Consider the following 72,089-nt stretch of genomic DNA (forward strand, 5'->3'; position numbering starts at 1 on the left):
AGGAGCCTCCACACTACCAGCAGGAGCCACCACTCTACCAGCAGGATCCACCACACTACCAGCAGGAGCCACCACTCTACCAGCAGGAGCCACCACACTACCAGCAGGAGCCCCCACACTACCAGCAGGAGCCACCACACTACCAGCAGGAGCCACCACACTACCAGCAGGAGCCACCACACTACCAGCAGGAGCCACCACTCTACCAGCAGGAGCCACCACACTACCAGCAGGAGCCTCCACACTACCAGCAGGAGCCACACTACCAGCAGGAGCCACCACACTACCAGCAGGAGCCTCCACACTACCAGCAGGAGCCACCACACTACCAGCAGGAGCCTCCACACTACCAGCAGGAGCCTCCACACTACCAGCAGGAGCCACCACACTACCAGCAGGAGCCACCACACTACCAGCAGGAGCCGCCACACTACCAGCAGGAGCCCCCACACTACCAGCAGGAGCCACCACACTACCAGCAGGAGCCTCCACACTACCAGCAGGAGCCACCACACTACCAGCAGGAGCCACCGCACTACCAGCAGGAGCCACCACACTACCAGCAGGAGCCACACTACCAGCAGGAGCCGCCACACTACCAGCAGGAGCCACACTACCAGCAGGAGCCGCCACACTACCAGCAGGAGCCACCACACTACCAGCAGGAGCCACACTACCAGCAGGAGCCGCCACACTACCAGCAGGAGCCACCACACTACCAGCAGGAGCCGCCACACTACCAGCAGGAGCCCCCACACTACCAGCAGGAGCCACCACACTACCAGCAGGAGCCACCACACTACCAGCAGGAGCCACACTACCAGCAGGAGCCACCACACTACCAGCAAGAGTCACCACACTACCAGCAGGAGCCACCACACTACCAGCAGGAGCCTCCACACTACCAGCAGGAGCCACCACACTACCAGCAGGAGCCACCACACTACCAGCAGGAGCCTCCACACTACCAGCAGGAGCCACCACACTACCAGCAGGAGCCTCCACACTACCAGCAGGAGCCACCACACTACCAGCAGGAGCCACACTACCAGCAGGAGCCACACTACCAGCAGGAGCCACCACACTACCAGCAGGAGCCACCACACTACCAGCAGGAGCCACCACACTACCAGCAGGTGCCTCCACACTACCAGCAGGAGCCACCACACTACCAGCAGGATGCACCACATTACCAGCAGGAGCCACCACACTACCAGCAGGAGCCACCACACTACCAGCAGGAGCCACCACACTACCCGCAGGAGCCTCCCCACTACCAGCAGGAGCCACCACACTACCAGCAGGAACCACCACACTACCAGCAGGAGCCTCCACACTACCAGCAGGAGCCACACTACCAGCAGGAGCTACCACACTACCAGCAGGAGCCACCACACTACCAGCAGGAGCCACCACACTACGAGCAGGAGCCACACTACCAGCAGGAGCCACACTACCAGCAGGAGCCACACTGCCAGCAGGAGCCACACTACCAGCAGGAGCCACCACACTACCAGCAGGAGCCACCACACTACCAGCAGGAGCCACCACACTACCAGCAGGAGCCTCCACACTACCAGCAGGAGCCACCACACTACCAGCAGGAGCCACCACACTACCAGCAGGAGCCACCACACTACCAGCAGGAGCCTCCCCACTACCAGCAGGAGCCACCACACTACCAGCAGGAGCCACCACACTACCAGCAGGAGCCTCCACACTACCAGCAGGAGCCACCACACTACCAGCAGGAGCCTCCACACTACCAGCAGGAGCCACACTACCAGCAGGAGCTACCACACTACCAGCAGGAGCCACCACACTACCAGCAGGAGCCACCACACTACGAGCAGGAGCCACACTACCAGCAGGAGCCACACTACCAGCAGGAGCCACACTGCCAGCAGGAGCCACACTACCAGCAGGAGCCACCACACTACCAGCAGGAGCCACCACACTACCAGCAGGAGCCACCACACTACCAGCAGGAGCCTCCACACTACCAGCAGGAGCCACCACACTACCAGCAGGAGCCACCACACTACCAGCAGGAGCCACCACACTACCAGCAGGAGCCTCCACACTACCAGCAGGAGCCTCCACACTACCAGCAGGAGCCACCACACTACCAGCAGGAGCCACCACACTGCCAGCAGGAGCCTCCACACTACCAGCAGGAGCCACCACACTACCAGCAGGAGCCTCCACACTACCAGCAGGAGCCTCCACACTACCAGCAGGAGCCACACTACCAGCAGGAGCCTCCACACTACCAGCAGGAGCCACACTACCAGCAGGAGCCTCCACACTACCAGCAGGAGCCACACTACCAGCAGGAGCCTCCACACTACCAGCAGGAGCCACCACACTACCAGCAGGAGCCACACTACCAGCAGGAGCCACACTACCAGCAGGAGCCACACTACCAGCAGGAGCCTCCACACTACCAGCAGGAACCACCACACTACCAGCAGGAGCCTCCACACTACCAGCAGGAGCCACCACACTACCAGCAGGAGCCACCACACTACCAGCAGGAGCCTCCACACTACCAGCAGGAGCCACACTACCAGCAGGAGCCACACTACCAGCAGGAGCCTCCACACTACCAGCTGGAGCCACCACACTACCAGCAGGAGCCTCCACACTACCAGCAGGAGCCACCACTCTACCAGCAGGAGCCACCACACTACCAGCAGGAGCCACCACTCTACCAGCAGGAGCCACCACACTACCAGCAGGAGCCCCCACACTACCAGCAGGAGCCACCACACTACCAGCAGGAGCCACCACACTACCAGCAGGAGCCACCACACTACCAGCAGGAGCCACCACTCTACCAGCAGGAGCCACCACACTACCAGCAGGAGCCTCCACACTACCAGCAGGAGCCACACTACCAGCAGGAGCCACCACACTACCAGCAGGAGCCTCCACACTACCAGCAGGAGCCACCACACTACCAGCAGGAGCCTCCACACTACCAGCAGGAGCCTCCACACTACCAGCAGGAGCCACCACACTACCAGCAGGAGCCACCACACTACCAGCAGGAGCCGCCACACTACCAGCAGGAGCCCCCACACTACCAGCAGGAGCCACCACACTACCAGCAGGAGCCTCCACACTACCAGCAGGAGCCACCACACTACCAGCAGGAGCCACCACACTACCAGCAGGAGCCACCACACTACCAGCAGGAGCCACACTACCAGCAGGAGCCGCCACACTACCAGCAGGAGCCACCACACTACCAGCAGGAGCCACACTACCAGCAGGAGCCGCCACACTACCAGCAGGAGCCACCACACTACCAGCAGGAGCCGCCACACTACCAGCAGGAGCCCCCACACTACCAGCAGGAGCCACCACACAACCAGCAGGAGCCACCACACTACCAGCAGGAGCCACACTACCAGCAGGAGCCACCACACTACCAGCAGGAGTCACCACACTACCAGCAGGAGCCACCACACTACCAGCAGGAGCCTCCACACTACCAGCAGGAGCCACCACACTACCAGCAGGAGCCACCACACTACCAGCAGGAGCCTCCACACTACCAGCAGGAGCCACCACACTACCAGCAGGAGCCACACTACCAGCAGGAGCCACACTACCAGCAGGAGCCACCACACTACCAGCAGGAGCCACCACACTACCAGCAGGAGCCACCACACTACCAGCAGGAGCCTCCACACTACCAGCAGGAGCCACCACACTACCAGCAGGAGCCACCACACTACCAGCAGGAGCCACCACACTACCAGCAGGAGCCACCACACTACCAGCAGGAGCCACCACACTACCAGCAGGAGCCTCCACACTACCAGCAGGAGCCACCACACTACCATGCAGGAACCACCACTCTACCAGCAGGAGCCACCACACTACCAGCAGGAGCCACCACACTACCAGCAGGAGCCTCCACACTACCAGCAGGAGCCACACTTCCAGCAGGAGCTACCACACTACCAGCAGGAGCCACCACACTACCAGCAGGAGCCACCACACTACCAGCAGGAGCCACACTACCAGCAGGAGCCACACTACCAGCAGGAGCCACCACACTACCAGCAGGAGCCACACTGCCAGCAGGAGCCACACTACCAGCAGGAGCCACCACACTACCAGCAGGAGCCACCACACTACCAGCAGGAGCCACCACACTACCAGCAGGAGCCTCCACACTACCAGCAGGAGCCACCACACTACCAGCAGGAGCCTCCACACTACCAGCAGGAGCCACCACACTACCAGCAGGAGCCTCCACACTACCAGCAGGAGCCACCACACTGCCAGCAGGAGCCACCACACTGCCAGCAGGAGCCACCACACTACCAGCAGGAGCCACCACACTACCAGCAGGAGCCACCACACTACCAGCAGGAGCCACCACACTACCAGCAGGAGCCACCACACTACCAGCAGGAGCCGCCGACATCAACCCTCATGTTCGTCTTCAGCATGAAAATAGCGCCGCCATTCGCTGTAATGACCGAACCACCTGACTAAATTACCATAAACGCCCACGAGGCCTCAACCACCACCTTCCCGCCACTCTTGTAAACGCAAGAATTTACAGAAACAAAATGTTGGTCTTAAGCCGAACACAAAATATTAGCAGGTGTGTGGTTGCCAACCCTCCAGTGAGCACTCTAGAACAAGGAAGAGGAAACAGTGAAACAAAATAAAGTGGATTAAGAAGGAAGGAAGACCAGATAAGACTAGGAAGGACGGAGGAGGAGGAAAGGACACTAAACACTTGAAGAACTCAGGGACACAGTGAGGATGATAAGTCACAGTAACGAGGTTGATGATATGATGACCGAACAGCTCACCAGGAGATGAGGAGACGACCTTGTTTCTGTCCGTCCTGGACCATTATGAGGTCGTGTGTGTGAGGGAGAGAGTCTTGTGTGTGAGGGAGAGTCTTGTGTGTGAGGGAGAGAGTCTTGTGTGTGAGGGAGAGTCTTGTGTGTGAGGGGGAGAGTCTTGTGTGTGAGGGAGAGTCGTGTGTGTGAGGGAGAGAGTCTTGTGTGTGAGGGAGAGTCTTGTGTGTGAGGGAGAGAGTCTTGTGTGTGAGGGAGAGTCATGTGTGTGAGGGAGAGTCTTGTGTGTGAGGGAGAGTATTGTGTGTGAGGGAGAGTCTTGTGTGTGAGGGAGAGAGTCTTGTGTGTGAGGGAGAGTCATGTGTGTGAGGGAGAGTCTTGTGTGTGAGGGAGAGTCTTGTGTGTGAGGGAGAGTCTTGTGTGTGAGGGAGAGAGTCTTGTGTGTGAGGGAGAGTCTTGTGTGTGCGGGAGAGTCTTGTGTGTGAGGGAGAGAGTCTTGTGTGTGAGGGAGAGTCATGTGTGTGAGGGAGAGTCTTGTGTGTGAGGGAGAGTCTTGTGTGTGAGGGAGAGTCTTGTGTGTGAGGGAGAGAGTCTTGTGTGTGAGGGAGAGTCTTGTGTGTGAGGGAGAGTCTTGTGTGTGAGGGAGTCATGTGTGTGAGGGAGAGTCTTGTGTGTGAGGGAGAGAGTCTTGTGTGTGAGGGAGAGTCTTGTGTGTGAGGGAGAGAGTCTTGTGTGTGAGGGAGAGTCATGTGTGTGAGGGAGTCTTGTGTGTGAGGGAGAGTCTTGCGTGTGAGGGAGAGTCTTGTGTGTGAGGGAGAGAGTCTTGTGTGTGAGGGAGAGTCATGTGCGTGAGGGAGAGTCTTGTGTGTGAGGGAGAGTCTTGTGTGTGAGGGAGAGTCTTGTGTGTGAGGGAGAGAGTCTTGTGTGTGAGGGAGAGTCTTGTGTGGGAGGGAGAGAGTCTTGTGTGTGAGGGAGAGTCTTGTGTGTGAGGGAGAGTCTTGTGTGTGAGGGAGAGTCATGTGTGTGAGGGAGAGTCTTGTGTGTGAGGTAGAGAGTCTTGTGTGTGAGGGAGTCTTGTGTGTGAGGGAGAGTCTTGTGTGTGAGGGAGAGTCTTGTGTGTGAGGGAGAGAGTCTTGTGTGTGAGGGAGAGTCGTGTGTGTGAGGGAGAGAGTCTTGTGTGTGAGGGAGAGAGTCTTGTGTGTGAGGGAGAGTCGTGTGTGTGGAGGAGAGAGTCTTGTGTGTGAGGGAGAGTCTTGTGTGTGAGGGAGAGTCTTGTGTGTGAGGGAGAGAGTCTTGTGTGTGAGGGAGAGTCTTGTGTGTGAGGGAGAGAGTCTTGTGTGTGAGGGAGAGTCTTGTGTGTGAGGGAGAGTCTTGTGTGTGAGGGAGAGTCATGTGTGTGAGGGAGAGTCTTGTGTGTGAGGTAGAGAGTCTTGTGTGTGAGGGAGTCTTGTGTGTGAGGGAGAGTCTTGTGTGTGAGGGAGAGTCTTGTGTGTGAGGGAGAGAGTCTTGTGTGTGAGGGAGAGTCGTGTGTGTGAGGGAGAGAGTCTTGTGTGTAAGGGAGAGAGTCTTGTGTGTGAGGGAGAGTCGTGTGTGTGAGGGAGAGAGTCTTGTGTGTGAGGGAGAGTCTTGTGTGTGAGGGAGAGTCTTGTGTGTGAGGAAGAGAGTCTTGTGTGTGAGGGAGAGAGTCTTGTGTGTGAGGGAGAGTCTTGTGTGTGAGGGAGAGTCATGTGTGTGAGGGAGAGTCTTGTGTGTGAGGAAGAGTCTTGTGTGTGAGGGAGAGTCTTGTGTGTGAGGGAGAGAGTCTTGTGTGTGAGGGAGAGTCATGTGTGTGAGGGAGAGTCTTGTGTGTGAGGGAGAGTCTTGTGTGTGAGGGAGAGTCTTGTGTGTGAGGGAGAGAGTCTTGTGTGTGAGGGAGAGTCTTGTGTGTGAGGGAGAGAGTCTTGTGTGTGAGGGAGAGTCTTGTGTGTGAGGGAGAGTCTTGTGTGTGAGGGAGAGAGTCTTGTGTGTGAGGAAGAGTCGTGTGTGTGAGGGGGAGAGTCTTGTGTGTGAGGGAGAGTCTTGTGTGTGAGGGAGAGTCTTGTGTGTGAGAGAGAGTCTTGTGTGTGAGGGAGAGTCTTGTGTGTGAGGGAGAGAGTCTTGTGTGTGAGGGAGAGTCTTGTGTGTGAGGGAGAGAGTCTTGTGTGTGAGGGAGAGTCTTGTGTGTGAGGGAGAGTCTTGTGTGTGAGGGAGAGAGTCTTGTGTGTGAGGGAGAGTCGTGTGTGTGAGGGAGAGAGTCTTGTGTGTGAGGGAGAGTCATGTGTGTGAGGGAGAGAGTCATGTGTGTGAGGGAGAGAGTCTTGTATGTGAGGGAGAGTCTTGTGTGTGAGAGAGAGAGTCTTGTGTGTGAGGGAGAGAGTCTTGTGTGTGAGGGAGAGTCTTGTGTGTGAGGTAGAGTCTTGTGTGTGAGGAAGAGAGTCTTGTGTGTGAGGGAGAGTCTTGTGTGTGAGGGAGAGTCTTGTGTGTGAGGGAGAGAGTCATGTGTGTGAGGGAGAGAGTCATGTGTGTGAGGGAGAGTCTTGTGTGTGAGGGAGAGAGTCTTGTGTGTGAGGGGAGAGTCATGTGTGTGAGGGAGAGTCATGTGTGTGAGGGAGAGTCTTATGTGTGAGGAAGAGAGTCTTGTGTGTGAGGAAAAGAGTCATGTGTGTGAGGGAGAGTCTTGTGTGTGAGGGAGAGAGTCTTGTGTGTGAGGGAGAGAGTCATGTGTGTGAGGGAGAGAGTCATGTGTGTGAGGGGGAGAGTCTTGTGTGTGAGGGAGAGTCGTGTGTGTGAGGGAGAGAGTCTTGTGTGTGAGGGAGAGTCTTGTGTGTGAGGGAGAGTCTTGTGTGTGAGGGAGAGTCGTGTGTGTGAGGGAGAGAGTCTTGTGTGTGAGGGAGAGTCATGTGTGTGAGGGAGAGTCTTGTGTGTGCGGGAGAGTCTTGTGTGTGAGGGAGAGAGTCTTGTGTGTGAGGGAGAGTCATGAGTGTGAGGGAGAGTCTTGTGTGTGAGGGAGAGTCTTGTGTGTGAGGGAGAGTCTTGTGTGTGAGGGAGAGAGTCTTGTGTGTGAGGGAGAGTCTTGTATGTGAGGGAGAGTCTTGTGTGTGAGGGAGAGTCATGTGTGTGAGGGAGAGTCTTGTGTGTGAGGGAGAGAGTCTTGTGTGTGAGGGAGAGTCTTGTGTGTGAGACAGAGAGTCTTGTGTGTGAGGGAGAGTCATGTGTGTGAGGGAGAGTCTTGTGTGTGAGGGAGAGTCTTGTGTGTGAGGGAGAGTCTTGTGTGTGAGGGAGAGAGTCTTGTGTGTGAGGGAGAGTCATGTGTGTGAGGGAGAGTCTTGTGTGTGAGGGAGAGTCTTGGGTGTGAGGGAGAGTCTTGTGTGTGAGGGAGAGAGTCTTGTGTGTGAGGGAGAGAGTCTTGTGTGTGAGGGAGAGTCTTGTGTGTGAGGGAGAGAGTCTTGTGTGTGAGGGAGAGTCTTGTGTGTGAGGGAGAGTCGTGTGTGTGAGGGAGAGTCATGTGTGTGAGGGAGAGTCTTGTGTGTGAGGGAGAGAGTCTTGTGTGTGAGGGAGAGTCGTGTGTGTGAGGGGGATAGTCTTGTGTGTGAGGGAGAGTCGTTTGTGTGAGGGAGAGAGTCTTGTGTGTGAGGGAGAGTCTTGTGTGTGAGGGAAAGTCTTGTGTGTGAGGGAGAGTCTTGTGTGTGAGGAAGAGAGTCTTGTGTGTGAGGGAGAGTCGTGTGTGTGAGGGAGAGAGTCTTGTGTGTGAGGGAGAGTCATGTGTGTGAGGGAGAGTCTTGTGTGTGCGGGAGAGTCTTGTGTGTGAGGGAGAGAGTCTTGTGTGTGAGGGAGAGTCATGAGTGTGAGGGAGAGTCTTGTGTGTGAGGGAGAGTCTTGTGTGTGAGGGAGAGTCATGTGTGTGAGGGAGAGTCTTGTGTGTGCGGGAGAGTCTTGTGTGTGAGGGAGAGAGTCTTGTGTGTGAGGGAGAGTCATGAGTGTGAGGGAGAGTCTTGTGTGTGAGGGAGAGTCTTGTGTGTGAGGGAGAGTCTTGTGTGTGAGGGAGAGAGTCTTGTGTGTGAGGGAGAGTCTTGTATGTGAGGGAGAGTCTTGTGTGTGAGGGAGAGTCATGTGTGTGAGGGAGAGTCTTGTGTGTGAGGGAGAGAGTCTTGTGTGTGAGGGAGAGTCTTGTGTGTGAGACAGAGAGTCTTGTGTGTGAGGGAGAGTCATGTGTGTGAGGGAGAGTCTTGTGTGTGAGGGAGAGTCTTGTGTGTGAGGGAGAGTCTTGTGTGTGAGGGAGAGAGTCTTGTGTGTGAGGGAGAGTCATGTGTGTGAGGGAGAGTCTTGTGTGTGAGGGAGAGTCTTGGGTGTGAGGGAGAGTCTTGTGTGTGAGGGAGAGAGTCTTGTGTGTGAGGGAGAGAGTCTTGTGTGTGAGGGAGAGTCTTGTGTGTGAGGGAGAGAGTCTTGTGTGTGAGGGAGAGTCTTGTGTGTGAGGGAGAGTCGTGTGTGTGAGGGAGAGTCATGTGTGTGAGGGAGAGTCTTGTGTGTGAGGGAGAGAGTCTTGTGTGTGAGGGAGAGTCGTGTGTGTGAGGGGGATAGTCTTGTGTGTGAGGGAGAGTCGTTTGTGTGAGGGAGAGAGTCTTGTGTGTGAGGGAGAGTCTTGTGTGTGAGGGAAAGTCTTGTGTGTGAGGGAGAGTCTTGTGTGTGAGGAAGAGAGTCTTGTGTGTGAGGGAGAGTCTTGTGTGTGAGGGAGAGAGTCTTGTGTGTGAGGGAGAGTCGTGTGTGTGAGGGAGAGAGTCTTGTGTGTGAGGGAGACAGTCTTGTGTGTGAGGGAGAGTCGTGTGTGTGAGGGAGAGAGTCTTGTGTGTGAGGGAGAGTCTTGTGTGTGAGGGAGAGTCTTGTGTGTGAGGAAGAGAGTCTTGTGTGTGAGGGAGAGAGTCTTGTGTGTGAGGGAGAGTCTTGTGTGTGAGGGAGTGTCATGTGTGTGAGGGAGAGTCTTGTGTGTGAGGGAGAGTCTTGTGTGTGAGGGAGAGTCTTGTGTGTGAGGGAGAGAGTCTTGTGTGTGAGGGAGAGTCATGTGTGTGAGGGAGAGTCTTGTGTGTGAGGGAGAGTCTTGTGTGTGAGGGAGAGTCTTGTGTGTGAGGGAGAGAGTCTTGTGTGTGAGGGAGAGTCTTGTGTGTGAGGGAGAGAGTCTTGTGTGTGAGGGAGAGTCTTGTGTGTGAGGGAGAGTCTTGTGTGTGAGGGAGAGAGTCTTGTGTGTGAGGAAGAGTCGTGTGTGTGAGGGGGAGAGTCTTGTGTGTGAGGGAGAGTCTTGTGTGTGAGGGAGAGTCTTGTGAGTGAGGGAGAGTCTTGTGTGTGAGGGAGAGTCTTGTGTGTGAGGGAGAGAGTCTTGTGTGTGAGGGAGAGTCTTGTGTGTGAGGGAGAGAGTCTTGTGTGTGAGGGAGAGTCTTGTGTGTGAGGGAGAGAGTCTTGTGTGTGAGGGAGAGTCTTGTGTGTGAGGGAGAGAGTCTTGTGTGTGAGGGAGAGTCTTGTGTGTGAGGGAGAGTCTTGTGTGTGAGGAAGAGAGTCTTGTGTGTGAGGGAGAGTCTTGTGTGTGAGGGAGAGAGTCATGTGTGTGAGGGAGAGAGTCATGTGTGTGAGGGAGAGTCTTGTGTGTGAGGGAGAGAGTCTTGTGTGTGAGGGGAGAGTCATGTGTGTGAGGGAGAGTCATGTGTGTGAGGGAGAGTCTTGTGTGTGAGGAAGAGAGTCTTGTGTGTGAGGAAGAGAGTCATGTGTGTGAGGGAGAGTCTTGTGTGTGAGGGAGAGAGTCTTGTGTGTGAGGGAGAGTCATGTGTGTGAGGGAGAGAGTCATGTGTGTGAGGGAGAGAGTCATGTGTGTGAGGAAGAGAGTCATGTGTGTGAGGGAGAGAGCCTTGTGTGTGAGGGAGAGTCTTGTGTGTGAGCGAGAGTCATGTGTGTGAGGGAGAGAGTCATGTGTGTGAGGGAGAGTCTTGTGTGAGAGGGAGAGAGTCTCCCTCGCTATTGCTGCCTCGCTATTGGTCCATACGAGGCAGCTGCTATTGGTCCATACGAGGCAGCTGCTATTGGTCCATACGAGGCAGCTGCTATTGGTCCATACGAGGCAGCTGCTATTGGTCCATACGAGGTAGCTCCTATTGGTCCATGTGAGGCAGCTGCTATTGGTCCATACAAGGCAGCTCCTATTGGTCCATACGAGGCAGCTCCTATTGGTCCACACGAGGCAGCACCTATTGGTCCATATGAGGCAGCTGCTATTGGTCCATACAAGGCAGCTCCTATTGGTCCATACGAGGCAGCACCTATTGGTCCATACGAGGCAGTTCCTATTGGTCCATACGAGGCAGCACCTATTGGTCCATACGAGGCAGCTCCTATTGGTCCATACGAGGTAGTTCCTATTGGTCCATACGAGGCAGCTGCTATTGGTCCATACTGGGCAGCTCCTATTGGTCCATACGAGGCAGCTCGTATTGGTCCATACGAGGCAGCTCCCTTTGCTCCATACGAGGCAGCTCCTATTGGTCCATACGAGGCAGCTGCTATTGGTCCATACGAGGCAGCTCCTATTGGTCCATACGAGGCAGCTCCTATTGGTCCATACGAGGCAGCACCTATTGGTCCATACGAGGCAGCTTCTATTGGTCCATACGAGGCAGCTCCTATTGGTCAATACGAGGCAGCTCCTATTGGTCCATACGAGGCAGCTCCTATTGGTCCATACGAGGCAGCTCCTATTTATATCCACCCAAACTCATTCATATATATATATATATATGTGTGTGTGTGTGTGTGTGTGTGTGTGTGTGTGTGTGTGTGTGTGTGTGTGTGTGTGTGTGTGTGTGTGTGTGTGTGTGTGTGAGCGTGTGTGAGCGTGTGTGTGTGTGTGTGTGTGTGTGTGTGTGTGTGTGTGTGTGTGTGTGTGTGTGTGTGTGTGTGTGTGTGTGTGTGTGTGTGTGAGCGTGTGTGTGTGTGTGTGTAACCTACGCTTAAGACAATCCGACAGTCCCACGTCTATTATAATACCCAGTAAGTCGTTCCATATATCACCACCCCCTGCTTTCACACCAGTATTTTCCCAGGTCTCGCCAAAATCGAAAATTTATCCAATATCCATTGTCACGTGTTTTGTGTTAATACATTTAAAATCTTACTTATATCCACTCTATAATTTCATGTTGTGAAGAGCATACCCTGGGGTAGTACTTGTTGTATTGTTTCTGTGATGCTGTCACTGTGTCTTGGGGAAGGGAAGGAAATTTTCAGTGAAAAGCACCAAGCCATTACGACTATATAGCACTGGGATGGGACGGGGGGAAAGGAATGGTGCCCAACTACTCAGACGGTCGGGGATTGAGCGCCGACCTGCATGAATCCATGACTTACCCAAAGTCCTCATCAATCTTACCCAGCCATCAGGCCAAGATCTTGATCAAATTCCACCTTATGCATATTTATATGTCACTATTTGACTTATAACACACGCAACTGATTGGATGAATCTTTCGTTCTATTTAATAACAGTCAGACTTTACTAATGTGTAAGTCAATATAATTATTTATTTTCTGCTTACACATGGAAATAATATATATTAGGCAAGGCCTAACTTGGCTTGAATTAATTTAAAATTGAAGAGCCGGTGGCTGAGTGGACAGAACACTGGGCGCGTGATCCTGTGATCCCAGGCGCCGGCGAGGAACAATGCACAGAGTTTCTTTCACTCTGATGTCCGTTACCTAGCAGTAAATAGGTACCTGGGAGTTAGTCAGCTGTCACGGGCTGCTTCCTGAGGGGTGGAGGCCTGGTCGAGGACCGGACCGCGGGGACACTAAAGCCCCGAAATCATCTCAAGATAACCTCAAGAATGTGCCTAATTTGGCGCATCATTGTTTGTTTTAGTCACTTTGCGTCTTGAGTCATTAAACACTACACAACTCGTGTATTATATAAACCTCAGCCCGTCCTCCAAACAAAGACCCAAAAGTCCATTCCACCCACTCGCCAAGCCCCCCCTCCAGCTGTTTATGAATGAAAAACGGTTTACACACAACCCGTCCTCGACTCAAGTCCATTCCATCCAGCGGTCAACCCCACAGACGCATTCATAAATGTTAACATGCTGTTCATTCAAAACGGGAATTTTCTCAAGTATAAATTAATATTATAATATATTAACAAATTGTATATAAATAGGCCTAGGTTAGGTTAGGTGTTCAGGTTCTGTTGGCGATTATTTGTATTTGTAGTACGTGGGTGAAGCATTTACAGCGTTGTGATTCGAACAAAATTCGTCAGTGAAGCACTTGTTCCGGAAGTGTTCGAACGAAATCAGTTGTGAGTCGTGTGTAAACCGCTTTTCATTCATAAACAGGGGGTTTGGCGGGTGCATGGAATCACTTTTGGATCTTTGTTTGTAGGATGGGCTGTTACACACGACTTACAACTGATGACGTTCGAACACTTCCGGAACAAGTGCTTTACTGACGACTTGTGTTCGAACCACAACGCTGTAAATGCTTCACCCACGTACTTCAAATACAAATAATCGCCAACAGAATCTAAACACCTAACCTAACCTAGGCCTATATATGCACAATATGCTAATATATTATAATATTAATTTATATTTGAGAAAATTCCTGTTTTGAATGAAGATCATGTCACAATTTATGACTGCGTCTGTGGGGTCGACCGCTGGATGGAATGGACTTGAGTCGAGGACGGGTTGATAAACACAGAGTCAAATAGACAGTTACGGGTACAATAAAGGGATAAAGATCATTATGATGATAAAGATCATTATGATGATAAAGATCATTATGATGATAAAGATCATTATGATGATAAAGATCATTATGATGATAAAGATCATTTACAATGACACATCACCATACATGGCAACAATGTCTCGTTGTCAAGCTCCCGCGCTGCGTTACCAAGTGAACGATAATATCAGCAAGTATCGCTCACCGGACTGGTCTGTCAGTCAGATATATTCACTCACAGTCATGTTACCAGTCAGCTCCAGCAGTCACTCACACTACTCAAGATAGAACAAACCACAAACTATCTCTCACTCATACTTACAAAAGTGTCATAAGTAATTAACTGGCACCTCGCTACTTTAATAAGTATCCGCACTAAATAAAGTGAATGAGACGAAGATTATTGACAAGTGTGACACGCTGTTGACCAGGAATTATGCCAACACGTGATCCATTAATTAACATGTATGAGAATAGTTCTCAAATACATTTTGTTATAATAATTAAAAACCGAACATAAAACATTAAAAACCATACGATTAATCATTTGAATATATAACAACTTGAAGAGGAAAAGATAAATAAACGGGGAAAATAATTAATTAAACTATACTTGTCAACCCCTCTGGGTGGTGGGTTCTCCCCCCCCCCACCCACCCCACAACACCCTCCGTCACGCCGTGAGGTCAGTCAGTGCCCGCTGACACTCGCAAGGGTGTACACCGTCACTCCTCTACTCCCAAATGTTACGTTATCACTGTGATAACCGTAACCAACTATGTACAGAACTCATGGTTCAAGTTCAAGTATGTTTATTGAGACAAGAAAGAAATACATCTCAAAGGGATAGAGTAGCTTAGGATTCGTCAAGTGAATACTTAGACCTGTATATCTTTCCTCCATGAGGTAACTCTTCCCCTCCTACGAAACCCGTCCATCTTTCCTAAGGACAATTCGGGTTTCTTTACATATATTAAAGAGAGTATGATGACCTCTGAAGCATCACGAGATATTATTATCTTTATAACGATAATATTCTTGAATTGTGTAGTTTCGAAGCTCTTCAACAGCTTAATACATATATACTAAGCCGCCAGGGTAAAGGAAAAGATGTACAGGTTTCGTAAGTGGACACGTACATTAAACAAGGCCTATTCTAGTACTAGTATTATCAATGATGTCCGCTTGAGACACTTGTGTCCTACCACACTGTGTGTGCATGTATCCGGTACACACCACGAAGCACTGTCTTCTAACTAACCTTACTAACTAAATTACTAACTAACTGAGCCACTAATAACCTAACTACTAACCAAATCTAACTAATAAATACTGACCTAATTACAAGCCTAATCGAACTACTAATCCTAACTACAAACTAGCATAACCTAACTACTAAGGTAACTACTAATTACCAAAAATACTAACCTATATTATTAATTAACCAAACAAATAATCTAATTTAATTACAAATAACGTAACCTATCTACTACTGAACCTAACTTAACTAATAACTAACCGAACTATTAGCTAATCTAACTACTAACGAGCCATAGTGTTAGCTAATCAAATTAATTATCGAACTGAACTAACTAATCTAACCAAGCACTGAACTCACTAATCTAACCAGGAACTGAACTACTAAGTAATCTAACTAGAAACCGTAGTTAGTAATCTAACTAACTGCAATTACATTTTTCCTCCCCATTTCCTTTCAAATTGTTCTCTACCTGCCGATTTTTTTCCCATTCTTGAATGTTCTTTCTGATGTGTTCCTCTGTTATGACGTTGGGTGAGTGGGTGGGGGGCACTGCCCCCTATATCTATGGTGAGTGACGTTGTTGTGGTTTTAGATTGAACTACTCGGAAGGAAATGTCCATGTAGCACGGGCTATGGTGAGCCCGGAAGGACTTGGTCCAGCAAGGGGGGGGAGGACGCTTTTAGTGTCAAACTTTACCCTCGTTGCTGAGCCGGATCTCGACGGACTGGAGGTTGTGACGGACTGAGGAAGGTGAGGACGGCGGCGCGTGTATCCGTTGGTGTCCCGCTGAGCGTCTTGTGTTCTCGGGCGTCGAGTCCTCTGGTAGTGAGGCTCGTCCACACAGTACTCGTCTCAGGGCTGGGCTCGTCCCCACAGTACTCGTCTCAGGGCTGGGCTCGTCCACACAGTACTCGTCTCAGGGCTGGGCTCGTCCACACAGTACTCGTCTCAAGGCTGGGCTCGTCCACACAGTATTCGTCTCAGGGCTGGGCTCGTCCACACAGTATTCGTCTCAGGGCTGGGCTCGTCCACACAGTACTCGTCTCAGGGCCGGGCTCGTCCACACAGTACTCGTCTCAGGGCTGGGCTCGTCCACACAGTATTCGTCTCAGGGCCGGCCTCGTCCACACAGTATTCGTCTTAGGGCTGGGCTCGTCCACACAGTACTGGTCTCAGGGCTGGCCTCGTCCCCTCAGTATTCGTCTCAGGGCTGGGTTCGTCCACACAGTACTCGTCTCAGGGCTGGCCTCGTCCACACAGTATTCGTCTCAGGGCCGGCCTCGTCCACACAATACTCGTCTCAGGGTCGGCCTCGTCCACACAGTACTCGTCTCAGGGCTGGGCTCGTCCACACAGTATTCATCTCAGGGTCGGCCTCGTCCACACAGTATTCGTCACTCAGGGCTGGGCTCGTCCACACAGTACTCGTCTCAGGGCTGGGCTCGTCCACACAGTGCTCGTCTCAGGGCTGGGCTCGTCCACAAAGTACTGGTCTCTGTGGAACTATTTAGTCACAGTTTTTCATCAAATCCTGGTTCATGCTCGGGGCGCCCTGAGCCAACTAATTTATGGCGTGGAGACCGTCCAGAACAAGGTGGACACAAGGCTCTTCCTTTTTCCAGATAAGAGGTTCTTGATGTATACAGATTTTGTTTTCCAGATAAGAGCTTCTTAATGTATACAGATTTTGTTTTCCTGATTCGAGGTTTTGTTCAGGATACGAGGTTATATTTTGGGCGCCTTAGGGAGACATAATCACTATCATCTGTTCTCTTTGTATATAAGTTATATATATTTTTACCCATCGCTTAGAGTTTTTACTCCTTTAATATAATTCAGGAGCTCAGTATGGGCCTGAACTTTATAAGCCTGGTTTTAATTTGTTATTCTTACCGTTAGGTAAGATATATCCGTAATTATACTAGTTACAACCCCGCTCCTGTGCTGGGTATGTCCACTACGGGCTCACCATAGCCCGTGCTACTTGCCCCGCTCCTGTGCCAGGTAAGTCCACTACGGGCTCACCATAGCCCGTGCTACTTGCCCCGCTCCTGTGCCAGGTAAGTCCACTACGGGCTCACCATAGCCCGTGCTACTTGCCCCGCTCCTGTGCCAGGTAAGTCCACTACGGGCTCACCATAGCCCGTGCTACTTGCCCCGCTCCTGTGCCAGGTAAGTCCACTACGGGCTCACCATAGCCCGTGCTACTTGCCCCGCTCCTGTGCCAGGTAAGTCCACTACGGGCTCACCATAGTCCGTGCTACTTGCCCCGCTCCTGTGCCAGGTAAGTCCACTACGGGCTCACCATAGTCCGTGCTACTTGCCCCGCTCCTGTGCCAGGTAAGTCCACTACGGGCTCACCATAGCCCGTGCTACTTGCCCCGCTCCTGTGCCAGGTAAGTCCACTGCGGGCTCACCATAGCCCGTGCTACTTGCCCCACTCCTGTGCCAGGTAAGTCCACTACGGGCTCACCATAGCCCGTGCTACTTGCCCCGCTCCTGTGCCGGGTAAGTCCACTACGGGCTCACCATAGCCCGGGCTACTTGCCCCGCTCCTGTGCCAGGTAAGTCCACTACGGGCTCACCATAGCCCGTGCTACTTGCCCCGCTCCTGTGCCAGGTAAGTCCACTACGGGCTCACCATAGCCCGTGCTACTTGCCCCGCTCCTGTGCCAGGTAAGTCCACTACGGGCTCACCATAGCCCGTGCTACTCGGAACAATTATTTCTGAGTAGCTGAATCTAAAACAACAACTTAATGATATCCTTAACATATTCTTAACTCACCAGTTAATATTTTCAAAGTCTATATGTAAGCTTGTTCATGTTTATGTTCATTTTGGTCTTGGAGAGTTGCGAAAGACAGGGGCCTTAAGAAGACTTTGATAAAGCCGCCTTCAAACGCCATAGCAACTTCTAATTCATTTGACGTTTTGGAGGACGAGTGCTGTGGTGAGACTGCGGATCGCGCAAAAGGGAAAGCAACGAAGAGAAAGGAAGAGCAGGCCCCTCAGAAAGTAAAGGTACCTAAGCAAACATTAGTTGTGGGAGATTCCCAGATAAGGTATTTGGATAGAGCGTTTTGTGCTAGAGATAGGGGGAACAGGTTAAGGGTTTGCTATCCCGGAGCTGGCATTGGTGATATTATAAAAAACATGAATGATATTATGGCTGGTAATGGGAACAATCCCATTATTTGCATTAGCGTGGGAGGAAATGATGTTGGTCGAGTTAGGAGTGAGGAACTGATTCAGAGGTATAAAACAGCCATAGAATTAGTTAGGAGCAAGGGAGGAATCCCGATCATATGTGGCATTCTTCCAAGAAAGGGAGTGGGAAATGAATGGATATCGAGGGCACTTGGTGTCAATTGCCGGCTGGAAAGATATTGCAAATCAAATGCAATATCTTTCATAGACAACTGGGAACACTTCTATGGAAGAAATGAAATGTATGCTCGTGATGGGGTGCATCTATCGAGAGCTGGGGTTGTTGCTGTTGCGAACTGTTGGTTCAGTAACAGGGTTGTTGATTTGTGGAACCAATTGCCGCGTAACATTGTGGAGGTGGGGTCCCTCGATTGTTTCAAGCACGGGTTGGACAAGTATATGAGTGGGATTGGGTGGTTATAGAATAGGAGCTGCCTCGTATGGGCCAATAGGCCTTCTGCAGTTACCTTTGTTCTTATGTTCTTATGTTCTTATGAACTCGTTGGAAGAAGTGGTTAGAGGTGTTTGTTTGGGTTTAAACTGTTAGTAGATAGAGGTATGGGAATTGATTTGGAGGAAGGAGGTAATAAAAGTATGTGTTTGTGGGAGAAAGGAATTGGCAAAACGATCAGGGAAAGAGAAGGTCCGCAAAATAACAATTCACTTAGGGTATATTACACTAACAGTAGAAGTCTAAGAAATAAAATTAACGAATTAAATGCTCTTGTCTGCACAGAAAAAATAGATATTATTGCACTTACCGAAACGTGGATGAATGTAGAAAATAGAGAACTATTAGCTGAATATCAAATATACGGATTTAAACTATTTCACACAGATAGATATATTAGACGAGGAGGTGGAGTAGCCATATATGTTAGGGACAATTTGAAATGTAGTCTCAAAGAGGGAATCAAAACAGAGCCACACACAGAAACTATTTGGATAGAATTAAACGAAAAAGCTAATAATATTATAATAGGAGTAATATATAGGCCACCAAATTTAGACAGAATGGAAGCAAAGCATCTATGGGATGAAATATCTAGAGCATCTAGATCTAACAGTATTTATGTCATGGGTGACTTTAATTTTAGCGGAATAAACTGGTTGAACAAAACAGGGAATAGTGAAGCAGAAGATTTTCTAGAATTAATTGACGATTGCTTTCTTACGCAACACATTAAGGAACCAACACGGGAAAATAATATTTTAGATTTAGTGTTAACTAACAGGGAAACGCAAATTAATGACATCGAAATAGGGAGTGAGCTAGGGAGCAGTGATCACAAAGAAATCAGATTTAGCATAGAATGGAATAGACCAGTAGGAGAAAATTCTGTTAAAGTGCCAGATTTTCGAAAAGCTGATTTTAATAGCCTAAGAAATTTTTTGGGTCAAATTGATTGGAAAGTCTTGGGTATGGGGTGTGGGCCGGTCTTGGAGCGAGACATGAACCCAGCGATAGGTGACTTAAATGGGGATTTCGATGTGGATTCAATATATAACTTATTTAAGAATATTCTAAACAAAGCACAGGAACGTAGTTTACCATACAAATTGAATAGATCGAATACTAATGACCCAAAGTGGATAACAAAGAATTTGAAGAACCTTATAGGTAAAAAGAGAGCTTGGTACAAAAGGATTAAAAATGGGGAGGTCACTTTAGAACAGGAATTCGTACAACTGGTTAGAAATGTTAAAAAAGAGATAAGGAAAGCAAAAAGAAACTATGAAGTTCGCATAGCAGGGCAAGCAAAGACAAATCCTAAAGGGTTTTTTCAGTTATATCGTACTAAGACTAGGGAAAGGATAGGTCCATTAAAAACTGATACAGGTCAAATAACAGATAGTGATGAAGAGATGAGTAGTATTTTTAATAAATATTTTGTATCTGTATTTACTAAAGAGGAACTTAACAATATGCCTTCAGCTGAACAAGTCTATGTGGGTGGGGACGAGGACAGGTTGACGAGTTTAGCAGTTACCAGGGAGGATGTTCTTAAACAAATAGTAAAACTCAAACCAAACAAATCCCCAGGGCCGGATGAAGTGTTTGCTAGGGTGCTTAAAGAATGCAAAGAGGAGCTTTGTGACCCACTGTCAACCATATTTAATAAATCAATAGAGTCAGGCAGAGTGCCAGAGTTTTGGAAAGTTGCTAATGTGATACCAGTTTTTAAGAAAGGAGATAGATCACTTGCGTCTAACTATCGACCAATTAGCCTAACGTCTATTGTGGGAAAGTTACTCGAATCTATAATAGCAAATAAAATTCGTCTTCATCTTGAAAAACATAAATTAATAATTGAGTCTCAACATGGTTTTATAAATGGCCGTTCATGTTTAACAAATTTGTTATCTTTTTATTCTAGCATTGTTGAGGCAGTTGATAGTGGTAAGGATTGCGATGTTGTATACCTTGACTTTAGCAAAGCTTTTGATACAGTGCCACATGAAAGACTGATTAAAAAGATAGAGTCTCATGGTATTGGGGGTGCTATATTAAGCTGGATTAGGGCATGGCTATACCAAAGGAAACAGAGAGTTAGTATAAATGGAATCAAGTCAGAGTGGGAAAATGTTGTAAGTGGAGTGCCTCAAGGCTCTGTCCTGGGACCTCTGTTGTTTATAATATATATAAATGATTTAGATTCAGGTTTGAGTAGCAACATTTGCAAATTTGCCGATGATACGAAAATCGGTAGGGAAATTAATTCGGAGGAGGACTCACTATCACTTCAAGTTGATCTAGATAGGGTTTTGAAATGGTCAAAGGATTGGCAGATGCAGTTTAATGCTGATAAATGTAAAGTTCTGAGGTTAGGTAATGATGATAGAGTTACAAGATACGAGCTAGATGGTGTTGTGATTGCGAAGTCGGATTGCGAAAGGGATCTGGGAGTTATGATTAGGAAGAATTTAAAACAAAAGGATCAATGCATAAATGTTCGTAATAAGGCAAATCGGACACTTGGATTTATTAATCGCAGCGTTAGTAACAAGACACCTGGTGTGGTTCTCAAGCTATATCTTGCTCTAGTTAGGCCCCATTTAGATTATGCAGTTCAGTTTTGGTCGCCATATTATAGAATGGATATAAATTCACTTGAACGTGTCCAGCGTAGGATGACTAAGTTAATTCCCCAAATTAGAAATCTTTCATATGAAGAAAGATTAACAAAGCTTAAGTTGCATTCACTGGAAAGGCGAAGAGTTAGGGGCGACATGATAGAGGTTTACAAGTGGGTGAATGGACATAACAAGGGGGATATTAATAGGGTATTAAAAGTATCAACACAGGACAGAACACGAAACAATGGGTATAAATTGGATAAGTTTAGATTTAGGAAAGACTTGGGTAAATACTGGTTCAGTAACAGGGTTGTTGATTTGTGGAACCAATTGCCGCGTAACATTGTGGAGGTGGGGTCCCTCGATTGTTTCAAGCACGGGTTGGACAAGTATATGAGTGGGATTGGGTGGTTATAGAATAGGAGCTGCCTCGTATGGGCCAATAGGCCTTCTGCAGTTACCTTTGTTCTTATGTTCTTATGTTCTTATTTTTAATTCAGCTTATTTCAGGTAATCGCTATCGACCTGAACTGTGTTATCCAGCTCCTAATTTATGTAATTCGTTCATTAAGGTCGACATTTTCATTGGTTAAAATGTAGGTACCATAGGAGAGAACTGGATAAGCACCTCCAAAGGATACCTGATCAACCAGGCTGTGACTCATACGTCAGGCTGCGAGTAGCCGCGTCTAACAGCCTGGTTGATCAGTCCAGCAACCAGGAGGCCTGGTCGACGACCGGGCCGCGGGGACGCTGAGTCCCGGAAGCACCTCAAGGTAGCCTCAAGGTAGGTATTGCGGTATATCTGTCGATATACAGACGAGGAGTCACAATAACGTGGCTGAAATATGTTGACCAAACCCCACACATGAAAGTGAAGGGACGACGATGTTTCGGTCCGTCCTGGACCATTCTCAAGTCGATTGTGAGAACGGTCCAGGACGGACTGAAACGTCGTCGTCCCTTCACTTTCTAGTGTGTGGTCTGGTCAACAATGTATCAGTCTTTAAGGAAGCGCGGAGTTTGTGAGTGTATAAACTATTCTTTATCCATTGTGAAATGAGTTTAATTATATCACAAGGAAGCCGGTCGGCCGAGCGGACAGCACGCTGGACTTGTGATCCTGTGGTCCTGGGTTCGATCCCAGGCGCCGGCGAGAAGCAATGGGCAGAGTTTCTTTCACCCTATGCCCCTGTTACCTAGCAGTAAAATAGGTACCTGGGTGTTAGTCAGCTGTCACGGGCTGCTTCCTGGGGGTGGAGGCCTGGTCGAGGACCGGGCCGCGGGGACGCTAAAAAAAAACCCGAAATCATCTCAAGATCTCAAGATATTTGTAACTCGGATTACTTTGGATAGTCCCTGAGGAACTTTAATGTGAATTAGTCTCGTGAGATTAGATTATCTAGAGGAGACAGCTCCCATGAATAAGTTTAGTCTTAATTTTCTTACGAATAATTATATCCAGTATATATATATTTTTATATTTATATAATGCTTATTTTGGTTTTATCAATAAAACTATTTAATTTCACGTACCAAAAAATATTTACTCTTTATTGATTTTAAAGTCATCTCAACATCATTTGCAAAATGTCCAACTAATATTACATTTATTTTGACATTAATGAACATTTTTAATACACTAAGAACTCTTCAGAAATCATCGTTTTTCTTTCATTTTATTATCCAGAAATAAAATCTCTGAAAATATTGAAATGTGCTCCAGCCCTCACTCCTAGTAGCGTCACTTACACCTACAACATGGAGTGTTAGTGTGACCAGATCGTTATGCTCATGATGCAGCTCTCTGGTCATGAAAATATCCGCCAAAATATGAACAATGAGTGACTAGGTACTACATAATAATATGTAAAATGAGTGACTGAGTACCACACAATTATATGTAAAATGAGTGACTGAGCACCACACAATAATATGTAAAATGAGTGACTGAGTACCTCACAATAATATGTAAAATGAGTGACTGAGTACCACACAATAATATGTAAAATGAGTGACTGAGTACCACACAATAATATGTAAAATTAGTGACTGAGTACCACACAATTATATGTAAAATGAGTGACTGAGTACCACACAATAATATGTAAAACGAGTGACTGAGTACCACACAATTATATGTAAAATGAGTGACTAGGTACTAAATAATAATATGTAAAACGAGTGACTGAGTACCACACAATAATATGTAAAACGAGTGACTGAGTACCACACAATAATATGTAAAATGAGTGACTGAGTACCACACAATAATATGTAAAACGAGTGACTGAGTACCACACAATAATATGTAAAACGAGTGACTGAGTACCACACAATTATATGTAAAATTAGTGACTATGGTAACACAAAATTAAACAAACCTGATACAAATTAATGACAGTTTTGGGACTCAAATTCCACTACTTGTCATTATCTCTAAATTTATATGAAAATTAAATTCTCTGGTCATCAAAGTTCTTAAACAAGACATTTGCAATAAATAGGAATATTGTGTTTACTCAATGTCAATCCAAAATCTAGGCAAGCCTAGTCACTTCAAAATGTAATATATAGATTTAACAGTAATGGAAAGAATCCTGATGCTAGTGAATGATTTGAGAAGAGATAGTTATATCTTGGTATATGAGATATGTTCCATTCGTACATAGTCTAGAGTGTCGTACAAGCTTGGTACAAACGCCATGGACAGTCACTCTCACACACACACATCCTGTCTCTAATGAGTCAATGACGTGACAGAAAATTTACTCTTTCATATCACTGAAGATGATACAAAACTGACGAGAAAAATCAGGACGGGATAGATTGTGATGCACTCTAAATATATATGGACGCACTCCAAACGGCCTGAAAAAATGGCTGTTAGAATTTAACCCAACCAAGTGCAAAGATATGAGGATTGGAACAGGAGTGGCAAGACCAGTGCAGCAGTATAGGATAAAGAGTAGAACGAGTGTGGTGCAAGAGACAGCGTGGGAACGAGTGTGGAGAGAGACAATCGACTAGAGAATGGTCCAGGACGGACCGAAACGTCGTCGTCCCTTCAATTTCTAGTGTGTGGTCTGGTCAACACGAGTGTGGTAATGTTGGTGGCCGAGAGGACGACGTCAACGGAGCCGCCCCCCTCTCGAGAGGGTCTGAGTCCCCCTTTCAGATTTGCCCAGCTGTCAGAGTTGTTACGGGCGAGCAAGACTCGGAGAAACTGCTGTAGCTCCATGAAAATAAAAATATATATTAAAAAAAAGGGGAAAGCGCCAAGTCATTACTACTATATAGCACTGGGAAGGGGTCAGAATAAGGATTTGGGATGGGACGGGGGAAAGGAATGTTGCCCCAACCACTTCGACGGTCGGGGATTGAACGCCGACCTGCATGAAGCGAGACCGTCGCTCTACCGTCCAGCCCAAGTGGTTGGGCTGTAGCTGCATGAAGTGACGTCTGGTGGTAAGGACCGAGTCTTCCTTCACTGTTCCGTGGGGACAAGACCGGATCGCGAGCAGCGGTTCCACCCGTGGTTCGACTGAAGGGTTCCGAGGGCGATGAGCGCCACCCAGGTGTGTGGGAGCGGGTTTTGGGTGGTCAGTGTGTCATAGGGGATGACACATGGGGATGCCGGTCGGCCGAGCGGACAGCACGCTGGACTTGTGATCCTGTGGTCCCGGGTTCGATTCCGGGCGCCGGCGAGAAACAATGGGCAGAGTCTCTATTTCACCCTATGCCCCTGTTACCTAGCAGTAAAATAGGTACCTGGGTGTTAGTCAGTTGTCACGGGCTGCTTCCTGGGGGTGGAGGCCTGGTCGAGGACCGGGCCGCGGGGACACTAAAGCCCCGAAATCATCTCAAGATAACCTCAAGATAGGCCTCGTAACACCAGACTCCCGTCGACATGTTCCAGACACCCGTGAAAGACAACTGTCTCATCTGGCCATGACAATGAACGCAGGTGTGTGTGTGTGTGTTTGTCAGTGTTCTAACGCACATGTTGTTGGAGAAGAGTTGTTAGGTTAAATGTGTGTTAGGAGCGAGACCAAGTGCAACACGCTGTTGCTGGCACACTTGGACTGTCGTATTGTAGTTGTAAGTACATCAAGCAGCAACACACGCGCTTTCACCACTGTCTTGATTGCAATAAGAAACTCTCACAAGCATCGATTAAGTTAAAGGAAGGTATTGGGAAGAGAGAGAGAGAGAGATGGTGTGCTCTGGGCCAGTAAGAGGCAACTTGATGAACATGAAGCTAAGATTAAGAGGCAACTTGATGAACATGAAGCTAAGATTAAGAGGCAACTTGATGAACATGAAGCTAAGATTAAGAGGCAACTTGATGAACATGAAGCTAAGATTAAGAGGCAACTTGATGAACATGAAGCTAAGATTAAGAGGCAACTTGATGAACATGAAGCTAAGATTAAGAGGCAACTTGATGAACATGAAGCTAAGATTAAGAGGCAACTTGATGAACATGAAGCTAAGATTAAGAGGCAACTTGATGAACATGAAGCTAAGATTAAGAGGCAACTTGATGAACATGAAGCTAAGATTAAGAGGCAACTTGATGAACATGAAGCTAAGATTAAGAGGCAACTTGATGAACATGAAGCTAAGATTAAGAGGCAACTTGATGAACATGAAGCTAAGATTAAGAGGCAACTTGATGAACATGAAGCTAAGATTAAGAGGCAACTTGATGAACATGAAGCTAAGATTAAGAGGCAACTTGATGAACATGAAGCTAAGATTAAGAGGCAACTTGATGAACATGAAGCTAAGATTAAGAGGCAACTTGATGAACATGAAGCTAAGATTAAGAGGCAACTTGATGAACATGAAGCTAAGATTAAGAGGCAACTTGATGAACATGAAGCTAAGATTAAGAGGCAACTTGATGAACATGAAGCTAAGATTAAGAGGCAACTTGATGAACATGAAGCTAAGATTAACACAAAGTACTGCCACATTGTTCAATAAGTTCCACTGTTATTACACTCAGAAATAAATCAACGAGGAACATTTATCGTGATAAAGCTTCGGGTTAATTGAGATTGATCGTGATCAATAATGCAATAACATTAGCGATCATTGGTCATAAAAGAGACCCTAAGGGTGACCACATGGGGTGACAGAGAGCCAGGGGGGGCGATTGGCCCCTCTCACCTCTTATCAACACGATTCGAGCTTTCTCAGGGACACTCAACAGGGGTACCATCTATGGGGAGTAGGTGGGGCAGAGTGGGGGTCTGGGGGGAAGGGTGGGGCAAAGTGGGGGTCGGGGGGGAAGGGTGGGGCAAAGTGGGGGTCAGGGGGAAGGGTGGGGCAAAGTGGGGGTCGGGGGGAAGGGTGGGGGGGGGGGAGATGAGAGATTATGAGGGGAAGAAAGAAATGTTTCGAGAAAAACTTTGCGGGAACATTAGGTAGTGAGGCTGGTGGTATAGCGGTGAGGGAGACGCCCGCTACACCGTGCTCGGTATTGGTAAACTATAATACTTGGTCCTCCTGCCTCCTGGCTGTCTCCCTCCTGGCTGTCTTCCCCCTGGCTGTCTCCCTCCTGGCTGTCTCCCTCCTGGCTGTCTTCCTCCTGGCTGTCTCCCTCCTGGCTGTCTTCCCCCTGGCTGTCTCCCTCCTGGCTGTCTCCCTCCTGGCTGTCTTCCTCCTGGCTGTCTCCCTCCTGGCTGTCTTCCTCCTCTCTGCTGGCTGTCTTCCTCCTGGCTGTCTCCCTCCTGGCTGTCTCCCTCCTGGCTGTCACCCTCCTTGCTGTCTTCCACCTGGTTGTCTCCCTCCTGGCTGTCTTCCTCCTGGCTGTCTCCCTCCTGGCTGTCTCCCTCCTGGCTGTCTTCCTCCTGGCTGTCTTCCTCCTGGCTGTCTTCCTCCTGGCTGTCACCCTCCTGGCTGTCTTCCTCCTGGCTGTCTCCCTCCTGGCTGTTTTCCTCCTGGCTGTCTTCCTCCTGGCTGTCTCCCTCCTGGCTGTCTTCCTCCTGGCTGTCTTCCTCCTGGCTGTCTTCCTCCTGGCTGTCTTCCTCCTGGCTGTCTCACTCCTGGCTGTCTTCCTTCTGGCTGTCACCCTCCTGGCTGTCTTCCTCCTTGCTGTCTTCTTCCTGGCTGTCACCCTCCTGGCTGTCTTCCTCCTTGCTGTCTTCCTCCTGGCTGTCTCCCTCCTGGCTGTCTTCCTCCTGGCTGTCACCCTCCTGGCTGTCTTCCTCCTTGCTGTCTTCCTCCTGACTGTCTCCCTCCTGGCTGTCTCCCTCCTGGCTGTCTTCCTCCTGGCTGTCACCCTCCTGGCTGTCTTCCTCCTGGCTGTTTTCCTCCTGGCTGTCTTCCTCCTGGCTGTCTCCCTCCTGTCTTCCTCCTGGCTGTCTTCCTCCTGGCTGTCTTCCTCCTGGCTGTCTCCCTCCTGTCTTCCTCCTGGCTGTCTTCCTCCTGGCTGTCTCCCTCCTGGCTGTCACCCTCCTGGCTGTCTTCCTCCTGGCTGTCTCCCTCCTGTCTTCCTCCTGGCTGTCTTCCTCCTGGCTGTCTTCCTCCTGGCTGTCTCCCTCCTGGTTGTCTCCCTCCTGGCTGTCTTCCTCCTGGCTGTCTTCCTCCTGGCTGTCTTCCTCCTGGCTGTCTTCCTCCTGGCTGTCTCCCTCCTGGCTGTCTCCCTCCTGTCTTCCTCCTGGCTGTCTCCCTCCTGTCTTCCTCCTGGCTGTCTCCCTCCTGGCTGTCTCCCTCCTGTCTTCCTCCTGGCTGTCTCCCTCCTGTCTTCCTCCTGGCTGTCTTCCTCCTCGCTGTCTTCCTCCTGGCTGTCTTCCTCCTGGCTGTCTCCCTCCTGGCTGTCTCCCTCCTGGCTGTCTTCCTCCTGGCTGTCTTCCTCCTGGCTGTCTTCCTCTTGGCCGTCTCCCTCCTGGCTGTCTTCCTCCTGGCTGTCTTCCTCCTGGCTGTCACCCTCCTTGCTGTCTTCCTCCTTGCTGTCTTCCTCCTGGCTGTCTTCCTCCTGGCTGTATTCCTCCTGGCTGTCTTCCTCCTGGCTGTCACCCTCCTGGCTGTCTTCCTCCTTGCTGTCTTCCTCCTGGCTGTCTTCCTCCTGGCTGTATTCCTCCTGGCTGTCTTCCTCCTGGCTGTCACCCTCCTGGCTGTCTTCCTCCTTGCTGTCTTCCTCCTGGCTGTCTCCCTCCTGGCTGTCTCCCTCCTGTCTTCCTCCTGGCTGTCTCACTCATGTCTTCCTCCTGGCTGTCTTCCTCCTGGCTGTCTTCCTCCTGGCTGTCTTCCTCCTGGCTGTCTTCCTCCTGGCTGTCTCCCTCCTGGCTGTCTCCCTCCTGGCTGTCTCTCTCCTGGCTGTCTCCCTCCTGGCTGTCTTCCTCTTGGCTGTCTTCCTCCTGGCTGTCTTCCTCCTGGCTGTCTTCCTTCTGGCTGTCTTCCTCCTGGCTGTCTTCCTCCTGGCTGTCTCCCTCCTGGCTGTCTTCCTCCTGGCTGTCTTCCTCCTGGCTGTCTTCCTCCTGGCTGTCTCCCTCCTGGCTGTCTTCCTCCTGGCTGTCTTCCTCCTGGCTGTCACCCTCCTGGCTGTCTTCCTCCTTGCTGTCTTCCTCCTGGCTGTCTTCCTCCTGGCTGTCTTCCTCCTGGCTGTTTTCCTCCTGGCTGTCTTCCTCCTGGCTGTCTTCCTCCTGGATGTCTTCCTCTAGGCTGTCTCCCTCCTGGCTGTCTCTCTCCTGGCTGTCTCCCTCCTAGCTGTCTTCCTCCTGGCTGTCTTCCTCCTGGCTGTCTTCCTCCTGGCTGTCTTCCTCCTGGCTGTCTTCCTCCTGGCTGTCTCCCTCCTGGCTGTCTCCCTCCTGTCTTCCTCCTGGCTGTCTCCCTCCTGTCTTCCTCCTGGCTGTCTTCCTCCTCGCTGTCTTCCTCCTGGCTGTCTTCCTCCTGGCTGTCTCCCTCCTGGCTGTCTCCCTCCTGGCTGTCTTCCTCCTGGCTGTCTTCCTCCTGGCTGTCTTCCTCTTGGCCGTCTCTCTCCTGGCTGTCTTCCTCCTGGCTGTCTTCCTCCTGGCTGTCACCCTCCTGGCTGTCTTCCTCCTTGCTGTCTTCCTCCTGGCTGTCTTCCTCCTGGCTGTATTCCTCCTGGCTGTCTTCCTCCTGGCTGTCACCCTCCTGGCTGTCTTCCTCCTTGCTGTCTTCCTCCTGGCTGTCTTCCTCCTGGCTGTATTCCTCCTGGCTGTCTTCCTCCTGGCTGTCACCCTCCTGGCTGTCTTCCTCCTTGCTGTCTTCCTCCTGGCTGTCTCCCTCCTGGCTGTTTCCCTCCTGTCTTCCTCCTGGCTGTCTCACTCCTGTCTTCCTCCTGGCTGTCTTCCTCCTGGCTGTCTTCCTCCTGGCTGTCTTCCTCCTGGCTGTCTTCCTCCTGGCTGTCTCCCTCCTGGCTGTCTCCCTCCTGGCTGTCTCTCTCCTGGCTGTCTCCCTCCTGGCTGTCTTCCTCTTGGCTGTCTTCCTCCTGGCTGTCTTCCTCCTGGCTGTCTTCCTTCTGGCTGTCTTCCTCCTGGCTGTCTTCCTCCTGGCTGTCTCCCTCCTGGCTGTCTTCCTCCTGGCTGTCTTCCTCCTGGCTGTCTTCCTCCTGGCTGTCTCCCTCCTGGCTGTCTTCCTCCTGGCTCTCTTCCTCCTGGCTGTCACCCTCCTGGCTGTCTTCCTCCTTGCTGTCTTCCTCCTGGCTGTCTTCCTCCTGGCTGTCTTCCTCCTGGCTGTTTTCCTCCTGGCTGTCTTACTCCTGGCTGTCTTCCTCCTGGATGTCTTCCTCTAGGCTGTCTCCCTCCTGGCTGTCTCTCTCCTGGCTGTCTTCCTCCTGGCTGTCTTCCTCCTGGCTGTCTTCCTCTAGGCTGTCTCCCTCCTGGCTGTCTCCCTCCTGGCTGTCTCCCTCCTGGTTGTCTCTCTCCTGGCTGTCTCCCTCCTGGCTGTCTTCCTCTTGGCTGTCTTCCTCCTGGCTGTCTTCCTCCTGGCTTTCTTCCTCCTGGCTGTCTTCCTCCTGGCTGTCTTCCTCTTGTCTGTCTCCCTCCTGGCTGTCTTCCTCCTGGCTGTCTCCCTCCTGGCTGTCTTCCTCCTGGCTGTCTCCCTCCTGGCTGTCTTCCTCCTGGCTGTCTCCCTCCTGGCTGTCTTCCTCCTGGCTGTCTCCCTCCTGGCTGTCTCCCTCCTGGCTGTCTTCCTCCATGCTGTCTCTCTCCTGGCTGTCTTCCTCCTGGCTGTCTTCCTCCTGGCTGTCTCTCTCCTGGCTGTCTCCCTCCTGGCTGTCTCCCTCCTGGCTGTCTCCCTCCTGGCTGTCTCCCTCCTAACTGTCTCCCTGCTGGCTGTCTTTCTCCTGGCTGTCTCTCTCCTGGCTGTCTCCCTCCTGGCTGTCTTCCTCCTGGCTGTCTTCCTCCTGGCTGTCTCCCTCCCGGCTGTCTCCTTCCTGGCTGTCTTCCTCCTGGCTGTCTCCCCCGTGGCTGTCTCCCTCCCGACTGTCTACCTCCTGGCTGTCTTCCTCCTCCCTGCTGGCTGTCTCCCTCCCGGCTGTCTCCCTCTTGGCTGTCTTCCTCCTCTTTGCTGGCTGTCTTCCTCTTGGCTGTCTCCCTCCTGGCTGTCTTCCTCCTCCCGGCTGGCTGTCTCCCTCCCGGCTGTCTCCCTCTTGGCTGTCTTCCTCCTCTCTGCTGGCTGTCTCCCTCTTGGCTGTCTTCCTCCTCTCTGCTGGCTGTCTCCCTCTTGGCTGTCTTCCTCCTGGCTATCTTCCTCCTGGCTGTCTCCCTCCTGGCTGTCTCCCTCCTGGCTGTCTTCCTCCTCCCTGCTGGCTGTCTCCCTCTTGGCTGTCTTCCTCCTCTCTGCTGGCTGTCTTCCTCCTGGCTGTCTCCCTCCTGGCTGTCTCCCTCCTGGCTGTCTCCCTCCTGCCTGTCTTCCTCCTCCCTCCTGGCTGTCTTCCTCCTCCCTCCTGGCTGTCTCCCTCCTGGCTGTCTACCTCCTGGCTGTCTTCCTCCTCCCTGCTGGCTGTCTTCCTCCTGGCTGTCTTCCTCCTCCCTCCTGGCTGTCTCCCTCCTGGCTGTCTCCCTCCTGGCTGTCTACCTCCTAGATGTCTTTCTCCTCCCTGCTGGCTGTCTTCCTGCTGGCTGTCTCCCTCCCGGCTGTCTCCCTCCTGGCTGTCTACCTCCTGGCTGTCTTCCTCCTCCCTGCTGGCTGTCTTCCTCCTGGCTGTCTCCCTCATGGCTGTCTTCCTCCTCCCTCCTGACCTCAGGAGGGAGGCCACTACAGTTTAATATTAACAACTTATATATCAATTTCAATTTGTTTGCAACACTTCATTCAACTCACTCGTCGAAAAAGTATATTTAATGAATATACCATTTCTTGTATTTTGTTTCAAAATACAGTTGATTGAAAATATAATTGCAATTCTTTTTTGGATACATGCGCCAAATTTAATTAAAATGACATAAATGCAAGTGAATTTTGCTCAAATGAGATCCCAATTCTCATTTAAGATCTCACACACATGCAAAAGTCAGAAGATCCTTCAGGAACTTGAATAAGGAAGCTTTAAGATTACTGTATACCGCCTCAAGTGAGGTCAGTCTAAGAGTATGCCGCACCATTTTGGAACCCGATACCCCATCTAAAAAAAAACGTTTTTAATATGCAGAAGTTTGCAATAAGACTCGTCCCAGAGCTGCGAGGGATGAGGTACGAAGACAGACTGGAGGAACTAAACCTGACGACGTTATGAGGAGGGAGAGGAGCGGGGACATGACACAGATGTATAAAATACTTAGAGGGATTACCAGGGTGGAGACAGACGAAATGTTTACAATGAATAACAACAGAATAAGGGGCCACAGACGGAAGCTTGAGACTCAGATGTGTCATAGAGATGTTAGAAAGTTTACCTTTAGCATAAAGTTAGTGAGTAAATGGTTGACCTAAAGGAGCAGGTTGTAGAGACTAACTCCGATCATAACTTTACAAGCTGTTATAACAGGGCAACAGGTCAGAGGTCATTGTCTTAGACAACCAACGGCTACAGAAGCGGGGTCCACGAACTGGAGCCCGACCCTGCTGGCACAAACAGTTGACTACTCACACGGTTAAGAAGTCAAGGGCTGAATCATGCAGAAATCAGCATGTGTAATGGAGGTGGCATGTAGCATGTTACAGCTGTATGTAGCATGTTACAGCTGCATGTAGCATGTTACAGCTGTATGTAGCATGTTACAGCTGCATGTAGCATGTTACCGCTGTATGTAGCATGTTACAGCTGTATGTAGCATGTTACAGCTGCATGTAGCATGTTACAGCTGTATGTAGCATGTTACAGCTGTATGTAGCATGTTACAGCTGTATGTAGCATGTTACAGCTGTATGTAGCATGTCACAGCTGTATGTAGCATGTTACAGCTGCATGTAGCATGTTACAGCTGCATGTAGCATGTTACAGCTGTATGTAGCATGTTACAGCTGTATGTAGCATGTTACAGCTGCATGTTACAACTGCATGTAGCATGTTACAGCTGCATGTAGCATGTTACAGCTGTATGTAGCATGTTACAGCTGCATGTAGCATGTTACAGCTGCATGTAGCATGTTACAGCTGCATGTAGCATGTTATAGCTGTATGTAGCATGTTACAGCTGCATGTTACAGCTGCATGTTACAGCTGCATGTAGCATGTTACAGCTGCATGTAGCATGTTACAGCTGCATGTAGCATGTTACAGCTGCATGTAGCATGTTACAGCTGCATGTAGCATGTTACAGCTGTATGTAGCATGTTACAGCTGCATGTAGCATGTTACAGCTGCATGTAGCATGTTATAGCTGTATGTAGCATGTTACAGCTGCATGTTACAGCTGCATGTTACAGCTGCATGTAGCATGTTACAGCTGCATGTAGCATGTTACAGCTGTATGTAGCATGTTACAGCTGCATGTAGCATGTTACAGCTGCATGTAGCATGTTACAGCTGCATGTAACATGTTACAGCTGTATGTAGCATGTTACAGCTGCATGTTACAGCTGCATGTAGCATGTTACAGCTGCATGTAGCATGTTACAGCTGCATGTAGCATGTTACAGCTGCATGTAGCATGTTACAGCTGCATGTAGCATGTTACAGCTGTATGTAGCATGTTACAGCTGCATGTTACAGCTGCATGTAGCATGTTACAGCTGCATGTAGCATGTTACAGCTGCATGTAGCATGTTACAGCTGCATGTAGCATGTTACAGCTGCATGTAGCATGTTACAGCTGCATGTAGCATGTTAAAGCTGCATGTAGCATGTTACAGCTGTATGTAGCATGTTACAGCTGCATGTTACAGCTGCATGTAGCATGTTACAGCTGCATGTAGCATGTTACAGCTGCATGTTACAGCTGCATGTAGCATGTTACAGCTGCATGTAGCATGTTACAGCTGCATATAGCATGTTACAGCTGTATGTAACATGTTACAGCTGCATGTAGCATGTTACAGCTGTATGTAGCATGTTACAGCTGTATGTAACATGTTGCAGCTGCATGTAACATGTTACAGCTGTATGTAGCACGTTACAGCTGTATGTAACATGTTACAGCTGTATGTGGCATGTTACAGCTGTATGTAGCATGTTACAGCTGTATGTAGCATGCTACAGCTGCACGTAGCATGCTACAGCTGTTTGTAACATGCTACAGCTGCACGTAGCATGCTACAGCTGCACGTAACATGCTACAGCTGCACGTAGCATGCTACAGCTGCACGTAGCATGCTACAGCTGCACGTAGCATGCTACAGCTGCATGTAGCATGTTACAGCTGCATGTTGCATGTTACAGCTGTATGTAGCATGTTACAGCTTCATGTAGCATGTTACAGCTGCATGTAGCATGTTACAGCTGCATGTTACAGCTGTATGTAGCATGTTACAGCTGCATGTAGCATGTTACAGCTGCATGTAGCATGTTACAGCTGCATGTTACAGCTGCATGTAGCATGTTACAGCTGTATGTAACATGTTACAGCTGCATGTAACATGTTACAGCTGTATGTAGCATGTTACAGCTGTATGTAACATGTTACAGCTGTATGTAACATGTTACAGCTGCATGTAGCATGTTACAGCTGTATGTAACATGTTACAGCTGCATGTAGCATGTTACAGCTGTATGTAACATGTTACAGCTGCATGTAACATGTTACAGCTGTATGTAACATGTTCCAGCTGTATGTAACATGTTACAGCTGCATGTAGCATGTTACAGCTGTATGTAACATGTTACAGCTGCATGTAACATGTTACAGCTGTATGTAGCATGTTACAGCTGTATGTAACATGTTACAGCTGCATGTAACATGTTACAGCTGTATGTAACATGTTACAGCTGTATGTAGCATGTTACAGCTGCATGTAGCATGTTACAGCTGTATGTAACATGTTACAGCTGTATGTAGCATGTTACAGCTGCATGTAGCATGTTACAGCTGTATGTAACATGATGCAGCTGCATGTAACATGTTACAGCTGTATATAGCATGTTACAGCTGTATGTAACATGTTACAGCTGTATGTGGCATGTTACAGCTGTATGTAGCATGTTACAGCTGTATGTAGCATGCTACAGCTGCACGTAGCATGCTACAGCTGTTTGTAACATGCTACAGCTGCACGTAGCATGCTACAGCTGCACGTAGCATGTTACAGCTGCACGTAGCATGCTACAGCTGCACGTAACATGCTACAGCTGCACATAGCATGCTACAGCTGCACGTAGCATGCTACAGCTGCACGTAGCATGCTACAGCTGCACGTAGCATGCTACAGCTGCACGTAGCATGCTACAGCTGCACGTAACATGCTACAGCTGCATGTAACATGCTACAGCTGCACGTAACATGCTACAGCTGCACGTAGCATGCTACAGCTGCACGTAACATGTTACAGCTGCACGTATCATGCTACAGCTGCACGTAGCATGCTACAGCTGCACGTAGCATGCTACAGCTGCACGTAACATGTTACAGCTGCACGTAGCATGCTACAGCTGCACGTAGCATGCTACAGCTGCACGTAACATGCTACAGCTGCACGTAGCATGCTACAGCTGCACGTAGCATGCTACAGCTGCACGTAGCATGCTACAGCTGCACGTAACATGCTACAGCTGCACGTAGCATGCTACAGCTGCACGTAACATGCTACAGCTGCACGTAACATGCTACAGCTGCATGTAGCATGCTACAGCTGCACGTAACATGCTACAGCTGCACGTAGCATGCTACAGCTGCACGTAGCATGCTACAGCTGCATGTAGCATGTTACAGCTGCATGCAACATGCTACAGCTGCCTGAGGACTCGTGAGCTGCGTGTCGAAGTCATAACATTACCTTAACATAAAATTCAGCAGGAAAAAAAAAACATCCTCGGGTACAATATGGAATTTTGACAAGATACCGGCATTCTGTCCCCGTTCAGGCCAATAGACAAGCCATTTCCTTCTTCTGGAAGACATTAGGCACCCAAGTGTTACTTGACAGCTTTTTTGACATGGTCTGAAACTGTCAACAGCGAGGGGTTGCCTTTGGACGTGGTCTGAAACCGTCAACAGCGAGGGGTCACCTTTGGACGTGGTCTGAAACTGTCAACAGCGAGGGGTCGCCTTTGGACGTGGTCTGAAACCGTCAACAGCGAGGGGGTCACCTTTGGACGTGGTCTGAAACCGTCAACAGCGAGGGGTCACCTTTGGACGTGGTCTGAAACTGTCAACAGCGAGGGGTCGCCTTTGGACGTGATCTGAAACCGTCAACCGCGAGGGGTCGCCTTTGGACGTGGTCTGAAACTGTCAACAGCGAGGGGTCGCCTTTGGACGTGGTCTGAAACCGTCAACAGCGAGGGGGTCACCTTTGGACGTGGTCTGAAACCGTCAACAGCGAGGGGGTCACCTTTGGACGAGGTCTGAAACTGTCAACAGCGAGGGGTCGCCTTTGGACGTAGTCTGAAACCGTCAACAGCGAGGGGTCGCCTTTGGACGTGGTCTGAAACCGTCAACAGCGAGGGGGTCACCTTTGGACGTGGTCTGAAACCGTCAACAGCGAGGGGTCACCTTTGGACGAGGTCTGAAACTGTCAACAGCGAGGGGTCGCCTTTGGACGTGGTCTGAAACCGTCAACAGCGAGGGGGTCACCTTTGGACGTGGTCTGAAACCGTCAACAGCGAGGGGTCACCTTTGGACGTGGTCTGAAACCGTCAACAGCGAGGGGTTACCTTTGGACGAGGTCTGAAACTGTCAACAGCGAGGAGTCGCCTTTGGACGATGTTTGAAACCGTTAACAGCGAGGGGGTCACCTTTGGACGTGGTCTGAAACCGTCAACAGCGAGGGGTCACCTTTGGACGAGGTCTGAGAGCGAGGCCAGCTGCTAATATCTTGAGGTTATCTTGAGATGATTTCGGGGCTTTAGTGTCTCCGCGGCCCGGTCCTCGACCAGGCCTCCACCCCCCAGGAAGCAGGCCGTGACAGCTGACTAACACCCAGGTACCTATTTTACTGCTAGGTAACAGGGGCGTAGGGTGAAAGAAACTCTGCCCATTGTTTCTCGCCGGCGCCTGGGATCGAACCCAGGACCACAGGATCACAAGTCCCGCGTGCTGTCCGCTCGGCCGACCGGCTCCCTATGATATAATTAGGATATATATATATAATATGGAACATTTCCAGCAGGAAGAGAGCTCTGGGTCAGGATAAAACAGTCAGGTGTGGAGGGCATACGTCTCCCAGTAAAACAGTCAGGTGTGGAGGGCATACGTCTCCCAGTAAAACAGTCAGGTGTGGAGGGCATACGTCTCCCAGTAAAACAGTCAGGTGTGGAGGGCATACGTCTCCCAGTAAAACAGTCAGGTGTGGAGGGCATACGTCTCCCAGTAAAACAGTCAGGTGTGGAGGGCATACGTCTCCCAGTAAAACAGTCAGGTGTGGAGGGCATACGTCTCCCAGTAAAACAGTCAGGTGTGGAGGGCATACGTCTCCCAGTAAACAGTCAGGTGTGGAGGGCATACGTCTCCCAGTAAAACAGTCAGGTGTGGAGGGCATACGTCTCCCAGTAAAACAGTCAGGTGTGGAGGGCATACGTCTCCCAGTAAAACAGTCAGGTGTGGAGGGCATACGTCTCCCAGTAAAACAGTCAGGTGTGGAGGGCATACGTCTCCCAGTAAAACAGTCAGGTGTGGAGGGCATACGTCTCCCAGTAAAACAGTCAGGTGTGGAGGGCATACGTCTCCCAGTAAAACAGTCAGCTGTGGTGGGCATACGTCTCCCAGTACCAGAATTAAACCCCAAAACACAGGGAGTCACGTTTTTAAGTTGTTCTGGTGGTGTCTGTAATTAAGTGTAGTAATTAGAAGGCGAGGTGATTAAAGCGGGACATGGCAAGGAATTAGCGCTCGTTTGTAAAGATAAGCATGAGATCCGACCCTGCTTTGGCGCCTGATGAAGGCCAACTGATCTCTGCATTAAGAGGTTACACAGGTTTGGTTCTTATGAGATGCACAGATGCACGCACACTCACGCATGTACGCACGCGCGCGCGCGCGCACATACACACTCACACACACATCAGCGGCATATGCCAGGCTGGCCAACATACGAACGGCATTCAGAAACTTGTGTAAAGAATCATTCAGAACTTTGTATACCACATATGTCAGGCCAATCCTGGAGTATGCAGCCCCAGCATGAAGTCCATATCTAGTCAAGGATAAGACTAAACTGGAAAAGGTTCAAAGGTTTGCCACCAGACTAGTACCCGAGCTGAGAGGTATGAGCTACGAGGAGAGACTACGGGAATTAAACCTCACTTCGCTGGAAGACAGAAGAGTTAGGGGGGATATGATCACCACATTCAAGATTCTGAAGGGGATTGATAGGGTAGATAAAGACAGTCTATTTAACACAAGGGGAACACGCACAAGGGGACACAGGTGGAAACTGAGTGCCCAAATGAGCCACAGAGATATTAGAAAGAACTTTTTTAGTGTCAGAGTGGTTGACAAATGGAATGCATTAGGAAGAGATGTGGTGGAGGCTGACTCCATACACAGTTTCAAGTGTAGATATGACAGAGCCCGATAGGCTCAGGAACCTGTACACCTGTTGATTGACGGTTGAGAGGCGGGACCAAAGAGCCAGAGCTCAACCCCCGCAAACACAACTAGGTGAGTACACACACACACACACACACACACACACACACACACACACACACACACACACACACACACACACACACACACACAGAAAGACCTGGGGGTTGATATCACGGCATATGGCAGGTTGGCTAACATAAAAACGGCCTTTAGAAACTTATGTTAGGAATCATTCAGAACTTTGTGTACCACATATGTCAGACCAATCCTGGAGTATGCAGTTCCAACATGGTGTTCGTATCTCGTCAGGCATAAGACTAAACTAGAGACGGTTCAAAGGTTTGCCACCAGACTAGTACCCGAACTGACGGGTATGAGCTAAGAGGAGAAATCGGGAATTAAACCTCACGTCACTGGGAGACACGAGAGTTAGAGGGGACATGATCACCACATACAAGATTCTCAAAGAAATTGATTGAGTAGTTAAAGACAGATTATTTAACAAAATTGGCACGCACTAGGGAACACAGGTGGAAATCGAGTGCCCAAAGTAGCCACAGAGATATTAGAAAGAATGTGTTTAGTGTCAGAGTAGTTGATAAATGGAATGCATTAGGCAGTGATGTGGTGGAGGCTGACTCCATACACAGATTCAAGTGTAGATATGATAGAGCCCAGTAGGCTCAGGAACCTGTACACCTGTTGATTGACAGTTGAGAGGCGGGACCAATGAGCCAAAGCTCAACCCCCACAAGCACAACTAGGAGAGTTCCATATGTAACTGAGCTTGGACAGAAGAGAGTGAGCTTCAGAGCAATATACTCAACAACAGATGGAATTACAAAAGAAGTGAACTAGTGAAAGATTACAAGAAGACGACCCAGATGTAATAGCACTCGCTGAAACAAAACTGTCAGCTATTATTAAAAAAGTGCTTCCCCGTGACTACACTAGAAACTAGTTACTAGTAGTAACTAGAAACTAGTAGAAAATCGAGAGAGAACGAACTTTATAACACATAACCAACATGGGAAGAAGAATAGTCCTGTGCAAGAAGAAGAAGAATTAATCCTGTGAGGCAAATTTTGCCTCACAGGATTAATAGAATTCTATGACCAGTCAACAAAATCAGGCAAGAAGTAAAGGGTGGATAGACTGCATATTTATGGATCAACCCGTCCTCCATATAGACAGTTCGTTATAATAGTGTATAGACATAGAACATTAATGAACCACACTGTTAGCATATTAATATATTAGTTACCTAATAATCTCCCGACACGATGAATTAATTTCCTCTAATGTAACCGGTATCCCGTTTTCTTTTACAATTTGGCTTCCACTCAAGTCAGGCCAGTTGTTATTATTTCAATATATGTTGTGGACACTTTTGGCCAAGATAATCCAATGTTTCTTGTAAAGTGAACACTTCTCAGGATGTTCTGTGACACAAGAACAGTCACCAGATGAACACATTAGAACACGTTCTCCAACACTATCTGTGGTTGAGTGGTAATAAAGGTTTTGAGAACAAATGGTCCGAGACACTTTGAGTTGTGTAACCACCTCAGACACTCACCAGTATTGGAGGAGTGCTGAGTGTGTCTCACTCTAAGACACTCACCAATATTGGAGGAGTGTTGAGTGTGTCTCACTCTAAGACACTCACCAGTATTGGAGGAGTGCTGAGTGTGTCTCACTCTAAGACACTCACCAGTATTGGAGGAGTGCTGAGTGTGTCTCACTCTAAGACACTCACCAGTATTGGAGGAGTGTTGAGTGTGTCTCACTCTAAGACACTCACCAATATTGGAGGAGTGTTAAGTGTGTCTCACTCTAAGACAAAACACTCAAGCCGTCTTGCCTGACCCTCAACACTACCGCTGCACCACGACGTGTCTCCCAACATCAGTCTTGCCTGACCCTCAACACTACCGCTGCACCACGACGTGTCTCCCAATATCAGTCTTGCCTGACCCTCAACACTACCGCTGCACCACGACGTGTCTCCCAACATCAGTCTTGCCTGACCCTCAACACTACCGCTGCACCACGACGTGTCTCCCAACATCAGTCTTGCCTGACCCTCAACACTACCGCTGCACCATGACGTGTCTCCCAACATCAGTCTTGCCTGACCCTCAACACTTCCGCTGCACCATGACGTGTCTCCCAACATCAGTCTTGCCTGACCCTCAACACTACCGCTGCACCATGACGTGTCTCCCAACATCAGTCTTGCCTGACCCTCAACACTACCGCTGCACCATGACGTGTCTCCCAACATCAGTCTTGCCTGACCCTCAACACTTCCGCTGCACCATGACGTGTCTCCCAACATCAGTCTTGCCTGACCCTCAACACTACCGCTGCACCAAGACGTGTCTCCCAACATCAGTCTTGCCTGACCCTCAACACTACCGCTGCACCACGACGTGTCTCCCAACATCAGTCTTGCCTGACCCTCAACACTACCGCTGCACCATGACGTGTCTCCCAACATCAGTCTTGCCTGACCCTCAACACTACCGCTGCACCATGACGTGTCTCCCAACATCAGTCTTGCCTGACCCTCAACACTACCGCTGCACCATGACGTGTCTCCCAACATCAGTCTTGCCTGACCCTCAACACTACCGCTGCACCATGACGTGTCTCCCAACATCAGTCTTGCCTGACCCTCAACACTTCCGCTGCACCATGACGTGTCTCCCAACATCAGTCTTGCCTGACCCTCAACACTACCGCTGCACCATGACGTGTCTCCCAACATCAGTCTTGCCTGACCCTCAACACTACCGCTGCACCATGACGTGTCTCCCAACATCAGTCTTGCCTGACCCTCAACACTACCGCTGCACCAAGACGTGTCTCCCAACATCAGTCTTGCCTGACCCTCAACACTTCCGCTGCACCATGACGTGTCTCCCAACATCAGTCTTGCCTGACCCTCAACACTACCGCTGCACCATGACGTGTCTCCCAACATCAGTCTTGCAGTCATCCGGATGAGAAAACCTTCACACAAACTTCCCCGACCTTAAGGAGCCAGCACCAACACTGACCACCAAGTGCTCACATCAAGTCTAACTACCAATATTACCACTAGTGATACCACGGACGTCAGACCTCTTAATATTATGCAGCTCTAGCACGGAGCCGCTCCCACCCCCATAATAGCAGACTGGTACCAGAGTTTTAGGGAGTAGCAGTTTCAGTTTAGTTTTAGAGAGGGATGCCGAGCGGACAGCACACTGGGCTTGTGATCCTGTGGTCCCGGGTTCGATCCCGGCCGCCGGCGAGAAACAATGGGCAGAGTTTCTTTCACCCTATGCCTCTGTTACCTAGCAGTAAAATAGGTACCTGGGTGTTAGTCAGCTGTCACGGGCTGCTTCCTGGGGGGTGGAGGCCTGGTCGAGGACCGGGCCGCGGGGACACTAAAGCCCCGAAATCATCTCAAGATAACCTCAAGATCATCTCAAGATGACATGCAAGGGAAGACTTATGAAGTTCACGTCACTCAGGTATGGCAGCAGCTGGAGAGACATGATCACTTCTTAAAAAATACTGGATTGAATCGACAAGGCAAAATATCTCGGTACCCCTAGTACCAGTAAATGGGGGGGGGGGGGACCTCGACCCCCCAGGATCAGTAAATGGGGTGGGGGGACCTCGGCGCCCCCAGGACCAGTAAATGGGGGGGGGGAAACCTCGGCGCCCCAGGACCAGTAAATGGGGTGGGGGGACCTCGTGCCCCCAGGACCAGTAAATGGGGGGGGGGGCAAAATAAGGGTGTGTGTGTGTGTGTATAAACTATGCCTTACAGTACACTATAGTAGCTTCAAACAGTACCGTTTTAGTACATTTGTACCGCAGGTACAAACAGGTACCAAGGTATAGGTGCTTCTTACCCCGCCGTGTCAGCTGGGGTACCAAGCAGCGCTCTAGAAATTCTCGTACGCCAGCGCCAGGGAGCCGGCGGCTGGTCAACGTGAGCCCAACCAGTGTTGACAACCACAGATTGGCACCTTGAGACTGTTTGGGGCCTCTGGTCTGTGGGGGTCAGGCCAGTGTGTTGTTTATGGTGGCTAGTGTTGGCTGTGTTGTGGTGGCTGTGTTGTGGTGGCTGTGTTGTGGTGGCTGTGTTGTGGTGGCTGTGTTGTGGTGGCTGTGTCGTGGTGGCTGTGTCGTGGTGGCTGTGTTGTGGTGGCTGTGTTGTGGTGGCTGTGTTGTGGTGGCTGTGTTGTGGTGGCTGTGTTGTGGTGGGTGTGTCGTGGTGGGTGTGTCGTGGTGGCTGTGTCGTGGTGGCTGTGTCGTGTTGGCTGTGTTGTGGTGGCTGTGTCGTGGTGGCTGTGTCGTGGTGGCTGTGTTGTGGTGGCTATGTTGTGGTGGCTGTGTCGTGGTGGCTGTGTCGTGGTGGCTGTGTCGTGGTGGCTGTGTTGTGGTGGCTGTGTCGTGGTGGCTGTGTCGTGGTGGCTGTGTTGTGGTAGCTGTGTCGTGATCACTGAGAGACCACAAAGTGTACCTGACAATCTACCCAAGTGTTTGGTCACACGGAATTATGAAGACTGGACGTTGTGGTGTCTAATTAACTACGTGATAGTTACCTCTAGAGTGAGGACGAGCCAATTACAGCGGTGCGGTTCACGTGTACCGGTGTTTTTATTACTAGTTTCGTGTCTATCAAGATCCTAAAAGTGCATTTGGAGACCAGGCCAGACACTGAGGCAGGACACGCCACTATTAAACGTTAGTGCTTAGAAACTATAGTGATTTAAATTGTGAGTGATTCGTGAATGTTGGCAACGTCGCTTTTGTTTGTGTTCGCGCGTATATGGTGATGACGCTGACCCCACCACGGCCAGGGCTGACCCCTTGTCTGACCCCCACCACGGCCAGGGCTGACCCTTGTCTGACCCCCACCACGGCCAGGGCTGACCCCTTGTCTGACCCCACCACAGCCAGGGCTGACACCTTGTCTGACCCCCACCACGGCCAGGGCTGACCCCTTGTCTGACCCCCACCACGGCCAGGGCTGACCCCTTGTCTGACCCCACCACGGCCAGGGCTGACCCCTTGTCTGACCCCACCACGGCCAGGGCTGACCCCCGTGTCTGACCCCCACCACGGCCAGGGCTGACCCCCGTGTCTGACCCCACCACGGCCAGGGCTGACCCCCGTGTCTGACCCCCACCACGGCCAGGGCTGACCCCCGTGTCTGACCCCACCACGGCCAGGGCTGATCCCCGTGTCTGACCCCCACCACGGCCAGGGCTGACCCCCCGTGTCTGACCCCCACCACGGCCAGGGCTGACCCCCCGTGTCTGACCCCCACCACGGCCAGGGCTGACCCCCCGTGTCTGACCCCCACCACGGCCAGGGCTGACCCCCGTGTCTGACCCCCACCACGGCCAGGGCTGACCCCCCGTGTCTGACCCCCACCACGGCCAGGGCTGACCCCTTGTCTGACCCCCACCACGGCCAGGGCTGACCCCTTGTCTGACCCCCACCACGGCCAGGGCTGACCCCTTGTCTGACCCCCACCACGGCCAGGGCTGACCCTTGTCTGACCCCACCACGGCCAGGGCTGACCCTTGTCTGACCCCACCACGGCCAGGGCTGATCCCTTGTCTGATCCCCACCACGGCCAGGGCTGACCCCTTGTCTGACCCCCACCACGGCCAGGGCTGACCCCTTGTCTGACCCCCACCACGGCCAGGGCTGACCCCTTGTCTGACCCCACCACGGCCAGGGCTGACCCCTTGTCTGACCCCCACCACGGCCAGGGCTGACCCCTTGTCTGACCCCACCATGGCCAGGGCTGACCCCTTGTCTGACCCTCACCACGGCCAGGGCTGACCCCTTGTCTGACCCCCACCACGGCCAGGGCTGACCCCTTGTCTGACCCCCACCACGGCCAGGGCTGACCCCTTGTCTGACCCCACCACGGCCAGGGCTGACCCCTTGTCTGACCCCCACGACGGCCAGGGCTGACCCCTTGTCTGACCCCCACCACGGCCAGGGCTGACCCCTTGTCTGACCCCCACCACGGCCAGGGCTGACACCTTGTCTGACCCCACCACGGCCAGGGCTGACCCCCGTGTCTGACCCCACCACGGCCAGGGCTGACCCCCGTGTCTGACCCCACCATGGCCAGGGCTGACCCCCGTGTCTGACCCCCACCACGGCCAGGGCTGACCCCTTGTCTGACCCCCACCACGGCCAGGGCTGACCCCTTGTCTGACCCCCACCACGGCCAGGGCTGACCCCTTGTCTGACCCCACCACGGCCAGGGCTGACACCTTGTCTGACCCCCACCACGGCCAGGGCTGACACCTTGTCTGACCCCACCACGGCCAGGGCTGACCCCCGTGTCTGACCCCCACCACGGCCAGGGCTGACCCCCGTGTCTGACCCCACCACGGCCAGAGCTGACCCCTTGTCTGACCCCCACCACGGCCAGGGCTGACCCCTTGTCTGACCCCACCACGGCCAGGGCTGACCCCCGTGTCTGACCCCACCACGGCCAGGGCTGACCCCTTGTCTGACCCCCACCACGGCCAGGGCTGACCCCCCGTGTCTGACCCCACCACGGCCAGGGCTGACCCCTTGTCTGACCCCCACCACGGCCAGGGCTGACCCCCGTGTCTGACCCCCACCACGGCCAGGGCTGACCCCCGTGTCTGACCCCCACCACGGCCAGCGCTGACCCCCGTGTCTGACCCCACCACGGCCAGCGCTGACCCCTTGTCTGACCCCACCACGGCCAGGGCTGACCCCCGTGTCTGACCCCACCACGGCCAGGGCTGACCCCTTGTTTGACCCCACCACGGCCAGGGCTGACCCTTTGTCTGACCCCACCACGGCCAGGACTGACCCCCGTGTCTGACCCCACCACGGCCAGGGCTGACCCTTTGTCTGACCCCACCACGGCCAGGGCTGACCCCCGTGTCTGACCCCACCACGGCCAGCGCTGACCCCTTGTCTGACCCCACCACGGCCAGGGCTGACCCCCGTGTCTGACCCCACCACGGCCAGGGCTGACCCTTTGTCTGACCCCACCACGGCCAGGGCTGACCCCCGTGTCTGACCCAACCACTTCCAGGGCTGACCCCCCGTGTCTGACCCCACCACGGCCAGCGCTGACCCCCGTGTCTGACCCCACTACGAGCAGCACAACCATCCTCCAGGAGAAGGTAAGGACCACCTCGACCCTCAAGGGTGACCTCCGTCTCAAGCATACCAACATGGAGGGGGATGTGACCAGTCAAATGTTATATATGTGGTATATGAGTATAATGTGTATATAGGACTGTCAATAGGCACATTAATAATGACTTTTTGTGTCATTACAGGTAAGGCTTTTTTAGCTCATCGCGGGACGCGGCTCCACCAGCTTAAGGTACGTTCCTCTTCACTGTTGCTTCCCACGAGTTGTTTGTCAACAACATATTATAGGACACGCTGTTACCTTAATGTTATGGGTATGGGTCATTCACTGTCATTCGTCCTGGGGGAGCCCAGGCCCCTCCCTTTATTTGCCCTGGGGGGGGGGGGGTCGAGCTCCCCCCATTTACTGGTCCTGAGGGCGCCGAGATATTTTGCCTTGTCTATTCCATCGAGTATTTTTTAAGTTGTGATCATGTCTCTCCAGCTGTTGCCTTACTTGAGTGACATGAACTTCATAAGTCTTCCCTTGCATGTTATCTTGAGATGATCTTGAGGTTATCTTGAGATGATTTCGGGGCTTTAGTGTCCCCGCGGCCCGGTCCACGACCAGGCCTCCACCCCCAGGAAGCAGCCCGTGACAGCTGACTAACACCCAGGTACCTATTTTACTGCTAGGTAACAGGGGCATAGGGTGAAAGAAACTCTGCCCATTGTTTCTCACCGGTGCCCGGGATCGAACCCGGGACTACAGGATCACAAGCCCAGTGTGCTGTCCGCTCGGCATCCCTCTCTAAAACTAAACTATAACTGCTACTCCCTAAAACTCTGGTACCAGTCTGCTATTATGGGGGTGGGAGCGGCTCCGTGCTAGAGCTGCATAATATTAAGAGGTCTGACGTCCGTGGTATCACTAGTGGTAATATTGGTAGTTAGACTTGATGTGAGCACTTGGTGGTCAGTGCTGGTGCAGCGGTAGTGTTGAGGGTCAGGCAAGACTGATGTTGGGAGACACGTCATGGTGCAGCGGTAGTGTTGAGGGTCAGGCAAGACTGATGTTGGGAGACACGTCATGGTGCAGCGGAAGTGTTGAGGGTCAGGCAAGACTGATGTTGGGAGACACGTCGTGGTGCAGCGGTAGTGTTGAGGGTCAGGCAAGACTGATGTTGGGAGACACGTCATGGTGCAGCGGTAGTGTTGAGGGTCAGGCAAGACTGATGTTGGGAGACACGTCGTGGTGCAGCGGTAGTGTTGAGGGTCAGGCAAGACTGATGTTGGGAGACACGTCGTGGTGCAGCGGTAGTGTTGAGGGTCAGGCAAGACTGATGTTGGGAGACACGTCTTGGTGCAGCGGTAGTGTTGAGGGTCAGGCAAGACTGATGTTGGGAGACACGTCGTGGTGCAGCGGTAGTGTTGAGGGTCAGGCAAGACTGATGTTGGGAGACACGTCGTGGTGCAGCGGTAGTGTTGAGGGTCAGGCAAGACTGATGTTGGGAGACACGTCATGGTGCAGCGGTAGTGTTGAGGGTCAGGCAAGACTGATGTTGGGAGACACGTCTTGGTGCAGCGGTAGTGTTGAGGGTCAGGCAAGACTGATGTTGGGAGACACGTCTTGGTGCAGCGGTAGTGTTGAGGGTCAGGCAAGACTGATGTTGGGAGACACGTCGTGGTGCAGCGGTAGTGTTGAGGGTCAGGCAAGACTGATGTTGGGAGAGACGTCGTGGTGCAGCGGTAGTGTTGAGGGTCAGGCAAGACTGATGTTGGGAGACACGTCGTGGTGCAGCGGTAGTGTTGAGGGTCAGGCAAGACTGATGTTGGGAGAGACGTCGTGGTGCAGCGGTAGTGTTGAGGGTCAGGCAAGACGGCTTGAGTGTTTTGTCTGAGAGTGAGACACACTCAACATTCCTCCAATATTGGTGAGTGTCTTAGAGTGAGACACACTCAGCACTCCTCCAATATTAGTGAGTGTCTTAGAGTGAGACACACTCAACACTCCTCCAATATTAGTGAGTGTCTTAGAGTGAGACACACTCAACACTCCTCCAATACTGGTGAGTGTCTTAGAGTGAGACACACTCAACACTCCTCCAATACTGGTGAGTGTCTGAGGTGGTTACACAACTCAAAGTGTCTCGGACCATTTGTTCTCAAAACCTTTATTACCACTCAACCACAGATAGTGTTGGAGAACGTGTTCTAATGTGTTCATCTGGTGACTGTTCTTGTGTCACAGAACATCCTGAGAAGTGTTCACTTTACAAGAAACATTGGATTATCTTGGCCAAAAGTGTCCACAACATATATTGAAATAATAACAACTGGCCTGACTTGAGTGGAAGCCAAATTGTAAAAGAAAACGGGATACCGGTTACATTAGAGAAAATGCCTCGTTTCAAGAGATTATTTGCGGAAGGCAATGTTAAGAGCGGTGTATTAATATATTGTATTAACATAGTGTATTAATATATTGTATTAACATAGTGTATTAATATAGTGTATTAACATAGTGTATTTATATAGTGTATTAACATAGTGTATTAATATAGTGTATTAACATAGTGTATTAATATAGTGTATTAACATAGTGTATTAATATAGTGTATTAACATAGTGTATTAATATAGTGTATTAACATAGTGTATTAATATAGTGTATTAACATAGTGTATTAATATAGTGTATTAACATAGTGTATTAATATAGTGTATTAACATAGTGTATTAATATAGTGTATTAACATAGTGTATTAATATAGTGTATTAACATAGTGTATTAATATAGTGTATTAACATAGTGTATTAATATAGTGTATTAACATAGTGTATTAATATAGTGTATTAACATAGTGTATTAATATAGTAACAAATGCGGTTCATTAATGTACTATTATCTATTTACTATTATAACGAATTTTTATATGGAGGACGGATTGCTTTAGATAACTAGATAGCCATTAGCACCCCTTAGGAGACCAATGTATAAGGTGGAGGCAGGAATACCAGTGAACAACATAATGGGACAAGGGAGTATGCCTAAACCATTCTGCTCTAATGACTCACTATGGGACTGTGATACCATTTACCTCCCATATCACGCCCACGTTAGCCTGGGACCTGCGGAGTCTAACCGACCCGTCATATCAACTAATACGTCGCGTTTTGTACGTTTTGGAAACCAATGTTTCAAATGTATCTTACTATGGGAAGTGAGGACTCACAAATATATATATATATATATATATATATATATATATATATATATATATATATATATATATATATATATATATATATATATATATATATATATATATACGTTTTCTATGTGTCTGACTGGAGAGGTTTGGTGGGTTGTGTGGGTGCCTACGTCTCTAGAGGGGTTAGAAGGTTGGATTTTGTACGTCAAGTGAACGGGGTGGTCTTACCACTTTGGTTAACCAGACCACCAACCAGGGGGGGGGTCCAGAAACTGGGCCGCAGGGACATTGATCCCCGATAGAACCACCTCGGTAGATTACCATCTCAGTGCATGGCCTCAGTATCTAAGACAATCGCCTCGTACGACTCGCCACTAACGAGGGTAATTATACCGCCAGACACGACCACCAATTATAGCAGGCAACACAAGAACAAATTACACAACAAAATATTTCACACAGTTCATTATAACTTTTGTTCTCAAGTAATTACCAAAAAAGTTTATTTAATTAAAATATTTATTTTCTCCATCTCAGCGCTCTCGTATTTTGGCTCCTGTTGTCACTGTTGGGGGGCTCCCTCCTGTTGTCACTGTTGGGGGGCTCCCTCCTGTTGTCACTGTTGGGGGGCTCCCTCCTGTTGTCACTGTTGGGGGGCTCCCTCCTGTTGTCACTGTTGGGGGGCTCCCTCATGTTGTCACTGTTGGGGGGCTCCCTCCTGTTGTCGCTGTTGGGGGGGCTCCCTCCTGTTGTCACTGTTGGGGGGCTCCCTCCTGTTGTCACTGTTGGGGGGCTCCCGCCTGTTGTCACTGTTGGGGGGGGCTCCCTCCTGTTGTCACTGTTGGGGGGCTCCCTCCTGTTGTCACTGTTGGGGGGCTCCCTCCTGTTGTCACTGTTGGGGGCTCCCTCCTGTTGTCACTGTTGGGGGGCTCCCTCCTGTTGTCACTGTTGGGGGGCTCCCTCCTGTTGTCACTGTTGGGGGGCTCCCTCCTGTTGTCACTGTTGGGGGGCTCCCTCCTGTTGTCACTGTTGGGGGGGCTCCCTCCTGTTGTCAATGTTGGGGGGGCTCCCTCCTGTTGTCACTGGTGGGGGGCTCCCTCCTGTTGTCACTGTTGAGGGGGGCTCCCTCCTGTTGTCACTGGTGGGGGGCTCCCTCCTGTTGTCACTGTTGGGGGGCTCCCTCCTGTTGTCACTGTTGGGGGGCTCCCTCCTGTTGTCACTGTTGAGGGGGCTCCCTCCTGTTGTCACTGTTGGGGGGCTCCCTCCTGTTGTCACTGTTGGGGGCTCCCTCCTGTTGTCACTGTTGGGGGGCTCCCTCCTGTTGTCACTGTTGGGGTTCCCTCCTGTTGTCACTGTTGGGGCTCCCTCCTGTTGTCACTGTTGGGGGGCTCCCTCCTGTTGTCACTGTTGGGGCTCCCTCCTGTTGTCACTGTTGGGGCTCCCTCCTGTTGTCACTGTTGGGGCTCCCTCCTATTGTCACTGTTGGGGGCTCCCTCCTTTTGTCACTGTTGGGGGGGCTCCCTCATGTTGTCACTGTTGGGGGGCTCCCTCCTGTTGTCACTGTTGGGGGCTCCCTCATGTTGTCACTGTTGGGGGGGGGGCTCCCTCCTATTGTCACTGTTTGGGGCTCCCTCCTGTTGTCACTGTTGGGGGGCTCCCTCCTGTTGTCACTGTTGGGGGCCTCCCTCCTGTTGTCACTGTTGGGGGGCTCCCTCCTGTTGTCACTGTTGGGTCTCCCTCCTGTTGTCACTGTTGGGGTGCTCCCTCCTGTTGTCACTGTTGAGGGGCTCCCTCCTGTTGTCATTGTTGGGGCTCCCTCCTGTTGTCACTGTTGGGGGGCTCCCTCCTGTTGTCACTGTTGGGGGGCTCCCTCCTGTTGTCATTGTTGGGGCTCCCTCCTGTTGTCACTTTTGGGGGGGCTCCCTCCTGTTGTCATTGTTGGGGGGCTCCCTCCTGTTGTCACTGTTGGGGGGCTCCCTCCTGTTGTCATTGTTGGGGCTCCCTCCTGTTGTCACTGTTAGGGGGCTCCCTCCTGTTGTCATTGTTGGGGGGCTCCCTCCTGTTGTCACTGTTGGGGGCTCCCTCCTGTTGTCACTGTTTGGGGCTCCCTCCTGTTGTCACTGTTGGGGGGCTCCCTCCTGTTGTCACTGTTGGGGGGCTCCCTCCTGTTGTCACTGTTGGGGGGCTCCCTCCTGTTGTCACTGTTGGGGGGCTCCCTCCTGTTGTCACTGTTGGGGGGCTCCCTCCTGTTGTCACTGTTGGGAGGGGGCTCCCTCCTGTTGTCGCTGTTGGGGGGGTTCCCTCCTGTTGTCACTGTTGGGGCTCCCTCCTGTTGTCATTGTTGGGGCTCCCTCATGTTGTCATTGTTGGGGCTCCCTCCTGTTGTCACTGTTGGGGGGACTCCCTCCTGTTGTCATTGTTGGGGCTCCCTCCTGTTGTCATTGTTGGGGCTCCCTCCTGTTGTCATTGTTGGGGCTCCCTCCTGTTGTCATTGTTGGGGCTCCCTCCTGTTGTCACTGTTGGGGCTCCCTCCTGTTGTCACTGTTGGGGCTCCCTCCGGTTGTCACTGTTGGGGGGCTCCCTCCTGTTGTCATTGTTGGGGCTCCCTCCTGTTGTCATTGTTAGGGCTCCCCTCTGTTGTCATTGTTGGGGCTCCCTCCTGTTGTCACTGTTGGGGCTCCCTCCTGTTGTCACTGTTGGGGCTCCCTCCTGTTGTCACTGTTGGTGGGGAGCCCCCTCCCTCCCACTATCTGGCCTCGTGGTTCCCTCCCTCCCTCCCTCCCTCCCTCTAGATGGCCTCGTGGTTCCCACCCTCCCTCTAGCTGGCCTCGTGGCTCCCTCCCTCCCTCTCTCCCTCTAGCTGGCCTCGGAGTTCCCTCCCTTCCTGTAGATGGCCTCGTGGTTCCCTCCCTCCCTCTAGCTGGTCTCGTTGCTCCCTTGACCCTTCCTCCCTCACTCTAGCTGGATTTGCGGCTCCCTACTTCCTTCGAGCTGGCCTCAGGGCTTCGTCCCTCCCATTAGTTGGCCTCGTGACTCCCTCCCTCCCTCCCTCCCTCTAGCTGGCCTCGTGGTTCCCTCCCTCCCTCCCTTTAGCTGGCCTCGTTGCTCCCTCCCTCCCTCCCTCTAGCTGGCCTCGTGGTTCCCTCCCTCCCTCCCTCTAGGTGGCCTCGTGGCTCCCTCCCTCCCTCTATCTGGCCTCGTGGTTCCCTCCCTCCCTCTAGCTGGACTCGTGGTTCCCTCCCTCCCTCCCTCTAGGTGGCCTCGTGGTTCCCTCCCTCCCTCCCTCCCTCCCTCCCTCTAGCTGGCCTCGTGGTTCCCTCCCTCCCTTTAGCTGGCCTCGTGGCTCCCGGCCTCCCTCCCTCTAGCTGGCCTCGTGGTTCCCTCCCTCCCTCCCTCTAGGTGGCCTCGTGGCTCCCTCCCTCCCTCTATCTGGCCTCGTGGTTCCCTCCCTCCCTCTAGCTGGCCTCGTGGTTCCCTCCCTCCCTCCCTCTAGGTGGCCTCGTGGCTCCCTCCCTCCCTCTATCTGGCCTCGTGGTTCCCTCCCTCCCTCCCTCTAGGTGGCCTCGTGGTTCCCTCCCTCCCTCTAGCTGGACTCGTGGTTCCCACCTTCCCTCTCTCTAGCTGGCCCCATGATTCCCTCCCTCCCTCCCTGTAGCTGGCCTCGTGGTTCCCTCCCTCCCTCTAGATGGTCTCGTGGTTCCCTCCCTCCCTCTCTCCCTCTAGCTGGCCTCGGAGTTCCCTCCCTTCCTCTAACTGGACTCGTAGCTACTTATTCCCTCCATCTATCTGGTCTCATGACCCCCTCATTCCCTCTAGCTGGTCTCGCGGTTCCCTCCCTCTCACTAGCTGGCTTCGTGGTTTCCTCTCTTCCTCCCTCCCTCTAGCTTTCCTCGTAGTTCCCTCCCTCCCTCTAGCTGACTTCGTGGTTCCCTCCCTCCCTCGAGCCAGACTCGTTTCTCCCTCCCTCCCAATAGCTGGCTTCGTGGCTCCCTCCCTCTCTTTAGCTGGCCTCGTGGTTCCCTCCCTCCCTCGAGCCAGACTCGTTTCTCCCTCCCTCCCAATAGCTGGCTTCGTGGCTCCCTCCCTCTCTTTAGCTGGCCTCGTGGCTCCCTCCCTCCCTCCCTCTTCCTGGCCTCGTGGTTCCCTCCCTCTACTTGGCCTCGTGGCTCCCTCCTTCCCTCCCTCTACCTGGCCTCGTGGATCCTTCCCTCTACCTGGCCTCGTGGTTCCCTCCTTACCTCCCTCTAGCTGACCTCTTGGCTCCCTCCCCTCCCTCCCTCCAGCTGTCCTCGTGGTTCCCTCCCTCCCTCTAGCTGGCCTCGTGGTTCCCTCCCTCCCTCTAGTTGGCCTCGTGGTTCCCTCCCTCCCTCTAGCTGGCCTCGTGGTTCCCTCCCTCCCTCTAGCTGGCCTCGTGGTTCCCTCCCTCCCTCCTTCCTCCCTCCAGCTGGCCTCGTGGTTCCCTCCCTTCCTCCTTCCTCCCTCCAGCTGGCCTCGTGGCTCCCTGGGTCACAGTCTGGTTACTGTGGGTCACAGTCAGGTCACTGTGGGTCACAGTCTGGTCACTGTGGGTCACAGTCTGGTCACTGTGGGTCACAGTCTGGTTACTGTGGGTCACAGTCTGGTCACTGTGGGTCACAGTCAGGTCACTGTGGGTCACAGTCTGGTCACTGTGGGTCACAGTCTGGTCACTGTGGGTCACAGTCTGGTTACTGTGGGGGACAGTCTGGTCACTGAGGGTCACAGTTTGGTCACTGTGGGTCACAGTCTGTTCACTGTGGGTCACAGACTGACCTACAGTAGTCTCTCGTAGTAATAATAGTGTTCCCGTAGTCTCTCCTCGTAGCTCACACCTCTCAGCTCGGGTACTAGTCTGGTGGCAAACCTTTGAACCTTTTTCAGTTTAATCTTATCCTTGACTAGATATGGACTCCATGCTGGGGCTGCATGACTAAGGGGGAGGGCAAGATAGCAATGCGTCTCTGGGGTGGCAAGATAGCAGTGCGTCACTAGGGTGGCAAGATAGCAGTGCGTCTCTGGGGGGGAGGGCAAGATAGCAATGCGTCTCTGGGGTGGCAAGATAGCAATGCGTCTCTGGGGTGGCAAGATAGCAGTGCGTCTCTGAAGGGTGGCAAGATAGCAGTGCGTCACTAGGGTGGCAAGATTGCAGTGCGTCTCTGGGGGGGGAGGGCAAGATAGCAATGCGTCTCTGGGGTGGCAAGATAGCAATGCGTCTCTGGGGTGGCAAGATAGCAGTGCGTCTCTGAAGGGTGGCAAGATAGCAGTGCGTCACTAGGGTGGCAAGATAGCAGTGCGTCACTAGGGTGGCAAGATTGCAGTGCGTCTCTGGGGGGGTGGCAAGATAGCAGTGCCTCTCTGGGGTGGCATGATAGCAGTGCGTCTCTGGGGTGGCAAGATAGCAGTGCGTCTCTGGGGTGGCAAGATAGCAGTGCGTCTCTAGGGTGGCAAGATAGCAGTGCGTCTCTGGGGTGGCAAGATAGCAGTGCGTCTCTGGGGTGGCAAGATAGCAGTGCGTCTCTGGGGTGGCAAGATAGCAGTGCCTCTCTGGGGTGGCATGATAGCAGTGCGTCTCTGGGGTTGCAAGATAGCAGTGCGTCTCTGGGGTGGCAAGATAGCAGTTCGTCTCTGAAGGGTGGCAAGATAGCAGTGCGTCTCTGGGGTGGCAAGATAGCAGTGCGTCTCTGGGGTGGCAAGATAGCAGTGCGTCTCTGAAGGGTGGCAAGATACCAGTGCGTCTCTGAAGGGTGGCAAGATAGCAGTGCGTCTCTGGGGTGGCAAGATAGCAGTGCGTCTCTGGGGATGGCAAGATAGCAGTGCGTCTCTGGGGGGTGACAAGATAGCAGTGCGTCTCTGGGGGGAGAGTGGCAGATAGTAGTGCGTCTCTGAAGAATGGCAAGATAGCAATGGGTCTCTGAAGGGTGGCAAGATAACAGTGGGTCTCTGAAGGGTGGCATGATAGCAGTGCGTCTCTTGGGTGGCAAGATAGCAGTGCATCTCTGGGGGGGTGGCAAGATAGCAGTGCGTCTCTGGGGGGGTGGCAAGATAGCAGTGCGTCTCTGGGAGGGTGGCAAGATAGCAGTGCGTCTCTGGGCTGGCAAGATAGCAGTGCGTGTCTGGGGGGTGGCAAGATAGCAGTGCGTCTTTGGGAGGTGGCAAGATAGCAGTGCGACTCTGGGGGGGGGGTGGCAGCATAGCAGTGTGTCTCTGGGGAGTAGCAAGATAGCAGTGCGTCTCTGGGGAGGGGGGTGGCAAGATAGCAGTGCGTCTCTGGGGGGGGGTGGCAAGATAGCAGTGCGTCCTTGGGGGGCTGTCAAGATAGCAGTGCATCTCTGGGGGTGGCAAGATAGCAGTGCGTCCTTGGTGGGCTGTCAAGATAGCAGTGCGTCGCTGGGGGGGGTGGCAAGAAAGCAGTGCGTCTCTGGGGTAGCAAGATAGCAGTGCGTCTCTGGGGTAGCAAGATAGCAGTGCGTCTCTGGGGTAGCAAGATAGCAGTGCGTCTCTGGGGTAGCAAGATAGTTCGTCACTAGGGTCGCAAGATAGCAATGCGTCTCCAGGGTGGCAAGATAGCAGTGCGTCTCTGGGATGGCAAGATAGCAATGCGTCAATAGAGTGTCAAGATAGCAATGCGTCTCTAGGGTGGCAAGATAGCAATGCGTCTCTGGGATGGCAAGATAGCAATGCGTCAATAGAGTGTCAAGATAGCAATGCGTCTCTAGGGTGGCAAGATAGCAATGCGTCTCTGGGATGGCAAGATAGCAATGCGTCAATAGAGTGTCAAGATAGCAATGCGTCTCTAGGGTGGCAAGATAGCAATGCGTCTCTAGGGTGGCAAGAAAGAGTTGCTCAAAAAGCTACCTTATAAACCCAGGTTTTGTAAATCTATAATTATTATGAAGCAGAAACTAACTCCTTGTTGCGGTTATTATTTTTCTTGAATTATCTACGAGAAACAAAGAAAATATTTTGTTCTTGCAAGATTTGTTTTTTAATGAGACGATTTATGCCATGATGATGCATGATGAGAGGCACAATAGTGTGGTCCCTCATCACTTGCTGGCTCATGTAAACAGGGAGAGCATGGATGACCCGAACATCTACTACCTGGATAATATTATCTCTAGTTAGGCTTCTTGTTATAATATTTTCCTGGACGTTCGCAGAATATATTGTTATATTTGGTTCATGTATACATGTAGGAATACATGTATATATGTATGTATACATGTATGTTTCTGCTGACAGATGGTGTACACAATGTGTGTGTACTTACCTACTTGTGCTTGCGGGGTGTTGAGCTTTGGCTCTTTGGTCCCGCCTCTCAACCGTCAATCAACTGGTGTACAGGTTCCTGAGCCTATTGGGCTCTATCATATCTACACTTGAAACTGTGCATGGAGTCAGCCTCCACCACATCACTGCCTAATGCATTCCACCTGTTAACTACTTTGACACTGAACAAGTTCTTTCTAACGTCCCTGTGGCTCATTTGGGTACAAAGTTTCCACCTGTGTCCCCTTGTTCGTGTCCCATCCGTGCTGAAGAGTTTGTCTTTGTCCACCCTGTCAATTCCCCTGAAAATTTTGTAGGTGGTTATCATGTCTCCCCTTACTCTTCTGTTTACCAGGGATGTGAGGTTCAGCTCCCTTAGCCTTTCCTCGTAGCTTATACCTCTCAGTTCCGGGACCAGTCTGGTGGCATACCGCTGAATCTTGTCTAACTTTGTCTTGTGTTTAACTAGATATGAACTCCAGGCTGGAGCTGCATACTCCAGTATTGGTCTGACATAAGTGGTATACAGGGTTCTGAACGATTCCTTACACAAGTTTCTAAAGGCAGTTCTTATGTTGGCCAGTCTTGCATATGCCGCTGATGATATCTTTTGGATGTGGGCCTCTGGGGACAGGTTCGGTGTGATATCGACCCCCAGATCTTTCTATTTGACTCTTGCAGGATATCACCTCCCAGATGGTACCTTGTGTTCAGCCTCCTGCTCCCTTTGCCTAATTTCATTACTTTACACTTTCCTGAGTTGAACTTTAGCAGCCATTTTCTAGACCATTCCTCCAGTTTGTCCAGGTCGTCCTGTAGTCTCTGTCTATCTTCATCTGTCTTGATTTTTCTCATAATTTTTGCATCATCAGCAAACATTGAGAGGAATGAGTCTATACCCTCTGGAAGATCGTTTACATGTATATTAGAAACAGGATGAGTCCAAGTACTGAGCCCTGTGGGACTCCGCTGGTGACATCTTGCCACTCTGATGTCTCCCCCCTCACCGTTACTCGCTGTTTCCTGTTGCTTAAGTATTCCCTTATCCACTGGAGCACCTTCCCTTTTACTCCTGCCTGTTGCTTGAACTTTTGTAACAGCCTCTTATGGGATACTGTGTCAAAGGTTTTCTGGCAGTCCAGGAAAATGCAATCTGCCCACCCTTCTCTTTCTTGCCTAATTTTTGTTGCTTGGTCATAGAACTCTATTAAACCTGTGAGGCACGATTTACCATCCCTGAACCCATGTTGGTGGTGCGTTACAAAGTTATTTCCCTCCAGATGCTCTACGAGCCATTTCCTCACGATCTTCTCCATCACCTTGCATGGTATACAAGTTAAGGAAACTGGCCTGTAATTCAGTGCCTCTTGCCTGTCACCCTTCTTGTATATTGGGACCACGTTAGCTGTCTTCCAACTTTCTGGTAAGTCTCCTGTTTCCAGTGACCTGTTAAACACCATAGAGAGTGGCACACTTAGTGCTTCTGCACCTTCCTTTAGTATCCATGGAGAGATTCTGAAATTGTATGATGGGACCATTGTTTACATGTGTGGTAGTACCGTTGTTTACATGTGTGGTAGTACCGTTGTTTACATGTAGTTAGGTTAGGGCTGGATGAAGGTGTTGGGTTTACACAGGGTAAAGGTTCTCAGTCACTGGGATCAGGCGCCTCCAGCTGACCTCTTACGAAGGAGAAGTTTAATCAACGCCTTAAATGAATATTTTATACATAGCCAGCAGCCCCACGTCACACTAAGCTGACGTGTATACATAACCAACAGCCACACGTCACACTAAGCTGACGTGTATACATAGCCAGCAGCCCCACGTCACACTAAGCTGACGTGTATACATAACCAACAGCCCCACGTCACACTAAGCTGACGTGTATACATAACCAAGAGCCCCACGTCACACTAAGCTGACGTGTATACATAATCAACAGCCTCACGTCACACTAAGCTGACGTGTATACATAACCAACAGCCCCACGTCACACTAAGCTGACGTGTATACATAACCAACAGCCCCACGTCACACTAAGCTGACGTGTATACATAACCAACCGCCTCACGTCACACTAAGCTGACGTGTATACATAACCAACAGCCTCACGTCACACTAAGCTGACGTGTATACTTAACCAACAGCCCCACGTCACACTAAGCTGACGTGTATACATAACCAACAGCCCCACGTCACACTAAGCTGACGTGTATACATAACCAACAGCCACACGTCACACTAAGCTGACGTGTATACATAACCAACAGCCACACGTCACACTAAGCTGACGGGTATACATAACCAACAGCCCCACGTCACACTAAGCTGACGTGTATACATAACCAACAGCCACACGTCACACTAAGCTGACGTGTATACATAACCAACAGCCCCACCTCACACTAAGCTGACGTGTATACATAACCAACAGCCCCACGTCACACTAAGCTGACGTGTATACATAACCAACAGCCCCACGTCACACTAAGCTGACGTGTATACATAACCAACAGCCCCACGTCACACTAAGCTGACGTGTATACATAACCAACAGCCCCACGTCACACTAAGCTGACGTGTATACATAACCAACAGCCACACGTCACACTAAGCTGACGTGTATACATAACCAACAGCCCCACGTCACACTAAGCTGACGTGTATACATAACCAACAGCCCCACGTCACACTAAGCTGACGTGTATACATAACCAACAGCCTCACGTCACACTAAGCTGACGTGACCATTACATAGAGAGATGTAATGGTCCAGGAAGCTTGAAAAATGGAAAATAAGCTAAAGGAGGAGCTGGTGGTGGAAGGGGGTGATGGGAAGAGTGGGAAGGGAAAGCATAAAGGGAGGGGGAGAAAGGAAGGGGGAAGGAAAAGGCAGGTAAAATAGGGAAGGCAGGAATAGGCATGCATGGAAATAGTGGAATGTAGAACAGGTTAACCAACATGAAGAGAATGGAGGGAGTGAGAACGTGACAGCAAGTGAGGAGGAAGATGTAGGAAAGGAAGAAAACGGAACGAGAATAGAAGAGAAAAGTTGGGAATATGTGAGGAGAATAGTAGAGGAAGGAAGAGGAGACGGAAGAGGGAGGAAGAGACTCACCAGGAGCCACAAGGTAGGGTCTCAGCAAGAGCCACAAGGTAGGGTCTCACCAAGAGCCACAAGGCAAGGTCTCACCAAGAGCCACAAGGTAAGGTCACCAAGAGCCACAGGTAAGGTCACCAAGAGCCACAGGTAAAGTCACCAAGAGCCACAAGGTAAGGTCACCAAGAGCCACAAGGTAAGGTCTCACCAAGAGCCACAGGTAAGGTGAGGGATATTAGTATAATTAGTAAAGTTATTCATAAGAGCCCCTGATGGAATTCCTTAATTAAAATGATTAATATTACATCAACAACGAGGCTCAGAATACTGCAGATTATTTAATTAACGCTTAGACAACATATAGATCAATCTTCTATATACTTTACACACTTTAATAATGGTTTATATAAATATATATATATATATATATTGTGACGGTAACGCGTTGGTGTTCGGCTGTTTAAGGCTAGGGGTATGGCCTCGTCACATAGTTATAAAAAAAAAATAGAAAAACTGGAACTTCGTCTGTGGTAAGGTAAGGAAAAGACACACAAAACACAAGTAAACTTTAACAATGAAATTTTAATTACGTTAAATAAATCAAAACATGAAAATAATGCACAAACAAATATGTATAATAAAATCAATGAATCAAAATAATAAGAATACTTAAATGACACAATGAAAAGTTACGTTAAGGCAAAATAACAAGAAGTGCAACACAAAAGTTAAGTGGGAGGTGCTGGAATATTGGCTTAAAGCCACCACCTCTCTCAGTACACGCTAACGTCTAGCTGGGAGGAGTGCTGGCTACGAAAGCACGGAACATTCTGAGGACTGATGTTGGGGCGACCCCAGACATCAGGTAGTATTGGGGGCGAGTGCAGGTGCAGCCAGACCGGCGACCAATCAGCGGAGCCGTAGCGATCAACGGGTAGTTTGGTGGTTGGAGTTCGAACAGGTGGCTGGTTGCATACGTTTCTGCTCACCCTGGCAAGCCTTGCTGGTGCTGGTGTTGTTGGCGTTGTTGGACATTTCTTCCATAGTCTTTTATATAGTTGTGAAGACGTAATTATGAAGGGAAGAGCAGGCTCAATCTCTTGAAGGAGATTATCGTCACAACTCTCCCCCGAAGCCTGCGGTTCTGGAAGAAGTACGTCGTTATGTGGTGGAGTAATGGATGGAGTTGCTTCTACTTCATAAACTCTGGAGAGATCATGGGCTAAGATGTTGTCAGACTCTTGGTATAGCGTGTCTCCAGGTTGAATTTCTGCAGGTAGCAAGCCCATAGTAGAAGACGTTGAGATGAGAAGTGGGCGTGCTGCAGGAGGTGTAGGGTGGTGTGGTCCGTATTGATGGTGGACCGAGCACTTTTCAGGTGTGGAGTGAAGTGCTGAAGCTTCAGGATGAGGAAGAGTAGCTCCTTGCCAATTGTTCCGTAGATCCTTGTAGCAGTAGTCGCTGACAGGTGTATTCTTCTCGCCTCGTTGCTGCATCACGACACCACCCACGTCGGTACCATTGGCGTCGACATGGAGGATGAAGGGCTTATCTGACGAGGTGAGAGTGGAATTAGAAGAGGGCATAGGAGCACGATTATTATCCTGAAAGCATTTGGGAAGATCATTAAGGATTTTGGAATTAGAAAGCGCCGACTCCTTGTCAGTGCTTTCGGGAGAAGAAGCCGGGATGGTCTCACTGTGGATGTAGGGTTCTGTGAAGGTAGAACAATTAATCAAGACAGTGGGAGGAGTACCATTATATTGCTTCAGGAGGTTGACGTGGCACAGCTGGGTCTTCCGCCGCCTATCTGGAGTCTCTATCACATAATTATTATTATTCCTGCACTCTTTGACGCAGTAGGGTCCTGAAAATCTGTTTTGTAAAGGTGAACCTGGGATAGGGAAATAAGCAAGGACGAAGTCTCCCGGCTTGAATTTTCTTACTTTGCTGGTCTGGTCGTAATGAGTCTTCATTCTCACCTGGGCTTTCAATAGATTATCATGGGCAAAGCGGTGGACTCTCTCTAGAATGTGCTGAAGGTTTTGAAGAAACTGGGGCACATTCTGATGCTCACTGAAGGTGGCATCTCTGAGAGAGTCTTTGAAAGCCTTAAGGGGAGTACGGCACTTACGGCCGTAGAGCATCTCATAAGGAGATACTCCTAGGGACTCATTGGGGAGACTTCTGAAAATACACATTATTAGGTCAATCTGCTTATCCCAATCCTTTGAGGTTTCACTACAAAACTTTTTCAAGAGTGCTTTGATGGTCTGATGACTACGTTCAAGAGAACCCTGTGAAGCAGGATGATAGGGGCTGGACAATACCTGTTTGATGTTGAACTCCTCCAGTGTCCTTTTGAAGAGATCACTGGTGAAGTTGGTGCCACAGTCACTTTGAACCTCCCTGGGAAATCCGTATTGAGTGAAGATCTTCAGTAGATGTTTGATAACCGTAGCAGCCGTGATGTTCTTCACTGGAACTGCTATGGGAAATCTGGTGGTAGGACACAGGATGGTTAGGATGTAGGCGTTACCTGAACTGGTCCGAGGTAAAGGACCAACACAGTCTATTATGAGTCTGTGGAAAGGTTCCGCAGGCACCTGTATGGGAATCAGTGGTGCTCTGGGAATGGAGACGTTCGGTTTGCCTGCCATCTGACATGTATGACACTGTTTTACGTACTGTTTGACGTTGTTTACCATACCTGGCCAGTAGTAGTCTTGACGAATCCCATGGTAAGTCTTGTTGAAGCCGTAGTGGGAGAATGCTCCATGGGCCAGGTGTAGAATAGTGGGCCGCAGGCTGGTGGGAATCACAAGTTGTTCGGTGTTGGCCCAATCGTCCTCCTCCTTCAGTTTACTGGGTCTATATCTGCGGTAGAGCAAGTCGTTCTCTAGGAAGAACCCAGGAATACTGTCGGGTTGAGTCTCAGCCTGGAAAAACAATGGTGTTAAAGTAAGATCTTCCCTCTGCAACTTACGGAACTCCAACTTGGTCAGATGCGGGGGTAGTTTCTGAGGGTCTTGAGGGACAGCGGTAGCAGTAGAGTCAGCTGGCTGTGGACGTGCGGCTTGTGCACGGGTGGTCACGAGAACCGGAGGAGAAACATCATCACTCTCTTGAACCTCTGCTGGAACATACTCAAGAATAGGGTTACTTGGCACAGAGTTACACACCTGGGGTTTGTCCATGACGATCAGGTTGGTCGGTTGCAGGTCTTCTGCCAAGTCGTTGCCTAGGAGAAGTTGCACTCCAGGCATGGGAAAAGGCTTTTCCCTGACGGCGACTTGGACTTCCCCGTTCACGTAGGGACAATCCAGGTGGACTCTGGCGAGAGGGTATGGAGTGGTAGCAGTGAGGTCAGTGATGAAGACTGTTTCCCCGGTGTAGACTATGTTGGGCACAGCCGACTTCAAGATGATCGATTGTAGAGCCGCTGTGTCCCTCAAGATCTTCAATTTGAAACGTCCCTCCGGATTTGAACCGTTGGCAGAGACAGTTCCAGTATACAGGTGGTTACTGAAAAGAGAAAGATCATTAACATCAACACCAACATTCATCACAGGCTTACCGGACTTAGGAGGAGTTGGTTTGGGTCGTTGTTGGTCAGTGGTTCCCTTGTATTGAGACTTACCACACTTGTCTATGGTATGTCCATAGAGTCTACAATACTTGCAGTACAGTTGTGAACCAGCTTGATCGGGGCTCACCTTCTCGTAACTGTACCACGACTTCTTACTGGAGGATGGTTCAGGTGTCAGCCGGTGGATGAGGCTGTAAGTGTCAGCCGACTTAGCACACTTCAGGTAGTCGGTTTCTTCTTTATCTGCTAAGTAGAGGCGGACAGGAGGCGGCACACGTCTCAAGAATTCTTCAACAAGCATCAGGTTGACGAGTTCTGTAAAAGTAGAGACATGTGCTGCTTCCAGCCATTTCATGAAATACCTCCGTTTCGTGTTAGCAAACTCGAGGAAGGTAGTGGTACTTGCCTTCAGGTGGTCACGGAATTTCCTTCTATAACTTTCAGTAGAGAGGAGGTAGGCGTCCAACACTGCTTGTTTCAGAGTGTAGTAGTCATTCTCAGACGCCAAAGTACTGAGTGTGACTGCAGCTCTACCTGTAAGATGGACTCTGAGAAGTGTTGCCCATTGGTCGACAGGCCAACTGAGTTGATTAGCAAGGGTTTCAAAGGTGGTAAAGAACACATCAACTTCTGCTTCTACAAAGGATGGCATTAACTTACTTGCATGTGATATATTAAAACTGACGGGAAGATTGGCAGTAGCTTGCTGGCGTTGAGTGAAGTGTGAAGTTTCCAAGGCGATTTCGCGTTGACGACACTCTAGAGCCAGAGTCGCTTGTTGCTTGTCATGTTCGCGTTGTATTTCCAACTCGCGTTGTTTGGTTTCAAGCTGTAAGCGTTCCCGCTCCTGGAGTGTTTCAAGCTGTACTCTTTCACGTTCACGGAGTAATGCGACCTCGCGTTCGTGTTCTTCTCTCCTCAAAGCAGCTTCGCGTTCTCGTTCGTCTCTCCTCATAGCAGCTTCGCGTTCTTGTTCTTCCCTCCGTATGGCAGCTGTTCGTTCTTCAATCTTGGCCAGCTCTAGTTTGAGTTTCAGCGCTGCCAAATCAGTTTTATCTGCAATATAGTAAGTTTCATGAGTTTCAGAGTCTATCTTACCTTGCTCTAAATAGTAATCCAGCAACAGGTTGTGTAGGTCATTTTTGTTGGCTTGGTAGGGAACTTCTAGTTGATACTCGTGTGCAAGAGTTTGTAATTCAGTCCTCTTGGCACGACTTAAAGTTCCTATTTCACCTGCTGGATTTGCACGGAAAGTTTGGAGACGAAACATGGTGAAATTAGCAAATAAAGGTACACGAATGTTCAATAATGAAATGTCAGAAACAGGACAACGTGGCAACTGGCACCTATCCTGTGTGATCTTTAACAATTAACGTTAAGTGAAAGATATTAAATGATTAAATTAAATCAAGGGCGCAGGAAATCTTGTACCCGGTACTCATGTAAGAGAATAAAGGCAAGAAAATCCTACTAACAAATGAAACAGAGTTTCGAAAACAAATGAAACAGTTAAATGCTTCAAAAGTAAAATTGGTAGTCCAAGGATGTAGGCATACCTTGCCAAGTCTCTATAGGACATAAAGCAAGTTTTTCCCACTGAATTTAATATGATACTTACAGAATTAGCGAACTTTTGTGCTCTGAAAAAATAAGCTAATTCCCTACCGTTGTATGTATCATCATCTCTGACTGACGTGTAGGGGTGCGAGGTGTCAACTGGTGACGAGAACTGCTGCTGAGGTCCCAATTCAGCAACTAAAGTTCGAGCTAGAGGAACTATGGCCCTCTTTGTCCTCCTACAGTCAGATTGCAGAAGATTGGGTACTCTTGACCCGGGGCAGACCACAGTACCAGGGTACCAATATGATGATCTGTCAGAATGAGAAATATTCAAGGGACATAGATGGTAAATACGAGTAATAACATGGAGGGAGAGATGACCAATTAAGAGTATGACTGAGGCCTACAGTCACCACGTAATCCAAAGTTGTCTCACCTTCACTATATGTTACTCTCGTAATGCACAATACACCGCACCTTATAAAAAATGAAATTGAATGAAAAATAGTAAAGCTACGTTAACAGAGTTAAATACGCTTACCATAAATTACCACTTGGCACCAGTACCTGAGTGAAGCTCCTAGGACAGGCCCCCATATAACTTGTGACGGTAACGCGTTGGTGTTCGGCTGTTTAAGGCTAGGGGTATGGCCTCGTCACATAGTTATAAAAAAAAAATAGAAAAACTGGAACTTCGTCTGTGGTAAGGTAAGGAAAAGACACACAAAACACAAGTAAACTTTAACAATGAAATTTTAATTACGTTAAATAAATCAAAACATGAAAATAATGCACAAACAAATATGTATAATAAAATCAATGAATCAAAATAATAAGAATACTTAAATGACATAATGAAAAGTTACGTTAAGGCAAAATAACAAGAAGTGCAACACAAAAGTTAAGTGGGAGGTGCTGGAATATTGGCTTAAAGCCACCACCTCTCTCAGTACACGCTAACGTCTAGCTGGGAGGAGTGCTGGCTACGAAAGCACGGAACATTCTGAGGACTGATGTTGGGGCGACCCCAGACATCAGGTAGTATTGGGGGCGAGTGCAGGTGCAGCCAGACCGGCGACCAATCAGCGGAGCCGTAGCGATCAACGGGTAGTTTGGTGGTTGGAGTTCGAACAGGTGGCTGGTTGCATACGTTTCTGCTCACCCTGGCAAGCCTTGCTGGTGCTGGTGTTGTTGGCGTTGTTGGACATTTCTTCCATAGTCTTTTATATAGTTGTGAAGACGTAATTATGAAGGGAAGAGCAGGCTCAATCTCTTGAAGGAGATTATCGTCACAATATATATATATAACTGAAAACTCACACCCCAGAAGTGACTCGAACCCATACTCCCAGATGCCACGCAACTGGTATGTACAAGACGCCTTAATCCACTTGACCATCACGACCGGACAAAATGAGGTGATAGCCGAGGCTATTTGAACCACCCCACCGCCGGCACTCGGATAGTAATCTTGGGCATAGCATTTTACCAAATCACCTCATTCTTTGGGGCACACGTGAGGAACACAAATGCGAACAAGCCTGAATGGTCCCCAGGACAATATGCAACTGAAAACTCACACCCCAGAAGTGACTCGAACCCATACTCCCAGATGCCACGCAACTGGTATGTACAAGACGCCTTAATCCACTTGACCATCACGACCGGACAAAATGAGGTGATAGCCGAGGCTATTTGAACCACCCCACCGCCGGCACTCGGATAGTAATCTTGGGCATAGCATTTTACCAAATCACCTCATTCTTTGGGGCACACGTGAGGAACACAAATGCGAACAAGCCTGAATGGTCCCCAGGACAATATGCAACTGAAAACTCACACCCCAGAAGTGACTCGAACCCATACTCCCAGATGCCATACTCCCAGATGTCCGGTCGTGATGGTCAAGTGGATTAAGGCGTCTTGTACATACCAGTTGCGTGGCATCTGGGAGTATGGGTTCGAGTCACTTCTGGGGTGTGAGTTTTCAGTTGCATATTGTCCTGGGGACCATTCAGGCTTGTTCGCATTTGTGTTCCTCACGTGTGCCCCAAAGAATGAGGTGATTTGGTAAAATGCTATGCCCAAGATTACTATCCGAGTGCCGGCGGTGGGGTGGTTCAAATAGCCTCGGCTATCACCTCATTTTGTCCGGTCGTGATGGTCAAGTGGATTAAGGCGTCTTGTACATACCAGTTGCGTGGCATCTGGGAGTATGGGTTCGAGTCACTTCTGGGGTGTGAGTTTTCAGTTGCATATTGTCCTGGGGACCATTCAGGCTTGTTCGCATTTGTGTTCCTCACGTGTGCCCCAAAGAATGAGGTGATTTGGTAAAATGCTATGCCCAAGATTACTATCCGAGTGCCGGCGGTGGGGTGGTTCAAATAGCCTCGGCTATCACCTCATTTTGTCCGGTCGTGATGGTCAAGTGGATTAAGGCGTCTTGTACATACCAGTTGCGTGGCATCTGGGAGTATGGGTTCGAGTCACTTCTGGGGTGTGAGTTTTCAGTTGCATATTGTCCTGGGGACCATTCAGGCTTGTTCGCATATATATATATATATATATATATATATATATATATATATATATATATATATATATATATATATATATATATATATATATATATGTCGTACCTAGTAGCCAGAACGCACTTCTGAGCCTACTATGCAAGGCCCGATTTGCCTAATAAGCCAAGTTTTCCTGAATTAATATATTTTCTCTAATTTTTTTCTTATGAAATGATAGAGCTACCCATTTCATAATGTATGACGTCAATTTTTTTTTATTTTAGTTAAAATTAAGGTAGATATATGACCGAACCTAACCAACCCTACCTAACCTAACCTAACCTATCTTTATAGGTTAGGTTAGGTTAGGTTAGGTAGCTGAAAAAGTTAGGTTAGGTTAGGTTAGGTAGGTTAGGTAGTCGAAAAACAATTAATTCATGAAAACTTGGCTTATTAGGCAAATCGGGCCTTACATAGTAGGCTGAGAAGTGAGTTCTGGCTACTAGGTACGACATATATATATATATATATATATATATATATATATATATATATATATATATATATATATATATATATATATATATATATATATATATATATATATATATATATATATATTATTAAATATGACCGAAAAAGTAAGATTAATAATTCTAACACGAATTATCTCAATACTTCTTATGTTTCTTTTCACTGCTGATGGTAATTGAAAAATCAATTCTCCAAAATTAATTTTTATTTCTAGTTTGACGCGACACTTGAATGCGTTTCATAATAACTTATTACATTTTCAAAGACTTTTAGTTTACTCACAACTATAACCTGCAAACACTAAACAGAGTTCTTACTATGCTATGATTTAAGCAGCTTTCATTTTATTTTATACCCGCATTTTGGGTGAGGTGATAAGTTACAACAGTTTTGGATGAGGTGAACTAAACTTTTAACACAGGATAGAACACGAAACAATGGATATTAATTGGGTAAATTGAAGGTAAGAATGGAATTAATTGCAGAGGGCCTATTGGCCCATATTTCTTGATGCTTCTATATTGGAGCGGAGTCTTGAAGTGGGTAGAATATAGTTGTGCATTAATTGGCTGTTGATTGCTGGTGTTGACTTCTTGATGTGTAGTGCCTCACAGATGTCAAGCCGCCTGCTATCGCTGTATCTATCGATGATTTCTGCGTTGTTTGTTAAGACTTCTCTGGTGATGGTCTGGTTGTGGGAAGATATTATATGTTCCTTAAAGAAGCCCTGTTGCTTAGGCATCGTTAATCGCCTGGAAAGAGATGTTGTTGTCTTACCTATATACTGAGTTCTTTGAGGCTTACAGTCCCCAAGTGGGCATTTGAAGGCATAGACGACGTTGGTCTCTTTTAAAGCGTTCTGCTTTGTGTCTGGAGAGTTTCTCATAAGTAGGCTGGCCGGTTTTTGGTTTTATAGTAAATCGTCAGTTGTATCTTCGGATTTTTGTCTGTAGGGAAACGTTTCTATTAACAATATCTTTCAGGACCCTTTCCTCCGTTTTATGAGCTGTGGAAAAGAAGTTCATGTAAAATAGTCTAATAGGGGGTATAGGTATTGTGTTATTTGTCTCTTCAGAGATTGCATGGCGTTTCACCTTCCTCCTTATGATGTCTTCGACGAAACCATTGGAGAAGCTGTTGTTGACTAGGACCTGCCTTACCCTACAGAGTTCTTCATCGACTTTTATTTCTGCAATAATCTCACAAATCGATCCTCTACACATTAGCGGGGGTTTATATTGAATTTATATATATGCAGCCAATCAAACTACAGTATTAAACTACATATATTGTTAAACATTGAAGAGGTTCCTTATCTTAGTGTACAGCAGGCCTTAGTCCACCAGATATAACTAGGATGTAGACACCGAATTATCCTCTTTGAGGTAGCTTCCATCACCCAGTAACTGGTACACAAAGCATGCTTCCTCGTCTTGACCTGTCAAAAGGGCGCTAGCTATGAAGCCAGAATCCTAATATATGACAGCTATATCAGAGAAAACACTGTACATTGAACCGTAAAGACCTAGGCTTAATTACCTTTAATTAAGAGGCAGTTCGTATTCTAACCGGCACGCCCCTATCTAATGACATTAATGGCTATAAATGATAGATAAAGGGGTTTCGGCAGAACACTTAACTTGTATTTGTTGACAGCGTGTTGATGATGGTACACCTTTGGTTTCCATAACACTTCGTCCAAGTAAAATTAACAGGAGCCGTATTTGCTCCCGTGAGCCTCTGTGGTCTAAGTACAATAACAATGGCTGACCACTCCCTCGTCACTGACGCTACTGGCCTACATTGTCCAGATGACAGTAAGTGATAGAAGGTTCACATTTACTCTATTTTAATTCTGATAATTAAGTTAATTTATATGAGATGTTTTTATGATGATAAAGTCCAAAGACTAATGTATTTAAGAATAATTCCCACCATACATAATTTATAATAGTATGTGGTAATGATATCCCGTTTTCTATAGACGGAAATTCCACTACAAGTTACATTTTCTATGGGTTAACTTGTTTATTCAACACAGCAATATTATCTGCCTGTATGATATTATTAATGGTGTCGGATTTTCCGACAAGGTTCCTGAGCCTATTGGGCTCTATCATATCTACACTTGAAACTGTGTATGGAGTCAGCCTCCACCACATCACTTCCTAATGCATTCCATTTGTCAACCACTCTGACACTAAAAAAGTTCTTTCTAGTATCTCTGTGGCTCATTTGGGCACTCAGTTTCCACCTGTGTCCCCTAGTGCGTGTGCCCCTTGTGTTAAACAGCCTGTCTTTATCAACCCTGTCGATTCCCTTGAAGATCTTGAATGTGGTGATCATGTCCCCCCTAACTCTTCTGTCTTCCAACGAAGTGAGGTTTAATTCCCGTAGTCTCTCCTCGTAGCTCATACCTCTCAGCTCGGGTACTAGTCTGGTGGCAAACCAAATGTGTGTGTATATATCAAGAAAATTAACACGTCATAAAAAATGTGACAGTGTCAGACCACGGAGGGAAAATTGAAACAGGAATTTCCTTAAATACTTTCGTATATTAATACATCTTCAGAAGGATTGGTTTTACAGGTCGAGTACTGGACATAAATAGGCAGGAGAGAATGGTGGAGTGAGGTGAGGTACAATACGTGGACACTGCAGAGGGCCTATTGTCCCATCCGGTGCAGCAACCACACACAGGCCCACACATAGATAATCATAGCATAAAATACTAAATATTTACAATGAATTAGTGAGACAAATGTGTTCCAATGAACCTACTTAAATCGCCCTTTAATTGATCTATTAAAAATGGATCCAAGTTATATAAACCACTGCTAATGTTCAAATTACTTTCTTTTGTGATCTTTATCAAAGCAGATTCAATTATGTTTCTGTTATAGGTGCTTTTACAATTCGTTATTGAAGAAGTCATCTCCCAATCAATTTGGTGAGCATCTTCTGACAGATGAACAAACAAAGCATTAGACAATTGGCCATGTCTTACAGAGTATTTATGTTGCGAAATTCTACATTTCAAATCTTTAGAAGTTTGCTCAACATAGAACTTATATTCTATGTTGGGCAATACATCTTCCTTCTGAAGATGTATTAATATACGAAAGAACTTAAGGAAATTCCTGTTTCAATTTTCCTCCGTTGTCTGACAGTCGTGTGTATATATATATATATATATATATATATATATATATATATATATATATATATATATATATATATATATATATATATATATATATAAATATTTATATATATATATATATATATATATATATATATATATATATATATATATATATATATATATATATATATATATATATATATATATATATATATATGTCGTACCTAATAGCCAGAACGCACTTCTCAGCCTACTATTCAAGGCCCGATTTGCCTAATAAGCCAAGTTTTCATGAATTAATGTTTTTTCGTCTACCTAACCTATCTAACCTAACCTAACCTAGCTTTTTTTGGCTACCTAACCTAACCTTACCTATAAATATAGGTTAAGTTAGGTTAGGTAGGGTTGGTTAGGTTCGGTCATATATCTACGTTAATTTTAACTCCAATAAAAAAAAATTGACCTCATACATAGAGAAAAGGGTTGCTTTATCATTTCATAAGAAAAAAATTATAGTAAATATATTAATTCATGAAAACTTGACTTATTAGGCAAATCGGGCCTTGAATAGTAGGCTGAGAAGTGAGATCTGGCTACTAGGTACGACATATATATATATATATATATATATATATATATATATATATATATATATATATATATATATATATATATATATATATAATATAATATAATATAATATAATATTATATCCAATTAATGGTTAACCAATTGAGTGTATGTACACATCAACCAGAAATTTAACCCACAAGGAGAGAAATTCCTTTTCAATTTTTCAACAATTCAAAAACCACCCTTTTAGGGTAAGCTGAATTAAATGCAGGTAAACCCAGGTTCTGTAGTTTTTTTGGTGATGAATAATTCTACACTTACCCACTTTTTTATAATTAAACTGAATCTTTGAAGTGTAAATTCTCATATTTACACTTCAAAGATGAGGCTACTTTGATATTGCAAAATCCAACAGTTTAAACAACCATGATTTATATTTTTTTGGTTGTGGTGACCTGTTGATGTGTGGTGATCTGTTGGTGTGTGGTGACCTGTTGGTGTGTGGTGACCTGTTGGTGAGGTGACCTGTTGGTGTGGTGACCTGTTGGTGTGTGGTGACCTGTTGATGTATGGTGACCTGTTGGTGTGTGGTGATCTGTTGGTGTGTGGTGACCTGTTGACGTGTGGTGACCTGTTGATGTGTGGTGACCTGTTGATGTGTGGTGATCTGATGGTGTGTGGTGACCTGTTTGTGTGTGGTGACCTGTTGGTGTGTGGTGACCTGTTGGTGTGTGGTGACCTGTTGGTGTGTGGTGACCTGTTGGTGTGGTGACCTGTTGGTGTGTGGTGACCTGTTGGTGTGTGGTGACCTGTTGGTGTGTGGTGATCTGTTGGTGTGTGGTGACCTGTTGATGTGTGGTGACATGTTGGTGTGTGGTGACCTGTTGATGTGTGGTGACCTGTTGATGTGTGGTGATCTGTTGGTGTGTGGTGACCTGTTGGTGTGTGGTGACCTGTTGGTGTGTGGTGACCGGTTGGTGTGTGGTGACCTGTTGGTGTGTGGTGACCTGTTGGTGTGTGGTGACCTGTTGGTGTGTGGTGACCTGTTGGTGTGTGGTGACCTGTTGGTGTGTGGTGACCTGTTGGTGTGTGGTGACCTGTTGGTGTGTGGTGACCTGTTGGTGTGTGGTGACCTGTTGTTGTGTGGTGACCTGTTGGTGTGT

General features: G+C 49.4%; 1 protein-coding gene across 1 annotated transcript; it reads left to right on the forward strand.

Moving 5' to 3' along the window:
• The first annotated feature begins 13,631 nt into the window (after positions 1–13,631).
• Positions 13,632–26,153, forward strand: LOC123772340 (golgin subfamily A member 6-like protein 7). The gene is made up of 2 exons (XM_045765432.2): positions 13,632–13,833; positions 25,423–26,153. Exons 1-2 carry the CDS (start codon positions 13,632–13,634, stop codon positions 26,151–26,153), a joined length of 933 nt encoding a protein of 310 aa, XP_045621388.2.
• Positions 26,154–72,089: the final 45,936 nt, after the last annotated feature.

Source organism: Procambarus clarkii, chromosome 69 (genome assembly GCF_040958095.1).
Source record: "Procambarus clarkii isolate CNS0578487 chromosome 69, FALCON_Pclarkii_2.0, whole genome shotgun sequence".
In the NCBI taxonomy this organism is placed as follows: Eukaryota; Metazoa; Arthropoda; class Malacostraca; order Decapoda; family Cambaridae; genus Procambarus; species Procambarus clarkii.

Coding starts and splice junctions, on each gene's coding strand:
- LOC123772340 (XM_045765432.2), top strand. CDS start 13,632: ATGATGATAAAGATCATTATGATGATAAAGATCATTATGATGATAAAG. Junction 13,834..25,422: donor CTCACCGGACTGGTCTGTCA/GTCAGATATATT, acceptor ATGAACATGAAG/CTAAGATTAAGAGGCAACTT.